The sequence below is a fragment of the Tenrec ecaudatus genome, chromosome 2 (genome assembly GCF_050624435.1).
Source record: "Tenrec ecaudatus isolate mTenEca1 chromosome 2, mTenEca1.hap1, whole genome shotgun sequence".
Taxonomy (NCBI): Eukaryota; Metazoa; Chordata; class Mammalia; order Afrosoricida; family Tenrecidae; genus Tenrec; species Tenrec ecaudatus.
Window position 1 is genome coordinate 265,323,482 of NC_134531.1, and position 72,089 is coordinate 265,395,570.

A 72,089-nucleotide genomic window follows, 5' to 3' on the forward strand; every position below is an offset into this window, starting at 1 on the left:
GGAAAGTTAAACACAATTCCTTGAGCATCCTCCTGAAATGGTTTCCATAACCTTTGCTCTTGAATGATCTGCTTTTGCTTCAACTGGACCAAGTTTACCTCTTGGTAACTGTTGTTTGCATTGTGCTTTCTCTTCAGGATACTTTTGGTAAAGTCATAACTCATCTCCTCTTACAATGTTTTGAAGAAACATATTAGGATCTTGAGACTGCTTGTTTGAAATTTCTGCTCTGGTTTGCAGTCGGTCTAAGTGCAATGGTTTTGGATAGGTGGCTAAACGTCAAGTTTCCATCAAAATTGACTGAACCAACTGAAATGTTAGTGATGCTGCCCATTGTTTCTGCTGCTAATCATCAGTTCTTTTCGATAAGGGCACAAGCAAGATGCATTGTTTCCCTACAAATTAATATAGGTCCTCTATAACTGCAGTTTCATCTCGACATTGTATAGTTCATTCTTAAAATGAGTTATAACTCTTGATTTCCTTGGTGAATCGGTGTTACCATAAATGCTCCGCCACTGGTGCTTTTTATTGGAAAGCATAAGTGATTTTCTAATTTGTCTACTTAAGATTCACCCCATACTTGAAGTTTCCTCTATCTTTAATTTTAGCAAAATTCATGATGCTATGACAGAAGTACTTTTTTAAAATGATGTTTTATCTCTCTTAGCCCCTCACACTAGAATCTGTTTTGGCACATTTTTAGAAGTTAAGGGTTTATTTTTGGCGCAAAAAATTAAAACCCATGCATAGTTTTTTCCATAATGTTCATTTCCATGAACTTTTTGAAGACTCTTTGAAATGTTTCACTTTAAAGTGAGAAAAAACAAATATATGTTTATATAAGCCAAAATGTCAGTGGTTATTTTAGCAAAGTGGCATCATCAGGAAACTTGATGCTAATTAATACAAGATATCAAATTGTATAAGTTAAGGTGTTTGGACCTTTTTTGTATTAGTTATGCTCCAATAAATGCTATACATTAAAATGATCCACTATTAAAATAACATTTAGTGTTACGTTAGTTAATATGTTTCTAGGGATTGATGGGGCATCATTTTTATAGCTAAGGCTAGATATTGAATAGAGTAGACACAAAATATACAGTCATCGTTCTGAAAATAACTGGGTGATCAACAAATGATCAAATTAGAGGAAGAAGTCCAAGGTTCCCTAAAGGTTTTAAAAACAAACAAACAAACAAAAAGCAAGTTTCCAGAAAGTGACGGATGCCAATTGAAATCAACAAACTGAGACAACTTTGAAAGTAGCACTCATCTATGCCAATACTTGACGGACAGTTACCCGTCCAATCACTCAGAAGAGCTGCCTATTTTTGCCAGCTGCAAAGAAAAGTGGTCCAAAATTATGAAATAATTTTATTTAAATCAAAAATTTTTAAGTTACCAAAGAGCATTCAGAAATCATTAAACAACATTGTTAATATCGCACACCTAAAATGCTAAAATCATTCAAAACCTGTTGCAGCAGTAGGTAGATAGGTAACTGGCAGAAATTCCAGCTAGATTCAGAAGAGGATGTAGAATGGGAACGCCATGCTTATATCAGGGCGATCGTGACGGAAAACAGATAGTACCAGAAAACAAAATGTTTTCCTGTGTTTTACTGATTATGCAAAGGCATTAAATGCATGGTTCATAACGAATTGTGCATTGAACTGGGAAGAATGTGAATTCCAGAACACTTCATCGTGTTCATGCAAAAACATTATATTGACTCAGAAGCAGTCTTAGAGAAGAACAGGGGGTATTGGAAGGTTTAAAAAGAGGAAAGGTGTGTACCAGAATTTCTTTTCTTTCCACTATATTCATTTCCTCTTTTTCTCAGCAAATATTCTAGCAAGCTCAGCTATATGAAGAGCACAAAATAAAAATTAGAGAAATATTCATTAATACTCTGTGCATACAACGCAGAGTGTTGCTGAAAGTGAAGAGAACTCCAAGAATTTATTGATGAATCTCAAAGACTACAGCCTTCATTATGGATCACACTTCAACTAGAAAAAATCAAAGCAAAACAAATAAGCAACCTATAAGAAGCAGCCACTACTGAAGATGTCAAGGATTTCAATTGATTTGTATCTGCAACCAATACCCATGAAAGTAGCTTCCGGGAAATAAAGAGCTGCATAGCACTAGTCAAATATGCTGCAAAATATCTCTTTTGAAACTTTAGACGGCAACGATGTGGCCTTGAAGACTAACTTGGGCCTGGCCCAAGCCACGGTATTTCAATCGCCTGATATACATTGAACAACTGTACAACGATTACAGAATACCAAACGGGACTAAAGAAGAATACTGCAATTGAATTACAAAAATAATGAAGAAAAATGAGTATCCCATGGACTGGTGGAAGAATCACTGTCTCTCAATTGTAAGAATTACAGGCAAAAACTTACTTAGGATAAAGGATAGTAAGACTACTTCACATCACCTATTCAGGGCATTTTATTAAGAGAGGCACACTATTTGGCAAAGAGTCACTGAAAAAGAGGGAAACCCTCCAGGAGCTGAATTGAGCCAGAGGTTGCAACAACAGGCTCAACCATGGTAATGATTTAGGGGAAGGTACCAGATCAGATAGCATTTCGTTTGGTCCAAAATGCGTCTGAACTTGATAGACAGTAACTAGCAACAATAAAGAGGTATTTTGTGGTAGATCTACCAATGCAGTCCTTTCTCTGATTTCTTGACCTCCACTTTCATAGACGTTGTTTATAGATACATATAAAATGAAATTCTTGGGAGTATTATCTTTGCCCCATCGGGCTGGGATCCACAAGGTCAGCAGATCCACTAGGCACCTGGAAGGAGAAAGATGGGGTTTTCTACTCCCATAAACCATTAAAATCTCAGAAATCCACAGGTAGGTTGCTATGAATTGGCATCAACTTGATGGCAGTGCGTTTGGTATTTTTGTGCTTTGGTATTGCTCCAGTTGGGAGATTTTTTTTTTTAATGTTGAGTTGCAATCCATGCCTCACATGTTCCTGTCTGATTTCACAAACAAAGGGGTCATCTGCATATCACAGGTTACTAATGAGTCTTCCTCCAATCCTGATACCATTTCTGCTTTATGTAGTCCAGCTTCTTGATTTGCTCAGCACGCAGATTGAAGTATGGTGAAAGAATCCAATGCTAAACACTCCTTTCTGGATCTGACTCCATAGCCTATCCTTTTATCCCATTATAATGACTTCCTTTTGGTCTGTGTATAGATTTTCCATGAACACAATGAAATATTCCAGAATTCTCATTTTTCCCCATGTTATCTATAAATTATGATCCACACAGTTGAATGACCTGGTATAGTCATGAATACACAGGAATATTTTGGTATCTACTGCTATCAGTCAAGATTCATCTGATATCAGCAATGATATCACTCTTTGTACTACTTCTTCTAAATAAGACTCTAATTTCTGACATTTCTCTATTGATACACTGCCATCTTTTCCATCTTCTTTTTATGTGTTCTGTGCCATTCAATACTATGTCCAAAGAATCATTCAATATTGTAATGTGGGCCTTAAATTTTGTCTCCAGATTTGTCTTTGAGGAACACTGAGTGTGATCTTGCCTTTTGCTTTTCTACTTCCAGCTCTTTGCATATTTTATTGTGATATTTCGGTTGGTCTTGAACTTTGAAGCCATCCGTTCAGCTCTTTTAGTTCTTCGTTTCTCCCCGTCCCTTCAGCAATTGTATACTGAAGAACAAAGTCAGAGTCTTTTATGAAATTCATTCTTTTCCCTTTCCAGTATTTTAATGACTTTTTGTGTCTTCACATATAGCTTCAATGTTTCCCCAGTTCTTATCTGGTCTTAGTTCATTGGTTTTTAATGCAGCAAATCTGTTCTTGAGATAGTATCTAAGTTTATTTTGGATATATTCAAAGCCATGCTTGGACTCTGGTTAACTTGTTTTAATTTTTTTCTTCTTCAAATTAAATACAGTTTGTCTTGCAGTTAGCCACTGACCTTATTTTGACGAAGGATACTGACTTTCATCGTGACTTTCTACTTATTTAGTATACGTGACTACGATGTGTTTTATTTGGTGCATTCTAGTATATGAAAATCAAACAAATAAACTTAAAGCAGTTCACCCGCTGCCAAGTCCATTCTGAGTCATATTGACCCTATAAGATAGTAGAACTGTCGCTGTGGGTTTTAGAGACTGTAAATCTTTATCATTCAGCAAGCCTCATCTTTTTTTCATGAGGAACAGTCGATAGATTTGGACTTCTGACCGTTGGGTTAATGCTCAACATGAAACGCACTACACTAACCAAAGCAACCCCTGCTCTGGAGTCAGTTCTTACACATAGTCACCCTACAGGCCAGCGCAGAACTCCCCTTGTGGGTTTCCAAGACTGTACCTTTTTATAGGTGTAGGAAGCCTTGTCTTTCTCCTGTGGAGTAGCCGGTGGTTTTGAACTGTATGCCTTTTGGTTATCAGTCCAACACATAACCATTATATCACCAGGGCTGCTTACTTACCATTTATTTAGTTGAACAATGTACTTACAATGAATCACTTGCTAGTCTTGCAAAACTTTAACACGTGATTTACAGCATTGTCTACTACCATCGAGGGTTTTGTTATTGTTCTACAAATACTTATCCTTATTTTTTCTGTCCAACATTTATGTCTCATATTTTAGCAAATTCAGATCACAGAAGTTGGCATTTTTAATGTATTCATCTGTGGTTTCAATGATTAACAGTTAATAGATTAATTGAATGGTAGTCATAGTAGCTGGCTTTCTTTATGGATATAATGGATATTATTTATCATTGAAAAAATTATACTTCAGACTAGATGCTGAAATTTCCTTTTTGATACGATGCCATTCCTCCCCAACTCATTATTTCCCATCATAGTAGACGTTCAAACAAACAAAACCTGACTGCCACCAACTCAATGCTGACTCATAGCAGCGCCCTGTGGGGTTCTGAAACTGTCACTCTTTACAGGAGTAGAAAGCCCAGTCTCTTGCCCGGGGAGCTGCTGGTGCTCCCTAACTGCTGACCATGCAGATGGCAGTCCAAGGCATGACCACTGCCCCCAAATGGTCCACAGCAGTCCATTTGGCCCTCTAGTGCATAGAATATGGGAGGAAGTAGAGATTGGCTACTACTTTAAACAGTTATTGCTTCAGACACCCATAGAGCCAGTTGTACCCTGTCCTATAGGATTCCTATGAGTTGCAATCAACTTGATGGTAGTGACTGAGTGGATGCATAGGATCAGTGGCCCTGGTGGGACAGTGGTTAATGTAGTTAACGGAGTGGTTGACAGTGCAACCCTTCTGTCAAGTGTTCAAAAGCAATCCCAATGCTTTTGAATCCATTCTGACTCATCGGAATCTTATAGAACCATGTCTTAGGGTTTCTGAGAATGTTAATCTTTGTGGGAGAAGACAGCTTTGTTTCTCTTTTTTTCAATGACAGGTGGGTTTCAAGTGCTGACATTATGATCAGTAGTCAAACAGTCCACTCAGCCACCAGGGCTCCTTTGGTGAAATTTATGTCCTTTAAATTCCTTTAGGGTAGATCCACTTTGTCTGGAATGTTTATGTATTAGAGTCAAGTCTCTATCAGTGGGTTTAATGACCAGCTTATTAATCTTTATGTATTCTATTTCAAACTTGACACCTTCTAATTTCCAAGATTAATATTTGTCCTTTGCATGTCCTGATTATTGATGGCCATCGTGACTGTTTCTCCTCATTTTGAGTCGTGCCATGTCAGTCAATGAAGGTCCCAAAAGCTTTGCACAATTCATTTATGAAGGTTGGTGTTACTTTGAAGGAAGTAGCTCTTCTCCGGTCCTATTTTGAGTGTCATTCAAACTGAGGAACTTGTCTTCTGGCACGATATCAATGTTTCATTGACATTCATAAGATTTCCAGGCGCTAATTTGTCAGAACTGGACCACTGCTATCTTTATCTCTGTCTATCTTAGTCTTGGGGATCCTCTGAAATTTTCTATCATGATAATCTTGCTGATATCTGAAGCAGCAATCGCACAGCTTCCAGAATCATGGCAGCTTCTAAGTCACTACCTTATAATAAACCGACAGATGAGTGTGGGCAACAACATGGGGCCCGAGAGTAGTGATTATATAATCTAAATAGAATGTAATGCTGCAATGCTTATTGTGGACATGCATTTGTTTTACTGTGATTTAAAATATATATTTTATCATTCATGCTATGTTTTTATTTTGTCTGTATTAAGAAAAAAAATATTTCAAATTTGAAAAGATAAGCAAAACCAAATAGAACTTACTACATGGAGTCCAATTAATTTAACTATATTTCAAAATTTTAAGTCAATCAGCATAGCATAAAAGTATGGTTATTGCCTTGTTAATAATTTTATACCTTAATAGGCAGCTGTATTAGATTCTATAACAAATGAACTGGGGGACAGGTAAAGGGGAGCTGATATCAAGGAGTTCAAGAAGGAAAGAATGTTTTGAAAATGTGGAATCAATTGTACAATACTGCTTGATGTGATGGAGGGTATGATATCTGTATTAACTTACAATGAAATGGTTTTAATAAAAATCTGTATGTAATTTCTAATATTGAAACTTAAAACAGGGCCAAAAAAGTTATTTTATATATTGTCAAATGCTTTTGAGAAGTACCTCAGCTACATATCAGAATAAAGGCACAAATCACGTACAAAAATAATTAGAGCTTCCTTATTTAGCAAAAGTTATTTTCAAAATTCTAAAACATCTTAAGATTAAATCCCTCACTTTTTTCAGAAACCAATTCCTTCTTTACATTCTACGCAGCACGCTCATTATGATTTTCTTGGTGGCATATTCGAGTAAAGCATTCTATCTTCATTTAATCCATACAGCTTTTAAAACTAAATCTCAATTTCCAAATTAAGAAATAGGTTCTTTAGCATTTCTCATTTGTATGCATATCAAAATACCTTGTCTTGGTTTTATGATGTTGTTTGTAAACTACAAATACTAAAGCTAATTTCAATTTTGTTACAGTCTTAGATAATCTGTTCTGAGGGTTTGAGTATTGCTGACATACAATGTTCAGCTTTTCTTCCTTTCTTTTTTTTCTTTTTCTCATCAGTGGAGCCTGTCGTTCCGTCTTGGTGTCCCTGAAGCTTGTTATTGCTTACTCTGCTCAGTCAGCCGCAAGCTTCAATCCTCACGCCTCATGTTCTCTGATGCTGAATGGCTGCCTAATTGTGCAACTTATTGTTTTTGTTTATGGCCCCGAACGCTTCTCCACCACCTAATTTGGGATTGGCTGATTTTAGGATACAAATCTTATAACACTATTTCCTCATTTTAAATTTTTTGCTAGCATGGCTCTTATGTATATAAGGGAAAATAAACAGATAGGTCTTGGAGTAATGAATATGCTGAAATGGTAGAAAAAGTAGAACAAGAAAACCTTTTGGTCATTGTGGTGAAGTGAAATCTCGTAATATGGCTCTTTTGTCCATGTCTGTTAAATCCTGTCAGATGTTGTTGGAGACCACACAGACCTGGTGTGTGAAGCACTAATAAAAGGGATTAATCTGCTTTAGTTCCCACTTCCTTGATTATAAGAATGAGTCATATCATAAGTAAGAACAGAGATCATTCCCAGGACCATTAAGTAAGAAGAGCCACTATCAGGGCACTTTCCAGGTCAAGGTGAGAGGTGCCAGAGGCTGCAGCACAAGACCATGGCACAGTAATAGAGCCACACTGAGACCACAGGCCAAGGCAAATACATCACCAGACAATGTGTTCTAACAGCAAGCAGGCTTCCTGACTGAGGTATCATGTGGGTGAGAAGCCAAGGACCCCAGAGTGAGACTTGGCTGCTGACTGAGAAGAGGTTTTGCTGTAGAACAATGCATCCTTAATGTTTTCTTTTCCTGGTTTGGGGCAATCTATTGTGTTAGGCTTGGTTCTTTTAAAAAGTAAAGCCAGTGATGCCTGTAAATATGTAGATCAAGAGATTTATATCAGAGAAATGCCTCACATGGTTGTAGATGTGGGTAAATCCAGTCTGGATTAAGTCCATGATTCAGAAGGTAAACTGGAGGCATCTCCTGACTCCTGCAGTTGCAAGGGCTGAAGAACCAGGAAGCAGGAAGACTATTAGGTTGGTGGAGGGAGAGTCTATTGAATCCAAGATTGGTAATCTATTGATGACTTTTGGGAAAAGCACTCAATATGGCAGGAGATCGATAAACCAAACACAGGATTGAGATGTAGATCCAGCAGAAGTGACAGGCATCCCGACAAGTTGGCTTAAAATGGAACAGGCCATATCCCTAAGGAAACTTTCTTCCAATGCCCTCAAGCCTGTGACCTAATCAAGGGGGCCTTTTCACTACCACATGACCGGGTGCTCACAGACTTGATTTCATTATGCCATATCCCATCATGGAGTTGATTGCATCATATTAGACCACATCATAGAGGATTGCAAACTAACTACTGTGAACTCTGGTCTAACCAAGGTCCATGAAAAGCTAATTATCACACCTCTTAATCTTGGAATAAATCCCTTCAAAAACTCCCTGCATTTTGTCTGTGAATTTTCTATGGCAATTACAATGGATTATCAATGCAGCACAAAAGCAGGATGTTGTGGGAGGTGCGGTTGGTGTCAGAACAGGGTAAAGAAGGATGGAAAGTGAACCCCTTATGCTTGACCCCTGCCTGCTGGCAACCCAGAAACCATAGGATGTCAGACATGGCCAATAAACCAGTTTCCCAGTCAGTGTATACTTTTAATGGTGTGTAAAGTGGCACCAAGGCAGTCTAAATAGAAAAGGTGTTTAAAACAAAGCAGAAGGAGTACACTGACCTTTCAAGCAGTTTAGAGGGAGAAATATTAGAGCAGATCGCTCTCAGGACAGCTAAAGCCCCTAGGGCAGAGGTCACCAAACTTTTGAAAACAGAAGACACAATCTTGTCTCTCCTATCAGTTTAAAATTTATTCAAGAGCCATAAATGAACTTTTACAAACAAATGAAATCACCATTACTGGAATGATATTCTGTAATGTTTCTGGATTTATTTCAGAGTCATATATATGGACTTGGAGAGAGGCCTGTGGCAGAAAGGCCACACTTTGCCCACCTGTGGCATTCGGGCCGGATAGTACAGGTGCACGAAGGAGAGCTGCAAACATTTGATCATACCAAACACAGACATCAACAAATTCAAATCATGTTGAGGAAGATGATTAAAATTTCAAGCAAGAAAATGTCTTTGGTTTAAAATGTATGAAAGCGGGTGTTTTATAAAAGTACATACAGATCTGTGAGGAAAAAAAAGATTGCATCTTTTTTCATGCCTTGGGGAAAATAAGAATACAATTCCTTATATGGAATACTCAGGAGGGTAATGTTGAAGTTTCAGTTTTGTTAAGTCGTTTGAATTATAAAATCAAATCCAAAATTTATCCGATGCAAAAAAAGACTTTTTCCCTCCCTCAATCTGTGGCACGTGCAACAAAACCCACATTTTACAAGTTTTAACTACTCAAGCTCACAGTTTTCACAACATACCCTCTTCTAATATCATAATTAGGAGGAAACATTTCATGTGGTGCGATTGTCACCAGCTAGCTTCCAATTGAACTATAATAGCATTAGTGAGTAACGGGGCATGGAAATGAGATCTCTACCAACTGGTAGCATCCGGGAAATATTTTATATCCGCACTCTGTTTAGAATGTGATGACTACAGCCTTAGAGCCTCTGTGAGTGCTCAATTTCCAGGTAAAAATAAACTTCACACGTTAAACAATTAACATTTAAAATGAAAAAGCCAAGTCTATATAGAGTGATGGTAGGGCTTGAAGCAAGTGTATTAACCCACGTCCCTTTTACACTTCACTTTACATACATTACATCTCAGTCTCAGTCTTCATCTCATAAAACAAGGTTCAGATAGAAATTTATATGACGCCAACACGGACAGTGATGATGACAGAACTCAGTGGAAGGACAGGTGTGCACTGATTACTAACACTCTGAACACCTGAAAGCAAAGTAACTTAAAAAAAAAAAAAGAAAAGAAACGTGGAGATTCTTTCAGATCTAGTCAATGTGGGAGATATATTTTGAAACCCATATTTACTGTTCTAATATAATTGAATAGTTCTGCAAAGTGCTTAATTACTAATCAGAAAGTTGGTGGTGTTAATTGATCCAGAGGCATCAGTGAAGACAAGCCAGTCAGCTTCTGAAAGCTCAGTGTTGAAAACCTTCCGGGGCAGTTCTGCTCCGTGCACACGGCTCACCACTTACCATAATTGGCTCAAATGCAAACACCCCCCCCCAAAGAAATGGAATATTGGTTTTATTAATACAAACAAAATATGGATGACTTATTGGTTATGATATTGCTGTTGTTTTAGATGTTTTCAATTCCTAGCAACCCCATCTTCTTGTTCTCTCCTCACAAATTTTATTATTTGAACCCATGGTTGCAGCCACTGTGTCAAGCGTTCTCTTGAAGACCTACCTGTGCTTTGCTGGCCCTCAGCTTTACCAGGAATGATGTATTTTCCAGGGACTGGTCCCTCCTGATAACATGTCCAAAACAGGTTAGAAAAAGTCTCACAATCCTCCATTCCACCCACATTTCTGGCTGTACTTCTTTCAAGGAAGATTTCTTTGTTCTTCGGGCAGTCCAGGGTACTGTCAATATTCTTTCCCCAACACCATAATCCAAATGAATTGCTTCTTTGGTGGTGTACCTTATTTAGTGTCCAACTTTCACACGCATATTAGGCAATTGAAAATATCATGGCTTGGTCAGGTGCAACTTAGTGCTTTTTTTTATGATTGTGGGGTTTATTGAAGACGTTATCAGGTTATAATTCAGTTGAGAAATGCTCAGGATGTAGTTGTTTTTCAGTGGGAACAGTTTCTTTGCACAGGCAGGCCTCTCGCTGACGCTCTGCCTCTTGGCCTGGCCTCTGACTGCTCAGGTAATGGTGGAAAGCTCTTTTGGCGCTGCCAGTAACTGCCCAAAGGGCAAGCTTCAACTGGAAGTCACTCAGCTCTAGCTCTGTGGGTCTGTAAACCCAGCTGCCCTAGTAACATGCTGAGATGTAACCCACTACACAACCCAACCTCCTGTCTGCAAACGCTCAGCATTTTTAGTGGTCTGGGAAGTCCACCCTTCTCTCTCATGCTCTGACTTCTGGTTTTGCTGGGGTTCCTCCGCCTCAATTCTGGTATTAAATCTGTCTCCACGATCAAGGAGTTTCAATGTGTCAGGATCATGGAGTCCAAAGGATCTGCTCTCCTTTGGTTCTTCTTTCTTGATGCGGTTCTCTGATTCCTCCAATCGATTCTCAAGGAACATGATTCTGCTATTGTTTTTCTTTACCTGCTCCTCAAGCTCCTGTATTTTCCTTTGGTATATGTCTTTTATCTCCTCTATCATTTCATCCTTTTTCTGTAGTGTTTCCCTCATATTCTGCGTCGCTCCAAGCACCATTCTGAGAGCTTCTTTGTATGGCATCTCAATGTCTGCTTCTTCTATGTATGTTGTTATGTTCAGGACATCTTCTTCCTTTGCCTTTTGTTTCTCCTGTTTTTTCGTTGAGGTCGCTGGGGGTGATGGCTGTTTGTGTTGAGTTGTTTTTGAGGGACCAGGTGCCATTTTCTAGTCTCTCTCTGGAAGACTTATAGGAATTCTTCTTCGATCTGCCTACAGCTGATTTTGCTATGGGATTAGCCTACCACTTTATCTTCCTGTGGCTTCCCTATCAGGGGAGTGCCCCAGATGGCAGATCGACTGCCTGCACCAGTGTTGCAGAGGCTGGGCTGAAGTTCCCGCTATTGGTTTGAATATTGATAAGTGTTGGCTGAGCTGCCTTATGTCCCCAGGTACACAGGCAGGAACTCCCTGGTGAGAAGTCTGAGGAGTATGCCCTGGAGAGCAAGCAGGCCTTACCCTAGCCTTGGGCTATCTATGCAGGGTGGAGCTCACCTAGCTGGGTGTGACCCAGGCGCAAATGCCCTAGGGCAATGGGAGTGCCCCGTAAGTCCGCAATGGAGTGTGAGAGAGCAGGGCAGGAACAAGGGGGGTGAGAAAAATCAAAAAGTGAGAGTAGACTGTGCAGGGGTACAGGGAAGCGAGGGAAGCAAAAGAAACTATGTAGCTGAGTCCCACTCCCTGCCTGTGGATCTACAAGGGCTTACTCCCTGCCCCAAGCCCCAGCGGTAGTTCGCAGCTGAGCCCCAAGAAGGGTCGCAGGAAAACTGCTGAGCCGCCCCCAGAGAAATGGGGGGACAGAGAGCAGAGATGTTAACAGACGCCGCCGTGTAGCTGAAGCTTGATCCCTGCCTATGGAGCTGTGGGGGTTTGGGTTTATTCCCTGCTCAAACCACGCGGCGCGGCTGCGGCTGCGGCTGTGCCTTGAAAAAGCCCCTGCGCAGCCCTCCAAGGCTGTGTGGGAATATAAAGCAGAGACGCAAACAGAAGCAACAATGTAGATGAACCCCGATCCCTGCCGGTGGAGCCACAAGCATCCTGTTCCTGCCCTGAGGCAGATAGGGAAAAACTGTGGCTGTGCTGAGACCAAGCCCTGCTACAGGCTCCAAATGGTCCCGGCTTGGGCAGATCCGGCAACTGGACTAGGGTCGAGCCCCAGCCGGCTTCCACTGAGGTAAGCCAAAAGCCCCCAGCCCCTCGAAACCCCGTGGATCTGTGCCTACTTATCTTTATGATGCACCTCCTGCGATCCAGTGGCGTTGAATTTCACTCTGAGCAACTCTCCTGGGCTGGATTCTGCGGAGTCCCTCGGGTGTGTGTTACTCGTCGCCATCTTCCCGGAAGTCCCCTGGTTCTTCTTTCTTGCTGATAGTGAGATCCCTCCTCCTCCTGGGATAACTCGTGTAACCGTTCGGATTGTAGTCACAATTAACGCTGTTAACATCACTCATAGCTGAAGAATGTAATCCAAACACTATCTTCCCTCTTCTTCTTATTGTACCCATCAGGGGGGTCATTTGGTGGGAATAACAAAACCTGACCATGGCTGGTGTTGGCAACTTAGTCCTTAAAGTAGCATCTTTTCTTCATAACACTTTCACGAGGTTTTGTGCAGCACGTTTGCCCAAATGAAATACTTACTTTGATTTCTTGACTGCTGCCGACTTGAGCAGGATCATGGGTCTAAATAAAACAAAACATTTGACAGCTTCATTCTTTTCTCTGGATACCAATGATGTTGTACATTCGTCCAGTTATGAGGCTTTTGGGGATTTTTGCATAAAGTTCTAATCCATATTGAAGATTATAATCTTTGACCTTTATCATTATGTGCTTCAAGTCATTTTGGCTTTCAGCAAGCAAAGTTGTGTCATCTGTACATTACCTTCCTCTTGTCCTGATTTTGGTTCTTCTCCATATAGTACATGCATCTTGGATGATTTGCTTGGCACACAAATTGAAGAAGTATGGTCAAAAGATACAACTATGATGCACCCAATTCCTGATTTTAACCCACTCAGTGTCCCTTTGATCTCTTTGAATGAATGACTGACTCTTGGTCTAGGTCAGGGGTCCTCAAACTTTTTTAACAAGGGGCCAGGTCACTGTCCCTCAGACTCGTTGGAGGGCTGAACTATAGTTTAAAAAAAAAAAAAAGATGAACAAATTCGTATGCACACTGCACCTATCTTATTTTGAAGTAAAAATACAAAATGGTGCAAAAACATCCGGCAGGCTGGGTAAATGTCCTCGGTGGGCCGCATGTGGCCTGTGGGCCATAGTTTGAAGATGCCTGGTCTAGGTGAACGTTTCCCATGAACAAAATGATTTGTTCTGGAATTCACATTCTTGTAACTAGTTACTAACTAACTTTTCTGTGTATGTGAATAGAGCAGAATGAAGTGAATCTCAAATAATTTGGTGGTAGTAGTGTGAAATATTCATAATTCATTAATTAATTTGTTAGCTTTCTTTTCTCTTCCTCTGGTTTCTTATTGTGATTTGGCTGAAAGATTACAAAACAGATCCTCAGTTATGCACTCAACAATCCATATGAATTTTGCTTTTATTCACTGCAAATTAAGGTGCCATCAGTTCTTCTACTCTCACCCCGTGTTTCCTGGTTCTATTCCAACTCCTTCCCTAATTCTCTTAACAATGCCCTCACATAAATGTTGTGCTTTTGATCTTAAGTGACTCATTAATACAGGCCTGAAAGTGACTGCAAGACAGCTTCTCAGGTTCTCACAGTCTCTGTCTGACCATTAAGTCTGGCCTCTTGTATAATTTTCAGATATGTTTCAAAGTTTTCTTCCAGGACCTTCTAAAGTGATGCTTGTCAGAGCAGATGGCAGTGGTGGTGGGGCACCATCTAATTATATTTCTCAAGGTTGTGGGGTTGATGTTTCTGTGGTCTATAGTGTATTGGACTGATGGTTTACAGATGTCTTTGAATTTTCCTTATTCTTCTTTCCTCCAAATGTGAAGAGACCATTAGTTGCTTATGAGATTGCAAGACTCCTGTTACCAATCACCACATAGGATGTAGAACTGTGGCAGCTACATAGTCTCCTGTCAACTGGAGTGAAGGGGTGAAATCTAGCCTGCCAATCAGGTCACAGTTTTACAATCTCATTTGGAGGTGACAAAGAGATAAATCACTCACTGGAAGCCAGACGCAGTCTCTCTCTGCTTTGTCTTCCTGTAGACAAGCCATACGGAGGCACGTTGATGGAGCCAGAACCCTGGAGCTGGAGGAGTCACATGGACACCCATGCAAACACTGATATGCTTCCACCACCACTGGATCTCCAAGACTTTTCAACCACTTCCCTGTAATCTGCCTGCATTCAGCATCATTGCATGGCCGTTTGAGTCTAAAGAGCAATTTATGGACTTAAGAATTTGATCTGGACTGGGTTGGGGTATGTCTTAATATACAATTGCTCTTTGATATAAAGTCCTCTCTTACACACAGATAAGTGTCTATGAATTTGTTTCTTTAGACAACCCTGACCAACTCAAAAACACTGTCTTGGTAAAGTGTTATGACAATGGTCCTTGAAGTCCACTTAAAATAGTCATGGTGTACCAAACTCAGAAACCATAACCTCAAGATGTCTGATACGTCTGAGACGTTTGCATCACTTTCCATTGCCGGGTGACTCACCACATTCGTGGATATTTTATAACAAATGAGAATATATTTACATAAGTATCCTTTCAAACCTATAGATATTTGTGGGTAAATTTCTACTTTACTTCCTATGTGTGTTCACATGGCTTATATATTCAAGCATCTGCTTTTAGATAACCACTATTTCAGGCTTGTGTTTATAGCAATACTTGCCTTGTTGCCTTATCTCTTACAAGCTTCCGAGTGTCCTCATCTACTACTCTCTTTTATTTTTTAGCTAAGCATCCTCTTCTTGTCTGTAGCCTTCTCCTTCACCCATGTTAACATGTGTCAGCTATTATGCAAATATACCAAACATTAAGCTAGTTACAAAGAAAATGAAAATATTCTACTCATTTCTCCAGTCTGAATAAGTAAGCAAGATGTACTGAAAATAACAGGTGATTGGAATGGCCTGGTTGCAAAGGGGGAATAAACAGGACTTAAAAAATATGGTCTTAGTGATTGAAATTAAGCAGGAGAATTTTGCAAGGCCAATGACCTCTGCATTGTAAATAAGTGACTCATGAGATGGAATATAAAAACTGATTTTCACAACCTCGTTAAAGTGTTGAAAAGCATATATGTCATGATGCTTTTGAGGTTAAAGTGTATTGGACTCAAGCCTTGGTTTTTCACTTGCCTCCTATGCATGTGAAAGGTGGACAATGCATAAGGAACACCAAAGAAGAATGGAAACATTTAAAATATGGTCTTGGATAAGAATAGGGAAAAGAGCATGTACTGCTAGAAAACAAACAAATCTGTCCTGAAAGAAGTAAAGCCAGAATGCCCCTTAAAAGCAAAGGGGGCAATTGGCTCAAGTCTAAAGAGCCGGAGGTTGTGAACCAGATGCAGGATTCAGTCCCGGCAAAAAAAGCAAATGAATTTCCCCACAATGTCCTTAAATAGGAAGTAGGCCACTCTTGAGGAAACTTCCTTTCAGCTGTGTCAGGGCTGTGGTCTAAGTAAGGGGAGTGTATTCCACCCTCACCTTACAGCTGCTTGGCTGCTCACAACTAATCAGCACAACAGGCATTTCTTAGTCCCTATCTCTAGTGACAATTATCAAATCTGGTATACTAGAAAACAGAAATGTTATGTAATTCAAGTCATCTTAATTAATTATGATTTTGATCAAAAGCTGGTTACCTGGGTCAAAACAAAACAAACAAACAATGATATCTATAGCAGTGAGTTCTGAGTACATTTATATCTTTATCTTTGTGTAAAAAAAGTTAAATATCTAAAATTATTTTTCTATGGGTTTATTTTCAAAATATTATGTTCTATATATCATTGAAAATATTCAATCAAATGTTAGAAGACTTTCAGGGAATGATCATATTTAACACCAATTTTCTATTAAAAAACAAATCAAAAGGAGAATGGTAAGGCTTTGTGTCATGTACTGTGAGCATGTTATCAGGATGGGGGAGTCCCTGGAAAAGGATAGCATGGTTGGTAAAGTAGAAAGTCAATGAAAGAGAAGACACTTCAGGCAATGGATTGACAGAGTGACTCAACAATGAGCTCAAACAAAGCAGTAACAGTGGGGATGGTATGAGAACCTGTCGTGTAGTGCTCTGTTGTACATAGGGTTGCTCTTGGTGCATTCTGGATCAGGGCCACCTATCAACACATCCTCTCCTCAGATTTCCTTCTGAGTCTTCAGTTCTATTCACACTGTGAACTACTGTGTCTAGTGCGGTACAAGTACCATTCTGGATTGACTGCCTTGAGTTTGGAAAGTGAGAGGTGTCTAACTTTAGTTCTTTGGTTTTTTTTGATTTGCTTTGCTTTGCTGGGTCTTTTTCCTTGCCATATAAATTTGGTGATTTAGTTTTTCCATATCTCTAAAGAAAACCAAAATCTAGATCAGGATTTCATTATATGTGTAAAATGTCTTGGGTAATATCGACCTGTTCACAATATTGACTTCCTATCCATTCACGTTGTATATTCTTCCCCATCCCCCACACCCCCCTCTCTCATAGCACTGTTTTGTAGGTTTCTTGGTAGATCCATGGTTTCTCTGATACATTTTTAAAATGAGTTTTTATAAAAATCAGTTTAATTTTATTCAAATTCTCTAAAATAAATATTTAATTTGTTTTTTCTAAAACATATGTCCCACTTTACATATTGGTTTTATTGTTACATTTTTAGTTTCCTCGTACTCTTAAAAACATCATTTCAGTAGAATTCAAGAGTCCAGAGTTGCTTAGTTAGGAGCCTTTGACCTACTATTCTGATTAAATTTCTTATCAATATTCCTGGTCAATATCTGGCTTCTGAATGAAAGGCTCGATTTTTTCAATCACTTGGTAATAAGGTGAGGCTTTGTTGTTACCCATAACCATGCCATAACCAGGTGACCTAATTTAGAATCAATTCAATCACCCAGTGTTGCATTCCTATTTAAATTCGCAATTCACCTTTCCGTTGCTTCTGGGGTCCTGTGCACATTTTCTACCAGTGTGTTCATATTGACACACTAATGGATGCGAAGAGGTTACACTTTTAGCTGTGATCCACAATGTCAGTTGTTCAAAGCCACTAGCCACTCCGTGGGAGAAAGGCAGGACTTTCTACCAACTTAAACAGTTATGTCTCAGAAACCCACAGGAGCTGCTCTACCCTGGGCTATAGGGTTGCTTTGAGTCAGCATTGACTCAATCAACGGCAGTGAATTTTAATGGAGACGGCAAAAAATTTCAGATATGAAGAGGCAGCCTTTTTCAACGTCACCCTCAAGAAAAGCCACCGGGAAGAAGTCGCTTACAAGTCTTGATCCACATCCATTCTCTCAGTCTTTTCTGTGCCTCATCAGAGTCAGCTCTGAGGAAGTTGCAGGACGGTGCAGTGTTTTGCTCTGTCATGCACAGGGTCACTGTGGGTCAGAGCCTACTGGATGGCAAGTAAACAACAGCAACATTGAAGTCATGGTTTACATACAAATGTTCAACACACTTTGTCAGTGATTTCAGCAGCTGTCAGAGCTTTGAACATCTTTGTTATGACTGCTGTAGTTACGTAGCAGAGAATATGTGGACACATTGTGTGAATTGCATAAAGATATTGTGGTTGGTAAAGGAAAAGATCAATAATGTTATCATGGGCTTAGGGATGATTAAAGAAAATAAACAGGGACCAGTGAATGCGCCATGTTCACTGCTGAAGAGACTGGAGTGGAGAACTCAAAGAATCATTGGTCCCTTTCAACTGTCCTTTGCAATGTGCAAGGTGTTTGCGGCTTCATCCTAATTCTACACTAAGATTTCAGTGACCTTTTACTTTCCTCTTGTCCCACTATTATGCTCAGGAAATAGAGGAAAGAGCCAGGAGGAGGCAAAGGACATTTATAGAGGTATAAATAAAGGCATGTACATATGTAAACATATTTATAGATGAGAATGGGGAAATAGATTTATGTGCATATATTTGTAAGTATAGTATTAAGGTAGCAGATGGAACTTGAGTCTTCACTTAAGTACTCCCTCAATGAAAGAATTTTTTGTTTTATTAAACTGGCATTTCATGATGCTCACCTTCATGACACGATCACTGAAGACAAAGCATGTGCATAAGCAAATGTGGTGAAGAAAGCTGATGGTGCCTGGCTATCAAAAGATATAGCATCTGGAGTCTTAAAGACCTGAACGTAAACAAGCAGCCATGTAGCTCAGAAGTAACAAAGCCCACATGGAAGAAGCACACCAGCTTGGGGATCACAAGATGCTGAAGGGATCCGTTATCAGGCATCAAAGAACAAAAAAAGCATATCATTGTGTGCTCACCTCCCCGATATGATCAATGAAGACCAATGGGTGCATAAACAAATGTGGTGAAGAAAGTTGATGGTGCCCGGCTATCAAAAGATATAGCATATGGGGACTTAAAGTCTTGAAGGTAAACAAGCGGCCATATAGCTCTGAAGCAACAAAGCTCACATGGAAAAAGCACACCAGCCTGTGTGATTATGAGATGTTGAAGGGATCAGTTATCAAGCATCATCAGAACAAAAGCTCTTATCATTGGGAATGAGGGGGAATGCGGAGTGGGGACCCAAAGCCCATCTGTAGGCAACTGGACATTCGCTTACAGAAGGGTCATGGGGAGGAGATGAGCCAGTCAGGGTGAAGTGTAACAATGATGAAACAAACAAGTTTCCTCTAGTTCCTAAATGCTTCCTCCCCACCCACTATCATGATCCCAATTCTACCTTACAAATCTGGCTAGACTAGATTATGTACACTGGTACAAATAGGAACTGGAAACACAGGGAATCCCTTCAGGACCAGTCATGAGAGTGGCGATACCGGGAGGGTGGGATAGAGAAGGGGAACAAATTATAAGGATCTACATATAAGCTTCTCTCTGGGGGGTGGACAACAGAAAAGTAGCTGAAGGGAGATGTCAGACAGAGTAAGATATGACAAAATAATAATTTATAAATTACCAAGGGTTCATGAGGGAGTGGGGAAGGAGGGGGGGAAATGAGGAGGTGATGCCAGGGGCTTACATGGCGAGCAAATGTTTTGAGAATGATGAGCAAAGTGAATGTGCAAATGTGCTTCATACAATTGATTTATAGATGGATTGTGATAAGAGTTGTATGAGGCCCCAATAAGATGTTAAAAAAAAAAGATATCAGTGACCAGGTTCCCCCAAAGGGAACTCAAAGCATTCTTGTCGATTGCTGAAACCAACATTTCTGAAAAAGTAAAGACACTTTGTTGCTCCCACGTGATTTCTGCATTCATATTGGAATTTTGCACATCTGTAGATGTCTAAATATTCCTGACAATAACCATGTTTATCCACCAGGTAGTCATATTTGCATGCGACAGTTCCTGCTGGACTGCATTTACCTTGTAGTTTCTGGATCTTCAAACATCTTCATAATTGCTTCTGTTTCTACTGGGAATTATTTTGGTTGTGCAATAACCTTTTCTTGCAAAGCAAGTGGAATATCATCAGAATAAAGGTCTATCAAGTTGGCAAAGTCTACCAAGTTGGCATTACTAAGAAGATCCAATTTCCCTTGTCACAATTGGACCAATAAGTAACATCAGATAAATTGACAAAAGTTAAAGTTGTCAAGGGTTTTATGTGTGTTGGATCCCCAACCAATGCTCCCAGAACAGCTGTGAAGAGATCAAGTGATGCACTGCATTGAGGAAATCTGCGCACCAAACTTCTTTAGTTTTGAAGAGCAAGGATGTAAGTTTGAGGACTAAGCTGCACCTGACCTGAATAATGGTATTTTCAGTAGTTTCATGTTCTTGTGAAAGTTGGACAGTGAATAGGGAAGAATGAAGAAGAATTGATGCATTTGAACTGTGATCCTAGCAAAGAAATGTGTACCCTGGACTGCCACGAGAGCAAACAAACCTTTCTTGAATGCAGTACCTCCAGAATGCTCCTTAGGGATAAGGATGGTAAGATTTCTCATTACTCTGAGTCTGTTTGCAGGAGAGATCAGTACCTGCAGAAGGATATCATGGTTGGTAAAGTAGAAAGACAGCTACAATGAGTAATATGGTACCATGGTTCAAATTATGCTTCCCAGAAGTATGTATCAACTTGGCTACACCATGATATTTTATAGTATATAAAAAGTATATATTATCTTCTTCCATTCATGATCTAATGCAATTACCTTATAGGTTATAAATCCTAGTCCATATGATGTCAATAATATAGGACTTGTGGCAGTTATGTGAATAAGACAGGATTGAATCCAAATAAATGACTCTGTCCTGCTTAACTCATTCTCTTCTGATAAATATGTGCTGAGAAGAGATCAAAGGATCTCCCCTATCACGAGGAAAGAAGAACCAAAATTAAGCGTTCCATTTACACTCAGAGTCCTTGTTCTGAAAAATCCCTACACACAGAGAAATATTAATGCCAAGACACATGCATATTTTAAAGGGAGTCACAGAAAACGGTATGGTGGCCACATCTGACCTCCTCTAGCAACACTAGGAGAGTAGAGAATCTAGCTCCGAGCCAGCTCCAGGATAATCACCTCAAAGCATAGATCAGACATGCCTCTACCGTCCATCCTTCTTCATCCTATTCCGACACCAGCCATCGCTCCAACTGCTCTGTACTTTTCTGTTGGAGCTGAGGATGCATTGCAATGACCACAGAGACAATACTCATGATTAGGAGGGTGCTAACAATTTATAAAATTGTAAAGATGAAGTTCTTTTGTCTGCAATACCAGTTTTCAGCCATACCGTTAGACATGACTCTCTGGTCCTTAGACTCTCAGCCACGAGATCCTTTTGGGTCTAACTCATTCTATTGGTCAGGAAGCCTTCCACTCTTCCTCACCACCTCATTGTTGCTACTCTGCTGTGCCTTGTGGTGTTAGTGCTGTGCCTCTGCTCTGTCTCATGATATTGCTGCTGTAACCTCTGTTCCTTCTGTCACTTCAGACAGGGATTGAGCACATGCTCTGTGATATAATTAGTTTATTGTGCCAACTTGGCTGACAAACACATGTGGGGTTAATTGAAGGGCAGAGGGGTAAGTGGTTCAGTGAGCCTTGCCTTTCGAGTTCTCAGGTCTGTTGCTTTCTTATGGTCGGCCCAGGGTGTAGCTGCCTTAGCCATTTCCCTACTTCAGCTGGCAAGGCTCACTTCCTGCAAGACATCCCCAAGTAGAAGACACATGGACCTACCCTGATGCAGCCCTTGGTGTTGGAGCAGCCGTGTGGAGACCCCTGCCAGTGCTGAGATGTTTACACATTCACTGACTCAGCTTTCCTTCTGCAATGGGCATCATAGTGTTTGTTTTGTGAGCTGGAGGAGGACTTTGTGGATTGATGTTGGACATATGGGTTAATGTTGGACTTGTGGGTTTGGGCAGCACTGGGTTGAGATGTTTTTCTGATGTGCACTTAACCTTTTTATAAAACTCTGTCTTATACACGAGTTTCTATGGATTTGTTTCTCTAAAGTACCCAGACTAACACATTATGGTACCTTGCGAGTGGGGTACTGGAGAAACAAATCATAAGATGGAGAGTAGATGTTCGTTTGACCTCTCCCTCATGGCAGTCTTTCTTTTTTGTCTAGCCAGAGGCCTGATAAAGCCATACTGCTTACCCAGGTTTTTTTGGGGGGGGAAATATGGGAAGTATGATAATAGAAAGTTTGTAAGCTCACTTGATTTCAGCCATGAAAATTGGATATTTAGATGGGTTTATACTATGCCTGTAAAGAAAGCTATGCAAGTTCTCAGAAACAAATGGTCTTTGTCAGAAGCTGGAAAAAATCTGGAACCATGAAGAAACTCCTCTCTGGGACTGAATGTTAAAGGGAGCCTAAGAGCAGGCTGAAATGCTTGCTAGGTGACCACCTGGATCTACTTGTTGAGTGGAAGTGGGAGAAATTCAACAATAAAGAGACTGGTTGATTTTGGCCACTGACACCTGTGGACTTGGTTTACAGGAAAACCAGAAGAGGAGAATGGGTTGACGGGTCTAAAGTTCATGACCTAGCCTCAGGGGGCTAGGCTTGTTGAGTATTTGTGAGAGCCCATGGTCTAAAGGCAATGTGACCAGTTGGCACTCTGTGGAGGCTGAGTGAGGCAGCCCACATTGAGTTGACCAGAACCCAACCAGAAGGAGATTTTTGAGTGAACTGGTGCATGTTGTTGCTGACTTCATGGATGGCCTGTTCAGATTTGACTTTGCTTATGGATGCAGACTTCCCAAGGTTCCAACTGAAATGAAGATTCTTCATGTTGGCAAATGATTTTCTCCTCAGAACACTGGCTTGATGTAAGTGTGCAGTATGTAAATTGGATACCCAAAATTGGGGCAATAAAGGCATGAAGTGGTTGTCTTACAAACTTTCATAGGTAAGGGGAATATGTTCACAGGATTATAGGATTAAGGTGTAGGTGTTACTTAGTTGCAATTATGAGGCTAAAGAATTATGTACAGGTGTCAAGTTGGCAAGGGGCGGATTTAGGCAGTTAGTTTATTGTGCCAACCTGGCCGATAAACACATGTGGGGTTAATTGAAGGGTGGAGAGATAAGTGGTTCGGTGAGTCTAGCCTTTCTAGATCTGGGATCTCTTGCCTTCTGATGGTCGGGCCAGGGTGTAGCTGCCTGAGCCAGTTCCCCACTTCAGCTGGTAAGGCCTACTTCCTGCAAGACATCCCCAAGAGGAGCCACATGGACCTACCATGATGCAACCCTGGGTTTTGGAGCAGCTGTGTGGAGACCCCTGCCAGAGCTGAGACGCTTACACATTCACTGACTCAGCTTTCTTCCTGCAGTTGGCATCATAGTTGTGTTTTGTGAGCTGGAGGAGGACTTTGTGGATTGGTGTTGGACATATGGGTTAATGTTGAACTTGTGGGCTTGGGCAGCACTGGGTTGGGATGTTTTCTTGATGTGCACTTAACCTTTATATAAAACTCTCTCTTATACATGAGCTTCTGTGGACTTTTATTTCTCCAAAGTACCCAGACTAATACACTCTGCGACTGACTTTATAAGCTTTGCTTTTAAGAATTATTAATTGGTACCAACATCCATTCTAAAGCAATTCATTTTGAGAATCTTTTCAGTATTCTACCCAAAGCTCTATGAATAATGAAAATGTTGACCTGCCTTTTGCAAATTTTTTAAATGTCTTCTCTCTTACACACCTTATTACTTATTCTTCACACTGAAATCACTTTCTAAATATGCATACACTTGATTTTGACTCTTTGAGTCTGTTTTTGATAGATATTTTCAAACGTTAATTGAGAATTGTATTAGTTTTATTTGTGAGTGATAATTTTCTTCTACTTAATAGACTTTAATGCAAATACCCTTAATTCAAGTGTATTGACTCACATCTGTTTATTATTTTGCAACAATTTTGTGTATATTTACTCAGATATTTTCCATTTCTACACATTTCTTAAACATTTTTATAAAAAATAGCTTTTAAAATTAAAAATATTTTTAGAAAAATGCTTAGACAAGCATTTCTACTTCAGATAAACTTTTCCCATGAATTTTAGATCCATTGTATTAATGTTGTTGTTAAGTGATTTCAAGCGGGTTCCGACTCGTAGCAGCCCTATGGAGGCCAGAGTGAAAAGCTGCCCGGTCTGTTCCATCCTCATTATCACTGAGCTCATTGCAGCGGCTGTGCCGATCTGTTTTCCTCATTATCAGGGACTGGTAGCTCCTTATATGGCCAATGTATGTGTGACAGTGTCTCACCACCATCCATGCCTCTAAGCAGTATTCTTTCTGCACTTCTTCCATGACAGATTTGTTTGTTTTTTGGCAGGCCATTGTATTTTCAATATTCTTCACCAGCCCCATGATTCACGCGTATGAATTCTTCTTCAGTCTTCCTTATTCAATATCCAACTTTCACATCCATATGAGGAGACTAGAAAAAACATGGCTTGGGTCAGGCACACTTTAGTCGTCCAAGTCATACCCTTGCTTTTCAACACTCTAAAAAGATCTTCTGCAGCAGATTTACCCAATGAATAGATGGCTGTTTTACTGATGGTGGTAGTGAGTTTTTTTATGAACTGAAATGTTTTGATTCTCATTTTCTGTTCTATGTCTAGGGTAAATTTTCATGAATTTTGTCATTTTTATTCGTAGGCATTTCATGGACATGTTATTAATTAAGAAATGTAATTAGTGAAGCATAGTTTCTTTACTGATTTTTTCCCTCCCTTTTGTTTCTGTAAAATACTTCTTTATTTCTACTTACTGTCTTAACTCCAGTGGCCACTTTCCTTCGATATTTAGTTCTTGCTCCCAAAAAGCAATGCTTTGCAAGGACCTCTGCTATCTCTCCTGCTTTGTTTCCATTGAAAGTGTTGCAAAATGCTCATTTCTCATTTTTTTATTGTTCTAATGCTTATGAACCCTGGTGGTAAAGCAGGTATTCTGATGGCAGAGTGGGTTAGGCGAATTAGGTTATAAACAGCAAGGAGAGTATTTTTAACCTGTCAGCCATTTTGGAGGGATAAATATGTAGCTGTCTGCTTCATTAAATATTTACAGTTTATGGGATAGAATAGACTTGTTGACTGAGCAGACAATTCACAGTGGATGGTAGTTGAATGGCTAATAAACACATGAGGAAATGCACCCATTCACTAGCCATACAGGAAATTCAAGTCAAGACAACCATGAGATACCATCTAACACCTATAACCAGAGCCCAATTTTTAAGAGACAAAAACAAACAGAGAATAACAAATGCTGGAGAGGGTGGAACTCATACTCAGTTTGTCGCTAGTAAATATGTGCAGTCACTGTGGAAAACACGTGACATTTGCTAAAGAAATGGCCATAGAAAAAATACATGACTCAGCAATACCATTACTGGGTATATACCCCAAAGAAATAAGAACCTGACCACTAACACATGTATGCTTCCCCGTGTTCATTTCAGCACAGTTCAAAATAGCAAGACGTTGGAAACTTCCTACATATCCATCAGTATAAGATTGCATATAAAGGAAAACGACGATGGTATATGCACACAATGGAATACTGCGCATCCCTAAAAAACAGTGATGAAACCATGAAACACCTCATGATATGGAGGGATCTGGAAAACATCATGCTGAGTGAGGTTAATCAATCACAAAAGGAAAAGTACCCATGCATCCATTTATGTAGGAACAAACAACAGGACAAACAACAGGCCCCCAGGGTGACCAGGAAGCTGGTAGAGAGCCGTACTGGTACCAATGAATCTTACTCCATTACTTTGGTGGGTGGATCCTCAGTTCAGCTGGGAGTGGGAGGGGATGTTGACCACTTAGTGGCTGTCATATAAAGTAATGGTGAGGTCCCACTAGAAAGGCAGAGCTCCCTATCAGAGGGAAGAGGAGGGATACTGATGGGAAAGTCCAGGAGCAGAGGAAAGGAATCAGGCATGTCTGGGAGAACACAGTGCATGCCTATTGGCACAACGAGGGGGAAGATTGACCTCCAAATGGTGGGGGGAATGGTTAAAATACTTTTAAGGATGCTAAGAGGGGAGCTATCCCTGGTAATATGGGTCTACGAAGCCTCATTGACCCATGTTTCTGGACACACGCTGGAGACGCAGGCCACGTGTTGCAGAACGCTGGGACATTGAATCGTGGACCTTTAAGGCGAATGATACCTCAAAGGCTGCAGCGGAGAAATCCGATGCAGAAATCCACTAGGTGAACTGTGCTCTATCTCAATGACAACTGTAACAGGGGATTTAAGGCCAAAAAGTCTTTGTGTTTGAAGAAGAAAAAGAGAGCTATACCAAGAGTATTAAATTGTCAGGGCAGGCAGACAAACTGACTCCCTACATATGCTGTTTTAAGATTTATATTAATCCATCTAACTTGTGATTGACACTCTCAGCGAATATTATTGTAAAATTTCCCTGACAACCAATTCTCATTGTTTGTGTAAACGGTGTCCAGTCATGAAAGGATCGATTCTGTAGAAGTGAATAATTCAGGTATTGCAATGTACAGTTAACCTGAATTGGCCCAATAGCTCTTTCTCCACAGTGTTTTTAAAATTAGCGCCAGTGGCTAATCAGTGACAGTACTAATGGAAGCAATGCATGCTCCAGGGGGATGAGTGATAAGACTGTCTATCATAAATTAACAAAGAGGTCTCTAAAGGGAGTCACAAACAGATAAGAAAACATAGTTTCAGGAATGGGTTTTGGGCTTGCACTAAATTCTAATTCCAATTTAGGAACAATTATGTAGTTCTTGTATCAGGAAACTACTCAATACTTGTCCTTCCTCAGAAAGGAAACACAGAAGATATGAGCGCTGTAGCAAAGGGTGGTGAAGAAATTAGATGGTGCCTGGCTATCAGATAAAATAGCATCTGGGGGTTTAAAAGGCTTGCTTCAAAACAAGCAGCCATTTCAGTGAGATGTCAACCAAGTCGACTTGGAAAAAGCACACCAAAATCAGTGATGAAAGATAGTACATTATTCACTCCAAAGCTGAAGGAGGGAATAGTATCAATGTAGGAAATAAGACTCTGATGATTTCCCTCTGTACATAATAGAGGAACGGGAAGAAACCGGTTACCAAACGGAGTGCACTGGAGAGATGACTAAAGGAGCTCACAGGGACTTAAATGGTTAAACCATTGTCAGTTTATCTCCCCTGATACAAGTTGTGCCTGATTTGGTTTTCAACATTTTCTGTTTTGGTTTATTTATCTCTGATGTATTTTCTCACTAGGCGTAGCCCTCTGTAATTTTGTGTATTTTTATGGAACCCAGGACTGATGAGCTTATAGAGGCAGCAACTAGAGACAGCAATTCACATAAGGGTGCCAGGGAGGTACAGGGAGGGAGCTGATATCAAGGAGTTCCAGAGGAAGAGAATGTTTCAAAACTGATTGTGGTACCCATTGTACAATGCTGCTTGGTGTGATTGAACTGTGGGATGATACAGTATCTGTATTAGCTCCCCAAAAAAGGGATTTTGAAAAAAATTTATTTGAGGTTGTGGGGCTTTAATTCTTAGCGTTGGGCTTGTTCTTTGTGGGAACATTAGTGTCTACTCTGTGGACTTTGGTTCTGCACCTCTCAACTCCTTTTCTGGTAGCTTCCCTCCTTCCGTCTTCATGTATACAAGTTTACAGCTCAAACGAGAATTCCGATTGTAAATGGGTTAGAAATTTCTCCCCACTAATTATGATAGTATGATCAACATAATCTCTGTCTCCTAATAATGCTGAAATATTAGATCATGTAAGAATTTATAATGCTCATGGTCTTTTGGAAAATGTATGAGAGTTTTGAGATCAGGTAGATACAGTAATCTAGAGTTCTTGAATTTTGTTATCTTCTTAATCATACCCTCTGCCACTGAGTTGAATAGACCTCATAGTTACCATATACAGATTTTCAAGCCTAAATCGATAATGGGAGCAAATCGCCTCATCTTTCTCCTGAAGAGCTCCAGGTAGGCTGGAGCTGCTAACCCTACAGTTAGTCGTCTGATGCTCATCGATCACCGCTTCCAGAACACATTTCTGTGGATGATAATGGGGAAGAAAACATTTCCTAAAGAAGGAAGTCAATGGCTAATGGGGAGCATCAAATTTAGAAATGATTTTAAGGGACTTTCCACATTCATATGTTTTCAAGATATTTCTAAAAAGACAGATTTCTTAACTTCTAAGAATCCGTGACTACTGTCATCTTCTCACCGTCCCCCTTTCTTAAAATAAATGTGTAGCTTATCTATCCTATACATGTTAAACATTGTATTTTGGAATGCTTTAAGTAACTAACTTTAAATTATATAGTTGTTATTCTTGTGATTGTTTTTATGTTTAAGAAACTTTTAGAGTATGTTCTTTTGGAAGTATATGAGAGATAAAGATGGAAGATTGTTGTGTTATTATTGTGTTGAATTATTTGTTTTCTATAGCAGGATGGTACATCCTTGCTTATTGTCATCAGAATTATAGAGCCATATATTTTGAGAGAGAACTATACACCCAATAAACATTAATTTTAGGTATGAGTATTTAGTGTGTTTTGGCCATTTGAATGTGAGCCAATAAGATTTATATCACACTTAAATAGTAAAAAGAATTACAAATTTCAATCAGTTATTTTGTTATTTCCCTCTGGCAATAGCAAATATGTCCCAAATCGTGAATGATCCCATCGTCACAATCTGAAACAGAAAGACGCATGGAGCCGAAACAGCTGCAGACATATCGCCTCTGACAAGTAATATTTTAAGCCACTGAAGTTTGAAGACTCTTCATTATCACAGCAAAGCTGTCTAATATAGTCTTTAAAATTTTAAAGACATAAAACAATTACAAAATTAATTTAAATAACTGTCAGATGGTTGGGAGGAGGAAAAAGAATGTGCAGATTTTCTTGTGTCTTATTGCTTTTGACATAAAGATTATTATCTGGCACACTACTAAGTTAGAAATAAAATATAAGGGACATTTTTGTTGTTGACAGCTGGCAGTTGGATTCTGACTCATAGAGACCCTGTATCTGTAGAGTGGAATTGCTTCATTGAGATTTATGGCTATAATCCAATGGAAGCAGATTTCGAGACCTATCATCTTCCAAGGCTTGCTGGTAAGTCCAAACCACTAATATTTTGGATACTAGTTGAACATTTAACTGTGCTATTTGGGGACTCATCAGGAATATAACCACTTAATATATTCAAAACCTCTTATTTTTAGTATTAAAACATTTATTATACATTTAGAAAATTTATGTTCATCGCAATGGGACTTGGTACAACTCATTTCATGATTTGGTGTCTCTTTCTAAATACTTGAATCTGGACATGCTTAGGCCAGTAGAAATCTGTAACGTGCTTTCTCATTCCTGAATTTAGTGGTATTGAAAACTTTGGCCTATTTTCTTGAATCAATTAGCTCATAATGAATACATGCCTGTCATAGGCAATTAAAGGATGGGAGCCAGTGAGATGATTTATGGTAGCCAACTATATGACTCTTCCCCCAACTTCACAATTTCGTAGCAATATCACATAGGTGTATTCAAATTATTTCAAGGATGATTATTAATTTACCTTGATAGATAAAACTCTCTGAATTGTGTTTTTAGGTACCCTTGAGTTGGTTTTGACTTATAGTGACCCTGTGTACAACATAATGAGACACTGCCTGGTCCTGTCCCGTTCTCACAATGTTCTTATGTTCTAGCTCATTATTACAGCCCATGTGTCAATCCACCTTGTCAAGGTTATTTTTCTTTTTGGCGGACCTTCTACTTTACCAAGCATGATGTCCTTCTCCAGGGAGTGGTCTGTCCTGATAACATGTCCGACGTTCTTGAGAAGTCTCACCATCCTTTCCTCTAAGGAATATTTTCTCAGCAAACAAATTGAATAAATATGGTGACAGGAGACAAGCCTGATGCACACCTTTCTAGATGTTACACCATAATGTATACCCTGTTTCTTTTCACACAACTTCCTTTTGATTCATGTATACTTTCTGCCTGAGAACAATGACGTTTTCTGGAATTCTTCTTTTTCTCAAGGCTAGCCATAGGTCATAATGATCCATGCTGTTAAAAGCATTTGCATCGTCAATAAAACACAAGTAAATATCTTTCTCTCATCTTATCTGCTTTCAACCATCAGCCATCTGATGTCAGCGATTATATTTCTTGTTCTAAATTCTGTTCTTCATATATCCTGAACCTCTTGCATTGCCTGTCAAAGTACTGCCACTACAAGTGTTCACTTATCTTCAGCATGTGATGTGTTCTTCTATTGGGATTGTAATTTAGTCAAGTTTTTCTCATTATAAAGCCTTGAATTTTTCATTTTTTCTTTTATGCCTGCTAAGCTATATACATCCTTTATTAGCGTATCCCTTTCTTTTTAATACATTCCTTAAAGAAAACAAAGTGCCGTTATTGGATGATCTTATGCCAAGTAGACACTCCTGGCTAGGGGTAGTTAGGACCTGTCAATCAAGCCACAGGTTGATGCTGTGTCCTTGGAAGCATGGCCTTCTCATAAGGAGAACACTGGAAACCGCCTCCCTTCTCACCCCTTTCACTTTCCTGCGTGCTTGGCCACATGAGAGCTGCCAGAGCCCTGACATATTTCCACCAACCTTGGATACCCAGTGCTTAGCACCCACTGGCCTGTGATCTTCTTGCATTCTGCATCATTGCATGTGGTACCATAAGTTTGAATAGGGACCTATGGACTAGTATTGAACATATAGACTTAAGTTGGGACACTGTCTTGATATGTACCTATATCTTCATATAAAGCTCCTTCTTATATATAGGTGAGTATCACTGCATTTGTTCTGCTTGTCTGCATAGCCTAATGCATAGAGCAACCAAAATATACTACAGACACTGTTTGCTGTACATCTAAACGTTTCTTCGATAGTGCAAGTTATTTCAAGCAACAGTTTTATCAAGTGTTTTATGAATGCATAATATACAACTGCCGTGTTTCAGATTTTAAAAGTTTTTTTAATGTCTTTGGACTTTTCCAGCCAAATTATCTTAATATATGGAAGAGTATAACTGTATCAGTTGATCTTAGAAGTTTATTATAATTTTATTTCAAGGTTCCCTTAATAGCCAATAAAAATTTCTACCTATTAATTTTATCCCAGAGATTTGGTTTAGTAGGAAAGGGATTATAAAGCACTACGTGAAAACCAAATCAAACAGTAAAAAGAAATTAATAAAATACCACTTTGTTTTAACTTACCCAGTGATATTTGATTGTTTGCAAAGCTTTGGGGGTTTTAACAAGCCCAACCCAAATAGTTTTACAGCTCCACGAAGTAGGGGCAGGCATTATAATCTCTATATTACAGCTGGGAACCTCAAGGCACAAAGCCATTTAAGTGATATGTCCAAGGTCACTGAGCAAGTCACTGGTGAGGCCAAAAATAGAATCCCAATTCTTTGGCTAGTTCTTTGTTCTGGAGACCATATTGGTTCTTTTATTACTCTGAGGATAAAATTTAGCTTTATACCAGAGGTCTTCTATTTTATTGTATTTTTCCCCTTGCATGCCAACCTAAAAATCACCATTTAAAAGACCATTGAATTGTTATTAAATGAAACCATATTTCATGCTTGAGATTTTCAAGTTAGTTCTAGAAAAGTGTTTTCTTATTTTTTAAGAGGAAAATATCCATAGGTAGTTTTTCATATTTATCATCTCAATTCATAAAACTTTTCTCCCTCCCCTAAATATTTAATGGCTCTATTTAACAATGAATATGTTCTGGTTTCTGCACAAGGAAATGCAAGCCATAGTAATTGGCTTTGCCTTCAAACAGCCAACTCAGCAAGAAATCCCACAGCCTATAGAAACCCTTTTATTTTCTATCATTTTTTTCCTGAGTTTCAAGCCATTGAAATATATTGAAAAACCGAGAAGGCAACTAAACCATGAAAATTGACCTTACATCTGTTTTGTATGACTCTTGAATCTCCAGGTTTGTAATTCCTTATCTGTGGCTGCTCCAACAATTTTCTGGCTTATAATGCTGTTGGTGCAATGGTAGGAAAAGAAAGTGGATTATAGTTTCTGGTACACATTTGTCTAAATGTACTTATATATATTTTTTGATTCATGGAAAGAATCTGTTCCCCGCCTGTAGGAATCCTTTAAAAAATTGAAATTCTACTTCTCAGCTTCCTGCCTGTGGATCTTGTGAAAAAGAGTGCACAGTATACTTTATAAATGACACAGTAAAATATTCCAAAGCAATAAACTCACACACACCAAATGGACAATGGATGGATTTCTCTCTTTACCTATATACCTACACATGTATAAAAAACTCATTTATGACTATGTTTACACTAGGGGATTCTAAAAGTTTGTGACAAAATAGAATTAAATGGTAATTTTTTTCATGAACTTTTTGAAGCTCCCTCAAGTATACGCTGAACTGCTTTATATTGAAATGGAATTGCAGTGTATTGATAGATAGCCATTAGTGAGTAGTTATAGTGTCAAGTTCTGGGTGAATGTCAGGACTTGCATTATTTCAGTTATCTTTGTACAACATTATGGGATGAGTACTATTTTCAGTCTATTTATTTATTAAGTAAACCTAGTCACTGAGAGTTTAAAATCCCCAGGGTTATACAGCTTCTATGCTGTAGACCAGGGATATAGATGATCCACAGGTTCAGTCCTTTATAATGTATGCAAATAGACATTATTTTCTGATGTATGTGTATACAAAACATTAAAATTTATAAATTAGAAATAAGTAAATTCAAATACTGAACTCCGGAGAAGACAAAAGTGTCATTCACAGGTCATACAGTGAATCAGCTTCTGAATCTAGAATATGACTCTGAGCTGGCAAACATCATGCATTGAATTGATCAATTGGAATGAGCAAAATTAAAGTAACACTGAAATCTTTACTCCATTACTCAGACAGTACAATCAAGAGGCAAAGAGAGGGGTACAGGCTCTCTAGTGTTCTGTACTTGCCCCCACAGCGCTATAGACCAAGGTCGGACGATGCAGCACAGATGAAGGGAATTGTCTCTCTGCTAAGAAGTCCCAAATAAAAGGCTCATTTCTTCTCTTGTAGGCACATTCGTGTGTGTGTGTGTGTGTGTGTGTGTGTGTAGCAGATATTGTGAAAAAGGGGTGGAGGGCTGGGAAAAGGTGTGATCAATGTAAGAAAGAGCCTCAGTCAAGGAAGTGACCTTGAGATCTCCTGGAAAGCACCTGGGGAAGGCCTTGGATATGAGGCCTCCTAGAGCAGGCCCTGGGGCTCAGAGTGCCAATGCGCGCAACCAGCTTGGGAGGGCCTGCACTGTTGTCTGCAGCTCCTTTCAGAAACCTGCAAAGCCCTCACTCTGCATCAAATCTAGTGCAGGGGGAGTATTTTTGCTGCTCACCTACTTTGGGGTCTAAGGATCCCTCATGGCATTGTGACCTATGCATTGGGCTGCTAATCAAAAAGTCACCAGTTCAAAAAATCAGTCCTTGGTTAGTGGTGGGGGTATGGGGGTATAGGGGATGTTGTGAGCATCTCTGCCCCTATAAGTTTATACAGGCTTGAAACCCAAAGGAGCATCTCTACTCTGTCCTATGTGGGTAATAGGAGTTTGCGTTGACTCGGGCAGTGGATTTGGGAGTATGGCGCTAGGTCTGAAGGATCACTCATTGAATTTTTGCCTGAAGCAGTGATTCTCAAAAGTGTTATAGTATAGCTTTCATGGAAAACCATTAAATACTGTTTTAAGTTGAAAACCGTGTAGGAACTTGTTTTAATGGCAATCATGCGATAGACCTACAGGGTTATTTTTGTTGTTTTAATGTTAAGATGTTTGATCATCAGAGATAATTTTATAATTCAGATTGATAAAATACTTTTCATTTATTTAATCTTTCTTTGTTTTTGGTTCCAGATTTTGTATATATTTCCATAATTATTTTTTAGACAACACACAACACCTTCCAGACTTCCATGTTGGTGGCAGACATTACCTTCCTTCCACTCCACTTCATCACCAAAACTACTTCTCACTAAACAGGTTGGACAAACATTTTGATTGACTATTATGTTCTATGGAAAATTTTAGTATTTATAATGGGCTATTTTTTTTCTTTGCCCACTTTGACTCTCTTTATGACTCTTCCCTTGTTGAAACCTTTTTGGCTTTAGAACACAAAAAATGTTCTAGCTTTCTGTTCCACTTACAAAATGTTAGACTCCTTTGCCTCTCATTGCCCTGTGCAGCTTCTCTTTGTTTTGAAAATGTTGATATTTCTTTGGGTTCCCCTTTGGAATTCTACTTTTCTTACTGTATAAATCACTCATGGGTGAATGTGTTCTTATCAACCATAGAAGACATATTTGGATAATTAGGTGCAAGAGAAAGTTAATGAGCTCAGACTAGGTACTAGTGCGAGTCAAGAAGGAGAACCACTTGGACTGTAGTTCACACACGCCCAGGTTAGCCCACAAAGGGTGTTTAAACACGTTGCTGTGATCAATGGATGGCTGCAGACAAGTTCTTTGAGTAATACACTGGTTTGAGTGCCATTGAGCACCTTCAAAATTCTTAACCACCATGGGACAGCATAGTGGGGAAACCAAGATTCAAAGAAGGATGTGGCTGCTCTTGCAACTATATTAAAGTAAGTCATAAAGTATTGCCAGAAAATAATAGAAGCCGTTACAAAACAAAATATTCAAAATCCATAGCTCATTTTTCTTGACATACCTGGGTCTATACATTTCTGAAGGTGATGGCGCCTTCTCTCTAACCCTCCCCTAAAGAATTCTGTACTCTTTGATGTACTCCAGCAGTTCTAAATCTGGGGGTTGAATGACCCTTTCATAGGGGCTGCCCAATTCATAACAGTAGCGAATTATAGTTATGAAGGAGCAATGAAAAAATTTTATGGTTCAGGGTCACTACAATATGAAAAGATTGTAGCATTAGGAAGGTTGTGAACCACTGATCTACACCACGTCAAAACAATCGTTTTGACATTCAGATCATGTGTTCTTTAAAAGATCTTTGACTATGGAGAACAAAAATAATCTAAAGGTAGGTAAAAATTCAAAATGAAATGTTCATAGTCAGACTCTTCTACACACAAAGAATGAGCAACTTTATTGTCGTGATTGGTAAAAAGCCCATGGAACAGCTTTCCTGCCAATTTCTGTACCAATGCAGTTTTTACTTTTCTTAAAATTACTTCGGAATAAGCCCCTGTGATCATTGAGAGAGAGATGCTTTTTCTTTGAAAAAAATCGACCCAGATTTTCACTTGGAATCCCCAAAAACAAACATGGTAAGTTTCTAAGCAGAGCTCTCTCCCTTGAATTTAACTGATGCTCTTAGAAATCAGAGTTTTGATTGGACCTGTATTTTGAAGGCGCTCAATAGCATTCAAAACCAGTGTATTATCTAAAGAACTTGTCTACAGCCATCCAGTGATCACAGAGACGTGCTTACACACTCTTTGTGGGTTAACCTGGGCGTGTGTGAACTCGAGTCCAAGTAGCTCTCCTTTTTGACTCGCAGTAGTGCATAGTCTGAGCTTGATAGCTTTCTCGTAATTCAATGTTTATGTAAAATCATTACAGCTTTCAAGCTTTACCTGTCCAGCCTCTAAAGTTTCTCATAAAGTCCAGGTACTTCTTCCTTTGCGTTGGACTGAAAGCTTCAAACTATGCAATTTCCAGGTCTCCTTCAGGAGTCTTCAGTGGAGGTTCCACTGTACTTCGTAAAAGTCAAGCCAGTGTTCTCTCTTTGCTCTCTCAAGCCATTTTGGACAAAGCTAGTCTTTCCATTCTTAAGGAAAGCCTTGCTTCTTTATGTAAGTAAGACAACTTTTGGAACCTTCTTGGCAAATGTGTGGCATCATCTTGGCAAATGTGGGAATAACTGAATCAAATTTTATGTGGGGAGCCAATCCCGGATCAGTAGACTGACCACAGCCACTGGTACTGTGAGAGGATGTTGAGAAAATGACCACCAGCTGGGAGTATTTATTCTCTGGTGCTGTCTTACTAACTCGTATTGCTCTCTGATGGTAAGAATGCACTTGGCTGGGTAGCTTCTTCTATATATTAAATTGTATCTGCCAAAAATATATGTTGGAATTCTAACTCGACTGAAGAGTGACCTCTCATGTGGAAACAGGATTTCCTTTGTTATTTTAACATGGATATATTAGTATAGGATATGCACTAAGCCTCCTGAGTTATAGAAAGAACAGATTAGACAGAGAAGCAAACAAATGCAAACCTAAAGTTGATGAGACCAAGAACTGAGACCAAGGGAAGTAGAGACTAGCAAGGAACTGAATAACACTGGTGCCACAGCACCTGAAAAATACAAGGTTCCTTACCTGTAACCGCCAAAGGGAGCGCTTTCCCTCTACTTCAGCCTCCTCAACTGGGAGAAAATAAATTTCTGTTCTTTAAAGTCCTCCACTTGCAGTTTTTATAGCAGCACCAAGAAATCAAGATATTATGCTTTGAGCTGTGTGGCTTCATGCTGAGTTTGCTGAGTCTTCACTAGTTTCATTATTGTTTTAACTAACCTAAGTCAGAAGTTTTGGTAACCAAATTTCAAATATGACACATGACTTTGCAGCCCTTTTTACAGCGGCTTTGAGTCGTGTATCCCAGCCTGGATACATTTCTGAGTTTCAGCTGGATGCAATGTCTTGATTCCAGCATAAACCATGCTTGATGAGAATCTTAGGGAAATGACAGTCTGCTACTGTCGATTGTGTGTCTCAGACAGACATAGGCATCTCTCTTACAGAATGCACAAGAGAAGGGTTAAAGTGGTGTGCAATATATGAAGCCAAAGGTTTATCTTGTTGAGAAATAGTTCCTATTTGGTTTGACTAGGATCACATTTCTAATATTGATGATGGTCTGCCTAGAAAATATCTTTCTCTTTCCAAAAAGTAACCTCATTCTCCATGTATAGATGAAAGCAACCATGACACTCATGCCAAAGCCACAAGATTAATTGAAACTTGACCTTAGTCCTCCATCCTTAAATCCAATAAAGCTCCCATTCCATAAAGGAGGCCACTAAACCTTATGATTCTGACTTGAGACTTTACAGGAGACAAAAAATACAATTTGATCAAGATAAAAAGGATTCTCTCAAAGAACATCTAGTCACCACTAAAAACATTCAATAAGAAAAATAAATACTTTAAACAAGATTCAGGAATAGGAAACATAAACATAAATAGAGGTTTAGAAATTTACCCTATAGGAAATCTAAAATTCATTAGAAGTATGTTTTCAATAAAAAGAAGATGGGGGAAGTGCTGGTACACATTTAAGTCTCTACAACATTGTGCCTGAATTATTATATGCTAAAGTATACCCACTTGCAAATTTCATGACTATAAGCTATACTGTAGTTTAGAATAAAGCTATACCTGAGGATCACACTATATTTATTTAAGGTACCCCAATACCATTAGACGGGTTGATAGATATAAAATTGGATAAATATATACTTTCGATCATATCTATGGGAATTATTATCTTGCATAATTGTTTATATTTGTACTATCCATGGCCCTAACATTTCCCTATGTGGATGTGAATGTTCTCAACCAATGAATAATAAAAATCGATTGATGCCTGATAACTGATCCCTTAGGCACCTCGTGATCACACAGGCTGGTGTGCTTCCTCCATGTGGGCTTTGTTGCTTCTGAGCTATATGGCCACTTATTTACCTTCAAGCCTTCAAGACCCAAGTCGCTATATCTTTTGATAGCCAGGCACCATCAGCTTAGCTTTCTTCACCACATTTGTTTATACACCTACTTTGTCTTCAGTGGTTGTATCGGGAAGCAAGGAACAAAATATTATACCATGTGTGCTCACCTCCATGATATGATCGCTGAAGACACGGATCTACATGTGACCTCCTCTCTGGGGGACGGACAACAGAAAAGTAGGTGAAGGGAGATGTCGGGCAGGACAAGATTTGACAAAATAATAATTTATAAATTATCAAGGGTTCATGAGGGAGGGAGGAGTGGGGAGGGAGGGGCAAAAAATGAGGACCTGATGCTAGGGGCTTAAATGGAGAGCAAATGTTTTGAGAATGATGAGAGCAATGAATGTACAAATGTGCTTTACACAATGATGTATGTATGAATTGTGATAAGAGTTGTATGAGCCCCTAATAAAATTATTTCTTAAAAGTATTACCCCCAAAAAAAGAATTGAATGAGCCCCCAATAAAATTATTTTTAAAAAATCGATAGAAAACATTACACTGGATTGACTAAACAAGACTCCAAAGGCCATACCATACACTCAGTTTTCAAAATTTTGAATTGGATAAATTGAAATAGCTAATTGATACCTTAAAGTACATCTTTCATCTTTCTGTTCTTTCCCTTCAACTTCACTGACATGGCAGCATGGGATGCACAGAAACAGGTCAATAAGGGAAGGGACTTGCGGGGAGGAGGAGCTGACAAAAATTCTTGTCTGGAATACGTTAATTCCTCTTAGAGGTCATCATTTCAGCTTCTTGCTTTCGCCCTTGACCTATTAGTAAAAGTTCCAGGTGTTTTAGATTTAGATAAGGCATAGATACAGGGAGAGATATTATTTAGCTAAGGATCCCTGGTGGTGTGGAAGGGTAAGTGTCGAACTGCTAACCTCAGATGAGCAGTTCAAACCCATCAGATGATCTGGGGGAGAAAGTTGAAGCTATCTGCTTCTCAGAAGATTTACAGCCTCAGAAACTCTCCATGACTCACATTCCACTCAATGGCAGGGGGTGGGTTGGGCTATTTAGATAGAGAAGCATCCATGATGGTACAGGAGTTAACACAACTCAAAACTGCTAACCAGCTCCGCCACAAGAGAACAATGTGGAAGGCTTCTTTCATAAATATTTACAGCAGTGAACACCCAATGAGGCAGTTCTACTCTGTCCTGCAAGGTCACCTTGTATCAGAATTGACTGAAGGCAGTGGGGTTTGAATGGGTGTATTTTAAATGTCATAGGGAAGTTCTGGTGGATGAGGAAGTAAAAGTGGGAGTTTCCATAAACTGGGTAAAGAATTTCCTATTTGTGTTCAGTTGTTAAAAAAACATAGTTGTTTTTTTTCTGAATGAGTACTTTATTTATTTATTTTTGAATCATAAATAATATATTTCTGAGGAGCAAATTAGTTATGTTGTCAGAATAAAGTGTCATCTGTGATGATGAAGATATCATTTTGTTGTTGTTGTCTTTTAGGTTTACAATTTAAAAAATCATTATATTGGGGGCTCATACAATTCTTATCACACTCCATACATACATCCATTGTGCCAAGAACATATGGACATTTGTTGCCATCATCATTCTCAAAACATTTGCCTTCTACTTGAGCCCTTAATATCTGCTGCTCATTTACCCCTCCCTCCCAACACCCCCTACCTCATGCACACTTCATCATTCATAAATTATTATTATTTTGTCATATATTATACTGTCCTACTTCTCCACCCCCACCCCCACTCCCGCCTTCTTCTCTGCTGTCCCTCCCCTAGGGAGGAGGCTATTAGTAGATTCTTGTAATCAGTTCTCCCTTTCTACCCCACATTCTCTCCACCCTCCAGGCATCACCACTCTCACCACTGGTACTGAAGGAGTCATCTGTCCTAGATTTCCTGTGTTTCCAGTTGCTATCTGTGCCTATGTACATCCTTGGGTCAAGTCAGATTTGTAAGGTAGAACTTGGATCACTATAGTGGGGGGGGGGGAAGGAAGCATTTAAGAACTAGAGGAAAGTTATATGTTTCATCGTTGCTACCCTGCACACTGACTGGCTCATCTCCTCCCCACAACCCTTCAGTAAGGGGTGTCTGGTTGGCTACAATTGGGCTTTGAGTCTCTACTCTGCACTAACCCACATTTTCAATGGTATGATTTTTTTTGTTCCTTGATGCTTGATACCTGATCCCTTTGACAGCTCATAGTCACACAGGCTGGTGTGTTTCTTCCATGTGGGCTTTGTGGCTTCTGAGCTAGATGGTCACATTTTTATCTTTGAGCCCCTAAGACCCCAGAAGCTATGTCTTTTAATAGCTTGGCACCATGTGATTTCTTCACCACATTTGCTTATGCACATGTTTGTCTTCATTCATCATATCAGGGAGGTGGGCACCCATTGATATGATTTTTAGTTCTTTGATGTCTGATAACTGGTCCCTTCTGCACCTTGTGGTCAGACAGGCTGATGTGCTTCTTCCATGTGGGCTTTGATGCTTCTCAGCTAGATGACTGCTTATTTATCTTCAAGACTTTAAGACCCCAGACACTATATCTTTTGATAGCTGGGCACCATTTTCTTTCTTCACCATATTTGCTTATGCACAAGTTTGTCTTCAGTGGTTGTATCAGGAAGGTGGGCACCCACTGATATGATTTTTAATTCTTTGATGTCTGACAACTGGTCCCTTCTACACCTCGTGGTCACACAGGCTAGTGTGCTTCTTCCATGAGGGCTTTGATACTTCTCAGTTAGATGGCCACTTGTTTATCTTCAAGTCTTTAAGACCCCAGACACTATATCTTTTGATAGCTGGGCACCATCAGCTTTCTTCACCACATTTGCTTGTGTACTCATTTTTCTTCAGCAATCGTGTCGGGAAGCTGTGCATCCTGGAATGCCAATTTAATAGAACAAAGTGTTCTTGCATTGAGTAAGTGCTTGAGTGGAGGCCCAATGTCCATCTGCTGCCTTAGTACTAAACCTATAAATATATGCACATAGATCTGTTTCCCCACACTCATATAAATACATTTACATATGTACATTTCAGTCTTTGGACCTCTACAAATACCCTTTGTCGCCTAGTTCTTTCCTCTATTTCTTTTTGCTTTCTTCTTGTCCCAATATCATGCTCAGCCTTCATTTAGGTTTTAGTAATTTCTCTAGGTTACCTTGCCCTTGCTGAATCCCTACCAGGTCACTTACACTCTCCTTGTTTCTGATTTTGGATCACTTTTTGCTCCCCTGTCCCTGGGTTGGTCAGCACCACCTCCTTGCCCCTTGCTCCTCCACTCCTGTGTCCCCCTGGAACCATTGGCCCCGTTGTTTTCTCCTCCAGACTATTCATCCAGTCTAACTTATTTAGATAGATCTTTAGAGATAATAATATGCACCAAAAGTCAAGTCATTGCAAGGTAGGAAATGAATGAGAACACAGCTATGACAATAAAAAGGGAAACCAATAACCCATAGAAGAATAAATTGTTTAAAAGAAAAAAGTTATAAAAGAAAGAAAAACCTGTAAATAGATCAAGGTCTGGTTTTTGATCTCTAGGAGTGTCCTTCAGTCAGATCCAATGGGGTACCATACTTTGGCCCCAGAGTCTGTCCTTTGTACTCCCTCAGGGACTCCCTGCTCTGCTCTCACAGTTGCTCTGCCGCACGCTTTTAGTGGTTTGCCTCAGTGTGACATGGTCAGTCTGGGCCAGTCCCGACACTGCGTCTCCAGTGTTGTCCCTCTTAAGGACCCAGGCCATCAAGGAACTATGTGTCTTGTAGTAGGATCAGCCATATTGTTCATTCTGTACATTGGCTGTTTAGAGCGGGGATATCATCCTCCAGTTCTTATGGGCCAGGATGTGCTCCACTCTTTCTTCCTCCCACTTCATTTGCTCCCATTTGCTCTAATTGAACATGCCTCTCTCTCCTAGCTACAGCTTCAGTGTTGTCCTCGCAAGTAAATTCTTCTGGGGTGAGGGGCAGGAGTGCCTTAGTTATTATTAGGCATTTCTAGTTACTATTAAGTTGCCTTCAACATAATAACTGTACGTATATCAGAATCAACTGTTGTCTGCCACTGTGCCATCTTCCTGATTTGAGTCTGTTGTTTCAACTGTTTTATCAATGCATATCATACAGGTTTCTTGCATTTTTTAACCTTTTACTTTACCAAATTCAATGTCCCAAATAATTGGACTTTCTTCATCATGTCCAGAAACAAGCAAGCCACAGTCTTGCCAACCTCATGTCTAATGAGATTCAGGGGATTATAATAATCTCTTCTCTGCCTACCTGCAGACTGTTGTATTTGAGAAAGGTTATGTTTTGTTTTTATTTTTTGGCTCGGCTGTTATGTGCATAATCAACTTCTCCTTATTGTAAATGAATATCACTGACTTAAAAGTATAAAAAAAGTAAAACAACTGCCAATAGAATAAATTATCTTTTATTAAAAAGGTACATTTTATGGAAGTGTTTATTGCCTATTTTGATTTGTGAACATTATGACAATAAATAGGTCCTACTTCCTGTTGTCAGGTATCAGCTAGTTGATTCCAACTAACAATGACACTATGTACAACTGAACGAATCACTGCACATGCTGTGCCATCTTCACAATTGTTCCTGTGGAGGACCCACAGTATCAATTCATCTCATCATGTCTTTCTACATGGACTGACCTCTCAAGTTAGCATGGTCAAAATATGTGAGACCGGGTATCACTGCCCTTGTTTCTAAGGAGCATTGTGGCAGACAGACTTGTTTGTTTTTCTGAAAGATCATGATATTTTCAATACTCTCCCAAGCACCATAATTCAGTGACATCAATTCTTTTCTGGTATCTCTTATTCACTGTCTAGTGTTCACATGCATATGAGGTGACTGAAAATGCCATGGCTTGGATTAGGAGCACTTTAATCATCAAAGTCACATCTTTTCTCTTTAGCGCTGCAGCAGATTTACTTAGTACAATGCATGGTTTGCTTTCTTCTATTATGTAGATATACAATCATTTTATTAAGGTTTCGTACACCTCTTATCACAATCCATATATACATCCTTTGTGCCAAGCACATTTGTACATGTGTTGCCATCATCATTCTCAAAACATTTTCTTTCTACTTGAGCTCTTGGTATCAGCTTCTCATTTTCCCCCCCTCCCTCCCTCATGAACCCTTGATAATTTATAAATTATTATTATGAATTTTTCAAGTCTTACACTGATTAGTGGCTCCTTTTACCCACTTTTCTGTTAGTCTTACACTGATTAGTGGCTCCCTTTACCCACTTTTCTGTTGTCTGACCCCAGCAAGGGGGTTATATATAGAGCATTGTGATAAGTTCCACTTTTCCCCTTCCCCTCCTGGTATAGCTACTCTAATTATTGGTCCTGAGGGGTTTCTCAGTCCTGGATTCCCTGTTTCCAGCTCTTATCTGTACCAGTGTACATGCTGTGGTCTAGCTGGATTTGTAAAGTAGAATTAGGACCATGATAGTGGTAGGGAGGAAGCATTAAAGAACTAGAGGAAAGTTGTATGTTTCATCATTGCTATACTGTACCCTAACTGACTTGTCTCCTCCCTGCAATCCTTCTGTAAAGGGATGTCCAGTTACCTACAGATGGGTTTTGGGTCCCCAATCTGCACTCCCCTCATGCACGATAATATTAATTTTAATTTTTTGATGCCTGATACCTGATACTATGGACACCTCATGAGCACACAGGCTGGTGTGCTTCTTCCATGTGGGCTTTGTTGCACCTCAGCTGGATGGTTGCTTGTTTACCTTCAAGCCTTTAAGAACCCAGACACTATATCTTTTGATAGCCAGGCACCATCAGCTTTCTTCACCACATTTGCTTATGCACCTGGTTTGCTCCCTTGTCCCTGGGTTTGTGAACACCCGATTCCTTTCCCCTGCCTCCCTGTCTCCCAAATCCCCCGGAACTGTTTTCTCTTCCAGATTTTTTATCCTGTCTATCTTATCTAGATAGACCTGCAGAGATAACAATATGCACAAAAAACAAGACAGAGCAAAACAAAGCAACACAAAAAACCCCAAACAATAACAACAACAGCATGAACAAACCAATAACTGTTGTGTGCTGTTCTGTTGCATACCCTTAGCATTTTGCCTCAGTGTGGTGGGGTCAGATTGGTGCAATTCCCACACTGTGTCTCCAGTGTTGCCCTCCGTTGCACTATGGGTCAATGAGGGATGTCGAGTCTCTTGGTGTGGCTCTCTGAATTTGGCTGCTTTGAGTGGGAATGTGGTCCTTGGGGCCTGGTGGATCAGGATGTGTTCTATTCTCCCTTCCTCTCTCTACATTTTCTCCTGTATTCTCTAATCAGACACATCCATCTCTCTGAGTTCTAGCTTCAGTGCTGTCCTTTGAAGTGAATTTTTCTGAGGGATGGGGGTGGGGGGGAGGGGCTGTCCACATAGTTGGGATTGGGGCTATCCCCTCAGACCTATTGGCTCCCTGCTTCTTTCTTGATTGCTGCTTCTGTGGACATGTATTGTGAATCCAAATAAAATTAAATTCTTCACTACTTCATTTTTTCCTGTTTATCATAAAGGTGGTTCTGTTGTGAGAATTTTTATTTACAGTGAATTTTAATCCAAACTTAGTGCTGAATTCCCAGATGTTTATCAGTAAATTCTTCAAGCCCTCTGGACTTTCAACAGGCAAGGTTTTGTCATCTGTATATCAATGTCATTAATGAAGGTTCCTCTAATCCTGAAGCCATGTGTTTATTCTTATAGTACAGTTCAGTAGTTCAAAGCCACCAGCCACTCCTTGAGAGAAAGATGGAGCATTCTACTCCTGTAAAGAGTTATAGATGTGGAAACTCACAGGGACATTTCTAAATTTGTCCTTTCTACCTTTGAATTTGCAACATCAACCCAGATGTCATTATAGAAACAGCATAAATTTCATGATGAATGTCTTTACAAGACACGTTTGCAGTCCAAAGTGTACCTTATTTTTCTTCCTATTCTCTTTCTTTTTCGATTTTCCAAAAATATTCCACCATTTAACCAGTTATTTATAAGAGAATGCTAAAAACCATCTATGTTACTTATGTTAGTCTGGATAGACTAGAGAAGCAAAATTCATAGACACTAATATTTTATGAGTTTATATATAAAGGGTAAGTGTATGTTAAGAAAGCATTCCAACCCAGTGTTGTCCAATCCCATAAGTCCAACATTAGCCCATATGTCTGACACCAATCTACAAAATCCTCCTCTATCTCACAAAACACACGCAATGATGCTGACTGCAGGAGGAAAGCTAAATCAGTGAACATGTAATCATCTCAGCGCTGGCAGGGATCTCCACACAGCTGATCCAGCACCCAGGGCTGCATCGGGGTAGGTCCATGTGGCTTATCTTCAGGGAAGTCTCGCAGGAAGTGAGCCTTGCAAGCTGAAGCAGGGAACTGGCTAAGGCCGCCACACATTGGTCCACCCATTAGAGAACAAGAGAAAAGAAAGGCGAAAGGCGAGGCTGGCTGAGCCATTTATCTCTCTGTCCTTCAAGCAATCCCACATGTGTTCATTGGCTAGATTGGCACAAAAAACCTTAATTATCACATTACTTCTCTTTATTTCATCTCTAAATGTAATTAGTGTCCAACATTTGTCGATATTCCTCTCTCATTAGCTGATGCCTACTCATTGTTATATGGGATACTAACCAATCTCTGACTAACATAAAGCACAGCCAGACTAAGAACTTAAGAATAGTTTTTCTCATCATCAATTGTGCATTCACTTAATTTGTAGGGATTGCTAACATGTAGACTTGCTTAGGTAGTTCTCAGGTGGGTCTGAATGTTTTATTTTCTAAGAACTCTGAAGGTATTGTTGGTGCTGCTATAAAGAAGTTAGACTTTAGATGTTGAATAATGTCCATACCACCACCACCCATATGTCACTACATTTTAAAACAAATAAACAAACAAGCATAAACTACCCCAAACCAAACCATGAAATAAACATTAATGTAGATAAAATTCTGTTGTGAATAATGTATTGTCTTAGAAATAGCTAAATTAAAGTCTAATATGATTGTTCAATCTCTTCAGTAATTGCAGACTTTCTTTTACCCTATGCTTCTATCTTTCTTCCAGCATCTTATTTTGTGTTTAATTTTTGCTTGTTGACAAAGTCTTCTTAAAACTACCAGAACTTGTATAAAATAAATGTGTGTGAATGAAATACTAGAGCAAACAAACCTTCAAAAATCAAATTAAAAATATAAATTTATGCTTTCTTATTTTTTCAAATAAATTAATTGGATTACAATAGAAGGGTACTCCATCAACTGACTCCATCAAACTTAACTGATATATCTTATATTAGTATCTTATGTTACTTGGCCACTTTCTTCCATCGAAGTAAGAGTATTTATTCTTAACATAAACATTGAGGATTTATTGTATATTCATTTATTTAGTCACATCTCAGAAACAGCCATTAGGGGTTTATTCTGCATTAGAGCAAAAAGCAAATGAAGAAAACCTTCATTTTTCCTGTAAGCTTTTTGAAGCCCTGTTACAGCTTAAGCATTGATGTAGGCTCTGGGTTATGGTGACGCATAAAAAAGATGCAGTTGTTGCTCTCAAACCATTCATAGTCCAATAGTGAATAAAAATATTAAAATAATTTACATTGATGAATTATATTCTACTGTCCTTATGAATTTTCTCCATCATCAATTTTCATTACCTACCTAAAAATTTACTAAATGTTTACAATGTATCAATCCAAGGTTTACATATTTCTGATATAATATCAATATAGCTTGTACTTATTGTACACTATGCCTTTCATATCTGTGGAAAATCATAAGTAGAGAAATTGAATAAATTTATCAAGAATCTATGTGACAGAGTCCAGCTGTTCATTTAGTGTCTGATCCATAACTATGAAGCAATATTGTCTCCTCTTGACAAAAATTTCTTGCATTAACCTCAGTTCTACCTCTTTAAAAATTAAGAAAATCTAAACTGTTTAGTTTTCAGATATTTACTGACATTTGTGACCCTACTTCAACCCATTATAGTCTCAGAAACTCACAAGCTAATACTGCCATGACTGATAGGCTCACTGTGAGTCAGCCATGACTCAGTGGCAGTGAGCTTGAGAGACGTCAATTCAACCCACAGCCTGGCATTGACTTCTCATGTGTACACATTATGAAAAGAATTTCAGGCATGTTGATAACATTGCCTAATACAGAACAAAGTCCAGAAAAAGAAACCAAATTAATTATTTTGGGTTCAATATCCACATGATCAGATTTCAGAGGACTCTGTGGTAGAGTCTTGCTTTGACAAATCAGAGGTTGATTATCTCTTAGAGTCACATCAAACTCGTGTGATCTCAGTGGAGGTAGCAAGGAGATTAGTGTTAATATTGCACCTTCTTATTAATGAGGCAACCCCTAAGAGCAGCTCGTCATTTAGTGGAAATTAAAAAAATTTTTTTTAACAATTTATTAGGGGCTCATACAACTCTTATCACAGTCCATACATATACATACATCAACTGTATAAAGCTCATCTGTACATTTTTTGCCCTAATCATTTTCTTTTTTTTTTCTCCTCTCTTCTTTTTTTTACATATTATTAGGGACTCATACAACTCTTATCACAATCCATACATATACATACATCAATTGTATAAAGCACATCCATACATTCCCTGCCCCAATCATTCTCAAAGCACTTGCTCTCCACTTAAGCCCTTTGCATCAGGTCCTCTTTTTTTTTTCCCTAGCTCCCCGCTCCCCCTCCCTCATGTGCCCTTGGTAATTAATATATCGTTATTTTGTCATATCTTGCCCTATTCAGAGAAATTTTAAAGAGTGCTCAATTTTCTACCAAAGAGATGTAATAAATTTAGGATTCCATTCAATTCAGAATCTAATAAGTAAGCCCTTTCCCAACATGCTCAAATAGCTAACAATAATGCTAATGAATGATATACCAGCTCAGAAACTGGAAAAATAATATTTAGATACACAACTGCTAAAAATATCACTTGTAACTCTGGCAAAATTCTCCAGGTCTTAATTTGAGTATTTGTATCAAGGGACAATCTATGTATGTGCTAAAAAAATTTTTTTTAAAAAGAGTTTTTGCACATTAAAAATCATATTTATTGGAGTAATAGAAATGATTTAACCAAGCATTAGTAATATCTGGAGACTTCTGAACTGAGATTTCTCTTCTATACTTGAAATGGCTTACAAGCCAGGGAGTTTAATTAACAGAAATATATGGCATAAATTTCCCTGTCTGCTATCATTAGTATTCACTTAACATAAAGAAGAGAAAAATCCATACTTTGTTCGAAAGAAGTGTTCTCTGAGCTAAGATGCTCGCAATTAAATTAGATGAGGAATAATTACGAAAAGATGCTTTAACATTATATATTAAAACCAGTTATTTTATTAAATACAAAAGAAATGTCCTTGAAATTGAGTTTCTCTGGTGATATCAAGTTACATAGGACTTGCTTTGTTTTATTTTATTTTACCTTGTTTTGTTTCTAGCCTCACTTTCTGTGCTTCCTTTCTCCATCTCTCCTTTTCTACCCCTTCCTATCCCCTGAACATGGACTTTTGGCAAATGCTGCCTTTTAATCAAATGGTTCATGATTCTGAGGAATATGAAGTGAAATTGCTTAATTATGTCACTTCTACTCATCTATTCAATATTGGGGGGGGGGATGATGAAAATAAGTTGTAGAAAATTCTAATACGAGCATTGATTAGTTTTTCTATTTCTCTGAGTGTAAGAAAGCCATCTCAGAAACAGGCAATTTCTGCAATACTCAAGAAAGGAGAGCCACCAGCCAAACAAATGTGAGACCCCTGCCTGAAATGGTACAGGTAGCAGAGGTCATGCCATACCCAGACCAGAGACTCCAGAGTAGCAGAGCTACATCATTGAGACCATTGGCAGTGAGGCAGAAAGATAGACAGGTTTCTTAGCTGAAGGAGGCACAAAGGGACTGTGTAACTGAGAGTTGAAGACCCAGAGAGAAACTTGGTTGCTGGATGGGGCCAGCTGTGGCCCTGATCCCAAAATGCATTCTTAATGTTTTCTGCTCCTAGCTTGCCCTAGCCTGTTAATTCCCTAATAAACTCACTTAACCATAAGTATTTTCTATGAGGGCTATGTAGCGATTGCAAGGAACTATCCAGCCAAAGAAGTAGGGTGGCAGGGGAGAGAAGATTCGCACCAAAATATGATATAAAAATGGATTGAGAGTAGACACATGTCTGACTTGTCAGCTCTGTTCCTTACTGAAGACAGAAGAAAGCACACGTGACCCCCACAGCATTCCTCAGTGCACCTGCCTAGTATATTGTTCACCACGCAGACCTCTCTGTTGCTTGCTTGAATGAAACTTGAGCCAGTTCTATAGAGTGCTCATAGGCAATAGGCTCAGGACTCTACCAGTCTCTAGCTAAACAATAAGTCTGGTCTTATTTTAAGGTTTTAAATTTTCTTCTACATTTATATCTCGATTGAGAAACATCTACTGTGATCTGTTTGGGGGGGGGGGGGCACAGCAGTGATATCCAGGCACCGTCTACTTTTTATCGTCTCAGGGTTGTGGAGATGGAGTTTCATGTGCTCTAATAATCCTTTGACTCACGCAGCCATCTCAGTGCACCAGTTATTGGCAAAAAAAAAAAAACATGCTTCTCTTGCCCCACGCATCTGACTCAACTGACCTCGCTCTGCATGACTTCTTTTTGTTTCTGTGAATGAAGATGGAGATGAAAAGACAACGATTTGATGACATACAAGAGGCGAAGAAAAAAGCAAGGGAGATGCTGTCCGTCTTCCAAATAGATTAGCTTGAAATGTTTCCAATGATGGAATTGCAGATTTGGCAAGTGTATTAAATGTAATAGAGAGTACTTTTCAGGTAATAAGGTTGTTTTGTAAAATAATTAGAAAACATAGCTTTGAAAGAAAAAAAAATTGGGGGGATTCCTTCTCATATGCCTTTGTGGTCATTTGAATGTATTCCATTTCGGATTTTAGGGTATTCACTTTATCATGTATATACTCGTGTATAGGTTGAGTTTTTACGCACACTTCTTATGTAGTTTTTGTGGTAAAATTAGGTGCCTCGGCTGATATTCGGGTTGGCTTACACTTGAGTATGTATGGTAAATATATCGTTGTTGTTAGGAGCCTTCCAATTGTGGCTCATAGTGACTCTGTGGAACACATAACCAAATGTTGGCAGGTCCTGTGCTACACTCAAAATTGTTCCTCCGCTTGAGCCCATTGGTGCAGCCACTGTGTCAGTCCATCTTGTCAAGATTCTACCTCTTTTTGGCTACCCTTCTACTTTACCAATAATGATATCATTCTCCAGGGACTGGTCATTGCTGATGACATGCCCAGAGTTGGTGGAGTTATGTCTTGCCATCCTCATTTCTAAGAAGCATTCTGGTTATACTTCCAAGACACATTTGTTTTTTCTTGTGGCAGTACATGGTACTTTCAATAATCTTTGCTAACACCATAATCCAAATGCATCTATTCTTCTTAGCTTTTCTTTATTCAATATTCAACCTTCACATGCATATAAAACATGCATAGAAAACACCATTGCTTATGTTAAACACATGTTAATCCTCAAAGTAACTCCTTGTTCTCCAACACTTCAAGGAAATCTCGTATCTCTACTCTCATTATTGATCCTGAGGGGCTTATCTGTCCAGGATTCCCTGTGTTTCCAGCTCTGATCTGTACCAGTGTACATCCTCTTGTCTAGCCAGATTTGTAAAATAGAATTAGGATCATGATAGTGGGGAGGAGGAATATTAATGAACTAGAGAAAAGTTGTATGTTTCATTGGTGCTATACCACGCCCTGAGATATCCGGAGGGGAGGGTAAGGGGGAGGAGAAAGGGCAAACCGATCACAAAGATCTACATATAGCCCCCACCCAGGGGAACTGACAACAGAAAAGTGGATAAAGTGAGACATCGGATAATATAAAACATGAAATAATAATTTATAAATTATCAAGGGTTCGTGAGGGAGGTGGGGAAGAAGGGTAAAAAATGAGGAGCTGATACCAAGAGCTCAAGGAGAAAGAAGATGTTTTGAGAATGATGATGGCAACAGATGTACAAATGTGCTTGACACAATGGATGTATATATGGATTGTGATAAGAGTTGTTGAACCCCCAATACAAGGATTTAAAAAAAAAGATGTCTTGTGCAAATTTACCCAAAGCAATGTATTGTTTCATCACTGACTTCTTTCATGAGCATAGATTGTGGGTCCAAGCATTATAAAATCCTTGACAATTTTAAAATTAAATTTAAAAATAAGAATATAAAAGACATTTTGTCGTTTATATTGTTATTACCTATTGGTGCATGAGGTAGTTAGTTTAATGTGCCAACCTGGCCCATAAACAAATGTGGGGTTAATTGAAATGGAGGAATAACTGGCTCGATAAAACTTGCCTTTCGAGTTCTCCGGTTTCTTACTTTCTGATGATCGACCAGGGTGCCGCTGTCTTAGTCACTTCCCTGCTTCAGCTGGCAAGGCTTACTTGCTGCAGGACATCCCTGAGAAGAAGCCACATGGACCTACCCCGTTGCAGCCCTGGGTGCTGGAACACCCTTGTGGAGACCCCTGCCAGGGCTGAGATGCTTATACATTTACTAATTCGACTTTCCTCCTGCCGTCGGCATCATTGCATCTGTTTTGTGAGATGGAGGAGGACTTTGTGGATTGGTGTCAGACATATGGGTTAATGTTGGACTTGTGGGCTTTGGCAGAATTGGGTTGGGATGTTTTTATGATGTGCACTTACCCTTTATATAAAACTCTCTTTTCTATATTTGTTTCTGTGAATTTGTTTCTCTAAAGTACCGAGACTAACACATTTTGGTACCTTGGGAGTGGGGTACTGGAGAAACAAATCATAAGATGGAGAGCAGATGTTTGTTTGACCTCTCCCTCATGGCAGTTTTTCTTTGTTTAGCCAGAGCTCAGATAAAGCCACACTATTTACTCAGCTGTTTTCTGGGAAAATATGGGAAGTGTGAAAATAGAAAGTTTGTAAGCCCACTTGCTTTGAACCATTAAAATTTGATCTTTAGATGGGTTTAGGCCATGTCCGCAAAAAAAGCTATGCAAAGAAATATATGCCCCTCCCCGTGCTTTGAAGTACTCAGGAACTAGTAGTCTTTGTCAGAAGCTGGAAAAAAATCTGGGACCATGAAGAAAACTCCCCTCTAGGACTGAATGTTAAAGGGAGCCCGAGAGCAGACTGAAATGCTTGCTAGGTGACCACCTGGATTCACTTGTTGAGTAGAAGTGGGAGAAATGCAGCAATAAAGAGACAGGTTGAGTTTGGCCACTGACACCTGTAGACTTGGTTTACAGGGAAAAAACTGGGAGGGTGAGAGTGGTTTGATTGGTCTAAAGTTCATGACCTAGCACGAGGGCCTAGGCTTGTTGAGTATTGGTGAGAACCCATGGTATAAAGGCAAGGCGACCAATCGGCACCCTGTGGAGGCTGAGTGAGGCAGCCCACATTGAGTTGACCAGAACCCAACCAGATGAAGATTTTTGAGCCTGTGAACTGGAGCATGTTGTTGCTGACTTCATGGGTGGCCTGTTCGGATTTGACTTTGCTTATGGATGCAGACTTCACAAGGTTCCAACTGGAATGAAGACTCTTCATGTTGAAAATATGATTGTCTTCTCAGAGCAGTGGGTTGATGTAAGTGGGCAGTATATAAATTGGATACCCAAAACTGAGTACATAAAGGCATGAAGTGGTTGGCTTACAAACTTTCATAGGTGGGGAACATATTCACAGGATTATAGGATTAAGATGTAGGTGTTACCTAATTTCAATCGCGACGCTAAAGAAATATGTACAGGTGCCAGGTTGACAAGGGGTGGATTGAATTAGTTAGTTTATTTTACCAACCTGGCCAATAAACACATGTGGGATTAATTGAAGGGTGGAGGGATAAATTGCTCAGTTAATCTTGCCTTTCTAGTTCTTGGGTCTCTTGATTTCGGATGGTCGGACCAGGCTGTAACTTCCATAGCTAATTCCCTGCTTTAGCTGGCAAGGCTCACTTCCTGCCAGTCATCCTTGAGGAGAAGTCACATGGACCTACCCTGATGTAGCCCTGGGTGCTGGAGCAGCCATGTAGAGTCCCCTGCCAGCACTGGAATGCTTACATCCTTACTGACTCAGCTTTCCTCTTAAAGGCGGCTTCATTGCATCATTTTTTGTGAGATGGAGGAGGAATTTGTGGATTGGGGTTGAACATAAGGGTTCATGGGTTAATGTTGGACTTATGGGCTTGGGCAGGACTGGGTTGGGATGGTTTCTTGATGTGCACTTACCCTTTATATAAAACTCTCTTTTATATATGAATTTCTGTGGATTTATTTCTCTAAAGTACCCAGACTAACACAGTCCATTTGTGAGGATTTGGGTCTTTACATTGAATTGTAACCCATACTAAAGACTTCAATCCTTGATCTTCATTAACAAGTGCTTTAAGTCTTCCTCACTTTTCAGCAAGCAAGGTTTGTCACTAAACCTTCTTCCAATCTTAATAGCGCATTTTTAAGAAATATAATCGAGTTTCTCTGATTATTTGCTCAGTATAAAGATTAAATAAGTATGGTGCGAATATACTACTCTGACACATGCCTTTCCTGATTTTAAACCATGCTGCATCCCTTGTTCTTTTAGCACAACTGCCTCCTGATCAACGTGGAAGCTCTGCATGGACACAATGACGTGTTCTTCTGGAATTCCCCTTCTGTTCAAGGCTATCCATAGTTTGTTACGGTGCACAGAGGCAAATGCACTTACACAGTCAATAAAATACACCTAAGCATCTTTCTGGTATGCTTTGCTTTCAGCCAAGATCAATCTGACATCAGTAATGACATCACTTGTTCCATACATTCTTCTCTATCCAGCCCGAATCGCTAGCAGCTCCCTGTCAATGTTCTTCTGCAAATGTTGCCGTGTTATTTTCAGAAAATTTTACCTGCATTTATATAGCAGTTATATCAGTGATATTGTTCTATAATTTGAGCATTCTGTTGGGTCACTTCTCTTTGCAATGGGTACAAGTATGGTTCTGTTCCAATCAATTAAATGAGTCTTCCAAATGTCTTGGCATAATTTAATGAGTGCTTTCAGTGCTTCATCAACTTGTTGAAACATGTAGGTGTATGCCAGCAATTCCTTGAGCCTTGTTTATGTCTAATGCCTTTAGCACGGCTTGGACTTCTTCCTTCAGTGCCATTGGTTCTTGACCAAGTGCTACCTCATGTTATGTTTGGACGTAAATTAGTTCTTTTTGGTACAGTGACTCTGTGTATTCTTTCCATCGTTTTCTGATACTTCATGCAGCATTCAATATTTTGCCCATAGAATATTTCAATATTTTATCTCAAAGCTTGCATTTCTCTTTCAGTATAATATATGCTGAGCATGTTCTTCCTTTTTTGTTTTTATATATATTAATAATATTTAAATATCAGTGCAAACATGGCAGAGCCATCTGGAAAAAGTGTTTGGGTTGTTTGAATTTGTTATAATAGCACAATCTGGAATCTGTGCTTTCTTTAAGGCAATAGAAATATTGTAAATTTTCATTTCTCCGTGATTAAATTTGCTTGCCTACAGTTCTCAGAATCAGGACGTGGACACACACATGTCTTCAGTTCGTTATGGTTTCTATGGACTCCTGCAAAGTGATAGAACTCTTACTGCTTCTTCTAGTGACTGAATGATAAACTGGACTCCACACAGGTACTTACCCATCATTCATTCTTTGCTGGAAATTGCATTGATATAAAACTTTTCTGACATCTAGCCTGGCTTGGTTAACTTTCTGTGTGTCTTCTTTGTGTTGTTCTCTTTCCCCTTTATCTAGAAAAACAAGGTCAAGGCATGTTTTTAGATGTCTGTTCATTAACAGCTCTGCGGGTGATGCTCCTAGAGAGGTCTGAAGTGTTGTGTGATGTTCTGAACAAACTATGTTATTTTTTGATCAGTGATTATGAGTTTTAATTGTGTTTAGGTAACAAGAGACTTGATAAATGTGCTTCACTTTGAAATGGTCCCTTGAAGCAGTTAATCTTAAAACCAAGGAAAGCCCCCCCCCCACGTTTATGGCTTCCTTTTACATATGAATTCTTGAAAATGGTATTTGTTGAATGTTTATGTAAAGCTGCAAATGAGAAAATAACTAAGACTGTAATTATTTTCCCTCAGTATTCTGCACAAACACACATATGCATATATATGTGTATATATATGCACACTTGTACATTTATTTAGTTTTTCCCATCCTAACTTAAAAAATGATCAAAGAGGGAGGGGAAAGGTGTGTGTGTCTGGTCCAAGTCTTCTTAGTGAGTACTGAGACAAATCTGGATTCAAACACCTCTACTGTAACTCCCAAGACACCAAAAATTGTGTCTTATTTTCTGAAATGCAGTTCTGTGTCATAGCATTAAAAACATTTTTTTTAACTTAAAATATAGGCTCTTTTTTTAACATCAAAATTCTTAGAGACTGCTTGCCCGTCTTTGTCTCTTCATAGTCTGTGTTTGCCTCCTTTCCTGGTAATATAATCTTCCATCTATGCAAATCAGATCATTCCAAACAAAGAATCTCCATTGCTTTATTAAACCTGTTCACTGCACAGGTCATACTGGTGCTTTCAGAAGAGTAAGGAAAATGGGTGGGGAGCAAGTCTGGCCTCTTCTGGCTACACAAAGAGGAGGAGAACCCAAGTCCACGTCTGCTCTAGGAAAAGTCCTATGAGAAAAAGGTCAGATAGGCCTCCACCCTGCCTCTTTATTTACCCCAATCTGACAGCAATCATCCCTCCCTTATAAAACTCTAACTCACTGCCTCAGGATGACGCCGACTCGCAGCGACCCTACAGGCAAAGTAGACCCACCCCGGGAGTTTCTGGTACTATGACTCTTTATGGGAGGAGAAGGCTGGATCTATCTTCCCCCAGAGCCATGGGTGATTTCGAGAAGCTGATCTTGCAATTTGTCACGCAATGTGTCCCCACTGCGCCACTAGGGCTCCTTCTTTCTCTCATGGGTTTAGATAATTTGCTGCTTCTCTGCTGGTTTCGATAATGTATTACAATAGCACTCAGAACTCACAGACTCTACTTATCTTAATACTCAGGGTTTATTAAGGAAGCAAATAGTTTACAATTAGAATAGTAAAGATACATTTGTTTTGTTCATAATGCTGCTGCTCAACCACGCTGGCCTCCATCACTAAGGCATGTCTTTTGTCCGTGGCCTGTGCCCTATTCTAAAGACTGCTACGCCTGACGCTCTGCCTTTCAGCTCAGGGCTGGCTCCACTACCCCACCTCATGGTCTTGGCACTGGCCTTCTGCTCCGTCTTCTGATCTTCAGGTGTCTGTGCTGCAGATGCCATGGCCCTGCTACCTCTCCACTTCAGAGAAAGATTTCCCTTGAGCTCTGCAGTGGCTCTTCTTTCTTGGTGATCATAAAATTCTCTCTATTCTGGTTTCTCAGATGGTTTACTTATACCCTGTGGAATGGGAACATTAACCAATCTGCTGTATTAATGCAATAGGGGAATTGTTTTACATATTCTGCTTGTACTGTTGCACTCAAAAAACATGACTAGACTGGTAAAATGAAGTAGCTCACTATATCTCAAAGAGGAAGGAAAATGCAGTGCCATGTTCCTTCTTCATTTATCCATCATTCTATTACATGACCTTGCTAGGAGATAATTGTCAACTCTGTGGATATATCATTTTTTAAATCTCCAGCATTTATTTGCTATTTGATAATGTTTGGGGAATTCTGGCTTAATACAAATACGGAAAATGATTTAATGATAGTATTCTCTATATTCCACGTTTTCTCCCTTTAAGTAGAACATTATTTCTACAATTGAACTTAATGTTGATAGTTTAAATAAGTTTTAATATTTTATTTGAGGTAAAAATAGGTTCAATGACATGACTAACAATGTACAAATGTCAGCATTTCAGAATGCTGTACAGTGAGAGGCAATCCACTTTACAACCCTTGTCACCTACCCAGTCAACAATGTAAGTCACCTTTATAGCAGCCATTCATCTTCTAGCTTCTATTGCTTCTTAAATACATTTCTTAGAATTTAGTCTGTATTGGTGTTGTCTTTAAGTAGGCATACAGTTTTATCAGAGTGCAATGCTTATCAAATCTCAGCCATGTTCCTTTAGATAATTTTCTTCAAAACCTAACACTGAAATTTCTAAACAATAATGGTCAAGTTTAATAGTGTGAACTAATATTTCTGATTCTTTACATCATTCTTTAGTTGAAAGGTATTAGGAATTATATATCATATCAGGGGGTTCCTCATATTTAACAAATAACTAAATTTGTTTAAGCAAAGGAGTCAGGAATTCAAGATCATACAACATGTTAATTTGCCAACAAATGTCACAGGCTTATTGTTATTACAGAGTGCATTTGACGACTCTAGGACATCAAGGGACCTTTGGGCTACACCGGGAATACCTGAGTTTGTGCGTAAATGTGTGAAAGTACTCAGATTCTGCTCTCATATTTCCAGGAGCTGAATAGATGTAAGACGAATCCCACTGGTGTGAAATAAAAGTAAAACTATAAGGGATCCTGGATTTGTATTTGTGAAATATTAAGTGGATTTCAAGAAAGTAAAATAGCTAGAACTTTTGTAAGAATCATCTTTCCCTTAGACGAGTCCCCTCTTTACCCTTGAAGTTAGCTTGGCATAAGGTAAGAAATGACCTGTGAAGTGACAATCCTATCTGAAAACTTGATTTTTCATGGACTTATTTTTGCATGATCTTGAGCTGTTTTTGTTTTTTTTTTGGGGGGGGGGTTGTGAGACTAAGGACAAAGGGAGGGTTCATGTGTGTGGACAAGGCATTCTCACCAGAACACTCATTAGTATCACCTGAAATTAAAAATTCAGACAGAAAATCTATTTACTGCTCCTTAAGGGGGGAAAAGAGGAGTCACGAAAATTGACATTCTTCTTGTGTAATATTTCTGTGCATAATAGTTTGTTCTACATCAAACACAGGATTGCATTTATTGAGCCTTGCCATTAACAACGCATGGAGAGAAGCCCTCCGGAGATAAAAAGAGGAACAAAAATGGTTATTGACCCTAAATTTGCCAACTTATTTAGATCCATTCTTAGGCTGATAATTCCTTGATTGGATTTTGATCCTGACTTTATTTACCTTCACAAAACAAAAGAAAGCAGGAAAGAAAGAAAATAACAGCTTTTTAATATTACTTTATTGTTGATTGGGAATGAACAAATACATCATATCACTCCAGAGTTCAATGACATACAGCAGCAGTGTATATTTGCTACCACAATCAGTTGCCAAACTTTCCTTTTCTGCGTGGATGCCTTGACGTCATCTCCCCTTTACACCGCCACTACCACTGTGTCCCCTCCTCCCAGGTCCCTTATTCTACTTGCCATCTTTATGGGTTCATCAATCCTGGGTCCAAAATACTGAATGAAAAGAAAACAAAAACACATAACCCAACTTCAAGAGGGTGACGCCCTATAACCTAAGACCTCTGGTATACACCCTGCTATGTACAAACAAAACCCAAACAAAACAAGGCAAGAAGGAAGGGTGGCGAAGGACAAGGAAACAGGAAGGAAGGAGATATATTCTCTGCAGACCTCAAAGCTAGCCATGCTGTACAAGAAAGGTTGAAATATATAACCCCAGGTAAAAATGGTTTTTTAACTTGGAGCACAAGGTAACAAATCAAAAAAATACTTTGGTTATTTAGTGATAGCTTTAATTTTTTTAAATGCATTGCTTTCTTGCACAACACAGATTTAATTACTTAAGAGTGCATATAAATAGTTGAGAAAAATTGAAAATCTCATTAAAATATGTTTTTAATAAGATTATCCTGTCATGAAGTGGTATGATCTATTATTGCCTTTAGTAGTATTATTTTAATTAAGAATTATATATGGCCAAACTATTAGTGAAGCTCATTCTCTGAGACCATAAGAGAACTACGTCAATATCCCCATAGCTACATCATATTGATCATTCATTTGATTTAGGAGAAAGAAGACAAATATATTAGTGAAAGAGAGACTAATGAGTCATGTGCCTAGCCAATTCCTGACTCATTTGCAAGGTAAGCTAATGCAACTCTGTTGTTCATTTATGGGAAATATGATAGATCTGCCTATGTAATTTATGCTTCTCCTCAGACTCTGCACCCCATTAATTGCCTCTTTTTCTTCCTCCTATACCTTTTTGCTCAGGTATTTGGCAGTTATTACACTTTATTTTAGAGATTTTTTTTTCTTTCCAGGATGTTGCTATCAATCTTTTGCCCACATCTAAATGGCATTCCTATGAAGAAGTTCCTATTTCTAGCCTTAATATTTGCAAATTACTTCAGAGGTAATATGAGGAAAGAAATTTAAATGTTCACCCACATATGTCACGATAGTTTTAACATTCTACTTAAAATTTCATAATCAAAGTCTATCACTATATTTTGCTGCATATTCAAATATAGAAAATTGGTTGCTTTAAATGGATTTTTCTTTATCCTGGAGCTTTGGTGCAATAAATTATTTTGAGTAATGTTAATTTTGACTGGAACAGTAAATTGTCATTTTCTAAGTTAAGTACATTTTCAAACTTTTGTCCAAATCCATGCAAACTTTTTGAAGTTTCTTGAATGAACAAAGAAGATATTCACACACACACACAATACTCTTGATACTTTATAGACATCAAAGTGTGCTTTAAAATTTTTAAGTGTGTATTAGCTCAAAACATATAGATGAATTTCCTTTGAAATGTAGTTGTGTTTAAAATTTCATGTGACTAACACTTAGCTTGAACGTGTCTTGGGTTTTGCTTTGAATGATTTTATTATTAAGCTGAGGTTTGTGCATTTAGGAAAGAATATGCTGTTATAAGTACTAAGTTCATTGAAACAAATACACAGTTAATTTATATTTCTAACAAACTGTAGTACATATTGCATTCTAAGGAAATGTATAATTTAAAAAAATACAATTTAAATTCTATTTTGGTAAAGTTGATAGAGACAAGTACTTCCCAAACCTTATAGTATCTTTAAATATTGCCTAGAGATTCCGATAAAAAGAAAAATCTAATTAAACATGTTGTACCTGAGGTTCTGCATATCTAACAAGTCCCCACATGAGGTTTTCACTGCTGTTTAATTAATTGCGATCACAGTCCAGATTAGAAGGGCACTGCATTAGTGATCTAGAGCTACCATTAGAAAGTAGTACCTCAAATTTGGTGACTCGTATAAACAAGAATGTATTATCATACATATCTGAAGACAGAGTCTGAGATCGGTGTTGGCTTAAAAGGAGAATCTCTCTCTCTGCTACCATCTTGTACTTCCAGGCATTACCTGAACTGCACGAGCAGATTCATGTATGCCTTTGTCTTCACACAGCCATGTTACCCTTCTGTTTCTATTGGGTTTCCTTCTCCCCTTTTAGAGAGAAGCCACGCAGAAAACAGCAGAACACACCCTCGTTATTTAAATAACAAATGTCTTTATTCTAACTGATTACATCTTTAAAGATATGTTCGAGAAGGTGAGCATCATAGAATGCCAATTTAATAGAAGAAAGTATGCTTGCATTGAGGGAGTACTTGAGTCCAGGCCCAATGTCCTTCAGCTACCTTAATACTAAACCTGTAAATATATGTACATATATCTATTTCCCTACCCTCATATATAAATATATTTGCATATGTACATGTCTTTATCTAGATCTCTATAAATGTTCTTTGCTTTGTCTCCCAGCTCCTTCCTCTATTTCCCTTGACTTTCCTCCCTGTCCCTCTATCATGCTCAGTCCCCACCAGGGTTTCAGCAATTCCTCTTGGTTATATTACCCTTGATCATGCCCTACCAGGCCTCCCACACCCTCCTCACCACCGATTTGGATCACTCCTTGTTCCCTTGTCCCTGGGTTTGTTAATACCACTACCTTTCCCCCCACTTCCCTCTCTCCCATGTGCCCCCAGAATTGTTGGTCCCATTGTTTTCTCTTCCAGATTGTTCACTAGCCTATCTTATTTAGACAGACCTGTGGAGATAATAGCATGCACAAAAACAAGACAGAGCAAAACCAAGCAACAATATACAACAACAACAACATATCAATGACAAAAAAAAAACCACAACAAGAAAGAAAAGCTTGTGGTTACTTCAAGGATTGTTTGTTGGCCTTTAGGAGTGTTTTCCAGTCCAGTCTATTGGGACACCATGCTCTGGCCCCAAAATCCACCTTCAGCATTCTCTGGGGACCTCGCCGCTCCATTCCCTTGCTATTCTGTTGCTCCCCCTTAGTGCTTTGCCTTGGTGTGGTGGGTCCAGATCGGGTGCAATTCCCACAATGTGTCTCTGGTGGTGTCCCCTGTAGGATCAGGGAGGGGTCTCATCTCTCATAGTGGGGCAGGTCATATGGTCCTCTATGTGGACTGGCTGCTCTAATTGGGAACATCATCTTCAAGTCCTGGTGGGCCAGGATGTACTCCACTCTCACCTCCTCCCCATCATCTGCTCCCATGTGTTCCAAAATGTTTCCACCTCCACCACTATCATGATCCCAATTCTACCTTGCAAGTCTGGCTAGACCAGATGATGTACACTGGTACAGATAGGAACTGGAAACACAGGGAATCCAGGATGAATGATCACTTCAGGACCAGTGGTGAGAGTGGCTATACTGGGAGGGTAGAAGGAGGGTGTGATGGAAATGGGGAACCGATTACAAGATCTACATGTGACCTCCTCCCTGGGGGATGGACAACAGAAAAGTGGGTGAAGGGAGACTCTGGACAGGGCAAGATATGACAAAATAACAATTTATAAATTATCAAGGGCTCATGAGGGAGGGGGGAGCGGGCAGGGAGGGGAAAATGAGGAGTTGATTCCAGGGGCTTAATTGGAGAGCAAATGTTTTGAGAATAATGAGGGCAATGAAAGTACAAATGCGCTTTACACAATTGATGTATGTATGGATTGTGATAAGATGTGCCCCTAATAAAATGATTAAAAAAATATGTCACTAGGTACAAGATTAGGACTTCGACATCTATTTTTGGAGAATATAATTCCATTTATGATCAATATTTTTATTCCTTGGTTTAAACCGTCTAGGAGAATGTTTCCTATTTACTGATTGTATATAACGATTTCTCCCTTTGGAACTCTCATTCTAGTTTCTCTCTTTGTGATTCCCTCTGAAGGCAATGTACACACATGGAGACCCCTACCTTACTTCTGACTCCACTTCCTTCTCACTTTTAATCTTAAAATACAAAGAGTTAAGGACATGTTGCATATCTGAAATGGGGAGGCAGTTGACTAGTGCAATTAAAATAGCTGTCAGCCAAGAATACATGCTTCAACTTCAACTAACCATATTTAAGTAAACATTGAGAGTAACAGTAGTGGTTTCAGTCTAATTAGAAATAGAGCTTAACGGATATGATCTCAAAAGGACTAAACTTAACAAGGAATATATAAAATATACATCAGCAGAACAAGCTTGGAACTTTATATTCATGGTTTATCACAATCATAATAATCCTTATATCACTCAAAGAGAATGATCTTATAAGTTGTTAATTACAAATCCATACAGTACGTAGGAACAAATCATAAGATGGAGAGTAGATGTTTGTTTGACCTCTCCCTCATGGTGGGTTTTCTTTGTCTAGCCAGAGGTCAGATAAAGCCACACTGTTTAATTGGTTGTTTTCTGGGGAAAACATGAGAAGTATGAGAAAAGAGTTTGTAAGGCCAGTGTGTTCAGACATTAAAATTTCATCTTTCGATGGGTTTATGCCATGCTTGTAACGAAAGTTTGAAAAGATATACCCCACTCCTGGTACCGTAATGTGTTAGTCTGGGTACTTTAGAGAAATAAATCTACATGAACTCATGTATAAGAAAGAGTTTTATATAGAGGGTAAGTGCACATCAAGAAAACACCCAACCCAGTGCTGTCCAAGCCCACAAGTCCAACATTAACCTATATGTCCAACACCAATCCACAAAGTCCTCCTCCATCTCACAAAACACACACTATAACACTGAGTGCAGGAGGAGAGCCAAATCAGTGAACTTGTAAGCTCTCAGTGCTGGCAGGGGTCTCCACACGGCTGCTCCAACACCCATGGCTGCATCAGGGTAGGTTCATGCAGCTTCTTCTTGGGGATGTCATGTAGGAAGTCAGCCTTGCCAGCTGAAGCAGGGAACTGCTAAGGCAGCTGCACCCTGGTGGGACCATCACAAAGTAAGGGACCTGAGCATTCAGAAAGGTGAAGCTCACGAAGCCATTTATTCCTCTGCCCTTCAAATAACCCCACATGTGTTTATTGGCCAGGTTGGCACCATAAACTAACTACCTCAGAGTGATATTGCTATTGTTAGGTGCCATTGAGTCAGTTCCAATTCATAGTGACCTGATATAGAACAAAACAAAAACATTGCCTGGTCCTGTACCACTCTCAGATTATTGTCATGTTTCAGCTAATTGCTACAGCCTCTAGGTAAATCCATCTCATCAAGGGTCCTCTTTTCTTGTTTTTTTTTTTAGATTTTTTATAGTGGATTAGAAGATGGTTTACAGAGCATATCATCAGTTTAATATTGAACAATTCCTGCACACTTAGTTTCAAATGATGCATTGCAAGTCCCTCATTACATCATCACTTATCTAGCATCCTCCCTGGGTGTGCAGATTCCATTCCTCCTTCTTTCCCAATACTCTGTCTTCCATTCTTTTTACTAACTCTATCTTTATTAATCTGCAGTGGCTGAGCTCCTTATCGTATATGAAAGAAATTATTATTGTTCTTGCTTCCAAGATGTCTTCTGGATATACTTCATCAGAGATAGATTTGTTCCCAGTGCTTTCCTTACTTTTGGACAGCACCATAATTGAACATCAATTCCTCTTTCTCTACTGTATTTGTCGTCCTGCTTTTATGTGTATATGAGGCAATTGTAAATATCAGGGCTTGGGTCAGGCACACCTTCTTCCTCAAAGTGGCATGTTTGCTCCTTAGCACTTTCAAGAGGTCTTGTGAAGAAGATTGGCAAAAGGTGATATGCCATTGGATTTCTTGACTGGAGTTTCTGTGAGCATTGATTGTGAATCCAAATGAAATGAAATCCTTGACAATTTCAATAATTTCTCCATTTATTATGATGCTGTCCATGGGTCCAGTTTCTTTACATTTAGATGTAACTAATATTGAATATTGAACTCTGTGATCTTTATCAATACCTTCTTTAAGTCATCTCTCCTTTCACCAAACACAGTTATATTATCTGCATATTACACGTTTTTAATGAGTCTTCCTCCCATCCTGATGCAATATTATTGTTCACAGCCCAGTTGATTCAATAATTTGCTCAGCATCTAGAATAAATAAATATTGTGAAAGGTACAACACTATCTACTTTGGTTGAGTCTTATTTTCTAATAGTTGAAGATTTATCACAAATATTTTTGTCTATTGGAAAGCGTTTCCATGCAATTACTTTGTTTTATCAGATATTAAAAGAAATGGATTTTATAGCAAGATTTATAAAGTAATAGGTGTTATTAAGGATAAACTCTCTGGGCCCTCATAATAGTAAGTTATATTTTATTAGTCCTCTAAAAAGTTTATTGCATGATTGTGACTAAGGCAGTTTGTAGGAAAATATTTTGTCTGATGGCAAAATAAAGCAGAGGTCATATGTTCAAGGGAGAAGTTAAACCGTGGAAAAATGTAGGCAGTCATTAAACTTTCAGGATTCAGAGAAGTTTAATCCGGACATATCTTCATCTTCCTTACTGCCACCTGCCATTTCCTTTCGTTATTTTAAAGGTTAGAATCCTTACCTTCATTTCAAAGAAATTATAGGGGGGGAAAAGTCTTAACAGAGATTCTCCTTCTTGGGAGAAAAAAAATATTATAAAAGGGTTGCAGCAAAGATAAATAAAAAAATAAGAAGAGCTCAAATTTTGTTCACTATACACCTACCAGACTGTGGTGGGAAAGAAATTGCACTTTTACGAAGATAGAAGGGGTCATTGGATTAAAAGTGGAGAACAAACAGCAAAAAATAGCCAAAAGGAGGGTTAAGAACTCATTGCACTCAAGCCACAGAACAATTGACTTTCTGATTATCTATATTTGTCAAGTGAGCTTGGTCAATATCTGCTCTTGAGAGATGCACTTATTCTGTACATGCTGACAAAATCAGGTTTATGTGTCTGCCCCACGGAGGGACAGGCCTTGGAACAAAGGACATTTGCCAATAGTGAATGCCACTCTGGAAGGTTCTGGAAGGGCATCTTGCCTTAACATAGGCAAGTTAACATCCAGGCGTTCTTACATTGGTTGAATACCTATTTGAAATTTACGTGTTCACGTTTCAGGAGGATGCCATTAATCTGGATAACCTTTGCACATTCGAATATAAGTGGAAATAATTATTCTTGATTTCCAATAACTTTATGTGCAACCAGAAAATTCAATGCAGCCAAATAAAGAATTAAAATTTTATTGATTGCTATGTAAGATAGTTTAAATACAAAAGTCAAACGGTGATTGACATTTAAAAGAATTCACTGCGTCTAAAAGCCTGTGAGTGAGGGATTAGAATTTACTTTGTATGTTTAAGATAGTTTCAGAAATAATAAACACAATTAACTAGAAATTTTACATCTGATAAATTACCTCCCCTATGTAGGAAAAAATGAAAAATATGAAAGTTGGAATAGGACAAAAGAAAATAAATTGTGATTTTAAAAAGTACATATTTTCTCTACATGTACTCACTTGGGGAGTTACAGAAGTTCATGGAAAAATTCCATTATCTTTCAAGTCCATTTTCCATGGCATTTTTGAAGCCCTTGCGTACGTGCACACGCATACACCCAAGCACACACCACGTATTTCATTATCGAGTAAATTCATATACCCAAAAAATATACATTTTAATGACTTTATGCAGCACTCATATATAAGTAGCTCCAGAATCAAGACTTCAAGGAGAAGGTTATATACATGGCTAGTAATGACCAAAAAAAAAAATGAAGAAGCTTTAGCAAAACTCGTCATATCCCTCTACTTTGGTCTTAGTGGATTCACCAGAGCTTTACTCCATGCAGGGACACTGAAAATGGATTGGGGGCATCCATGACCTTCTGCAAAGCAGGTGTTCACAATTTAAATTCTGATACCATTCACTCCTTTGAATTTAGATTTTATTATTGCATCACACGGGTTGGTGTGTTTCTTCCATGTCAACTACCTTGATGCCTCACTTAGATGGCTGTTTGTTTGAAGAGAAGCCTTTAAGACTCCAGACAATATTGTTTTTGATAGTTGATCTCCATCTGCTTTCTGCACCATATTTTATTGTATGACTCATATCTCATAAACTCTTCATAAGGACAAGCATGTAGTAGGGACATGTCATAAGGACTTATTGCTCTTAAATTAGGGCTATATTTAGGTGTGGGCTCAAAATCCCACACTTAATAGATACATATAAATCTCTGCTTTATTTTAGATGGTCCGTTATCATTTTATGACAGAATATTATCAGTCATCCCTGTGGGGCATAGGTTCATTCTATTGATCGTGTCATTAATTTATCTAATGGGATAAAATCTAACACACTGTTGAAATTATCTTTAGTCCGTGAATTGTTAATTTGTGCAGATTAAACTCTTTAATGATTGAGCACTGTTTACATTGAACATAGGTGGTGTTGATTGGCAAAATTTCCAGTAACATTCATTCACAAGTGCAGAACCATGCCTATCAGATTAATACATATCAGAGTAAAACAAAGAAGGCATGAAAATAGTAAATATAAGGTACTCCTGGGCCACCTTCTACTAAGCACCATCAGAGCAAGGGGTCCTAACCAGTCCAGTGACCACCAATTCCATAGTCTTGGAGAGACCGTCATCGGTTTTTGCTGACACCAGAGAGTTGCCGCCTTAAATCCAAGGGCTATAGGCCAGTGTGAGGTGAAGCCCATAGATTTAGTGGGATTTCCACATGGAGTCCTTCTGTGTGACCAATGAAAGATACTGTGTTCATTGAAAGGACAGGGTCTAAAGTAGGCCTAGATCACCAATCAAGTGTGTTCTTGTTATCTATAATTTTCCCAATGTACCTGCTACCTCTAGATTAAATTATCAAGCTAGAATACAATAAATGTAATATATGCATATACATACATACCTACATAGCTATATTGTGAAATATATTTCATAGATTATATAAAATATTAACACTTATAAAAAAGAAAGTTTAGCTTTTTGTGAATATTGCTGTAAGTTTTCAAAATTATTCAAAATGTACATTTTCATTTACTGAAGAAATTCATAATTATAGTATATATGCTCCTTCTTAGGTTAACTCTAATGTTCTATTCATGTTTTCTCCTTTCAGTTATTATGTTGTAGAACAAGATGGTTTTTAATCACCTGCTAGTTTTCACTCATGGCCTTATTTATGATATTTTTAATCTCTAAATTTGGCAGAAATCCTCACGGCCATCAGGACAATTCTGACTTCTATTTATCATTTTTAAAAATAATTTTATTGGGGCTCATGAAACTCTTGTCACAATCCACACATACATCAATTGTGTAAAGCACACATACATTCGTTGCCCTCATCATTCTCCAAACTCTCTTTCCACTTGAGTTCCCGGAATCAGCTCCTCATTTTCCTTTTTTCCCTTTCCCCTCCCTCCCCACTACCCCTTCCTACCTCCGTCATGAACCCTTGATAATTTATAAATTATTATTTTATCTCATTTTACACTATCCGGTGTCTCCCTTTACCCACTTTTCTGTTGTCCCTCCCCCAGGGAGGAGGTTATATGTAGATCCTTGTGATCGGTTCCCCCTTTCTACTCCCCACTTCCCTCCTGGTATCACTAGTCCTTAGGGGTCCATCTGTCCTGAATTCCCTGTGTTTCCAGTTCCCATCTTTACCACTATGCATCCTCTGGTCTAACCAGGTTTGCAAGGTAGAATTGGGCTCATGATAGTTGGGGGAGGGGAGGAACATTTTAAGAACTAGAGGAAGTTTGTGAGTTTCATTGTTGCTACACTGAACCCTGAGTAACTCATCTTCTCCCCACTACCCCTCTGCAAGGGATGACCAGTTGTCTACACAGATTGGCATTGGGTCCCCATCCCATCACACACTCCCCTGCCCCCACCTTTGGTGATTGAAACCTGGTCCCCTCAGCCCTCAGGATAGCACATGTTGTTGTACTGCTTCCATGTGGGCTTTGTTGCTTCTGGGCTACATGGTCACTTGTTTACTTTCAATACTTTAAGTCCCCAGATGCTATATCTCTCAATAGCCGGGCACCATCAGCCTTCTTCACCACACTTACTTGTGCACACATTCATCTTCAGCATTTATGTGGGGAAGGTGATCACACAATGATGGTTTTTGTTCTTTGGTGTCTGCTACCTGATCCCTTCAGCACCTCGTGATCAAACAGGCTTGTGTGCTTCTTCTCGGTGGGCTTTGTTGCTTCCGAGCTTAATGGCCACTTGTTTGCCTTCAAGCCTTTAAGACTCCAGACGTTATATGTTTTTGATAGCCGGGCACCATCAGCTTTCTTCACTACATTTGCTTATACACACGTCTGTCTTCAGTGATCATTTCGGGAAGGTGGGTATCATGGAATGACCATTTAGCTGGGCAAGGTGCTATTGTACTGAGGAAGTGTGCATGAGGAGGCCCAATGTCCACCTGCTACCCTACTACTAAACCTATGAATATGTGCACATAGGTCTAATTCCCCCATAATCATAAATATATTTACATATGTACATGTCTGTATTTAGACTTCTATGTATGCCCTTTGCTTCCTACTCCTTTTCTCTATTTCCCTACACATTCCTCCCATCTCACTACCATGTTCAACCTTCATTCTGGTTTCAGTAATTCCTCTCAGTGACCTTGCCCTTGGTCACTTCCTACCAGTCCTCCCATCCCCTACCTGCCACTGGTTTTAAACCACTTGTTGTTCCCTTGTCCCTGGGTTGGCCTACACCTCCTCCCTTCCCCTATCTTCCACACTCTCATGTTTCTCCAGGACTGTTGGTCCCATTATTTTCTTCTCACATTGTTTGTCCAGCCTATCTTATCTAGGTGGACCTGCAGAGATAATAATATGCACATAAATTTGCAGATAGTTTGGGCAGCAGCAAAGTGGCACATAAGAGCATGGCAATGACAGCAGCAACACCGACAAGTTAACCAACAAAAAAGCCACTGACATACAAAATTTAAAAGAAGAGGGGAAAAAAAAGAAAGAAAAACTTGTTAATATTTCAAGAACTGTTTTTTTGACATTTAGGAGTGTTTTCTGGGCAAGTCTAATGGGGTGCCACTTCCTGGCCCCAAAATCCACCATTTATACTCCCTCGGGACCTCCTTGCTCTGCTTTTCCCACCACTCCATCGCACGCCCCCAAGCAGCTTAGTCACACATCCCCCTCTGTGTCTCCAGAGCTGTCCCGTGTAGGGCCATGGGTCAGTGCAGGATGTGGCATCTTGCAGTGGGGTTGGCTATATGGTCCTCTCTATACCTTGTGGCCTCTGAGCTTGGCTATCATCCTCAGAGTTTGGTGGGCCCAGGTGTGCTCCACTCCATTCCTCCTCCTTCCTTTGCTTCAGCTTCCTTCTGGGTATAGTAGATCACTTCCTTTCCCACACCAGATGATTCATTTTCATTTTCTGTGATAGTCCCTTCCATGGTGGGGGTCAGGCTAATTCTGGTTAGGGCCAGCGTATGTCCCAATCTTTTTGTGGATTCCTCCGTGTGTTACGTTGCCTTCCTAGTTTGGCGTGTCATGATGGGGTCTGTATGCACATTCCAGTTCCTATAGAACAAAGCAGAACTGCCCAAGTGGGTTTCTGACACTATCTCTCTTTATTCAAGTAGAAAACCTCATCTCTTTTCTGTAGAGCAGCTGGTGGTTTTGAACTACTGACCTTGCAGTTAACAGCCCAACACATATCTTACTCTGCCACCAAGGATCCTAACAATAAACTAGTGGATTTTAAATGGGTTTAAAATGAATCAAAACACTTTTTAAATTCTCTAACACTTATAAATAGCATGCTTCGATGTTGAAATGGCAAATACTAACTTTCCAAGACAAAAAGAAAAATCTTATTGTTTTCTCAAGTGATTTAATTCACTTTATTTTTAGTTTATATTTTTCTGATTTACAAAATTCACTATATATTGTGATTTATTAGAGCATCTAATATATTGAGTATGCTTTATAGTATAGATATACTACCTTGTCTCTCATTAGTTTATTAAATCTTATAAAGGTGGACACCATTTTATTTTTTTAATAAAGTAATTAGGGATGAAACAAAATTTAAAAAGACTTTAGTCAAAAATAAAGAATTGTGTTTACATTTCAGTTTGAAATGCTTTTTCTATTTTTGATAATATAAAACTTATTCTAGATGTTACATATAATAATGACAGTTGAATTTTCCTTATTTTTCAATGAAACTATTAAGCAATAATGGTGGTGAGAATTAAGTAGAAAACCCCTTCTTTCAAAAAATAAGCTTATTTAAATGAGCTAGAATGGTATATAAGTACCACCCCCACTCCCCTCAAAGTAGAAACCCCTTCTTTAAAAAAATAAGCTAATTTAAATGAGCTGGAATGGTATTTAAGTACCACCTCCATTCCCCTCAAAAAAAGAAAGACACAACAACAAATCTATTTAAAAAGAAGTGGTTTGACTTGTCACGGTATCTATTACCTACATCAGGAAGCTCCTCATATCAATCATCAGCGCAGGGTTGAATGACACTGTTCTTTGGCTAAATATAGCTGTGTCAGTCAGGATCACCTTGCGAGAATCAACATGTTCCACATTTTATTAATATAATCCAGTAGAGTTTTATTTCTATTTCATGTAAATGTACAGAGGATTTGGGGGGTGGGGGATGCGGCGGCAGAGCAACTCACTTATGAGAAACTCTTGCTAGGCACTAACTCAATCTATTTTTAAACTCCCCATTCTTGCATTACCAGCACTGTGAATAAGGATCACAAACTAAGAATAAATATCTGTGTGCATGTATGTATATAAAGGACACAGATGGTACGATACAGCAGAAAGGGAAACAAAGGTATCAGTTGAGCAAAAATTTAGATAAATAGTAATCTATATTGTAATTTCCCCATCACTTTTGTCATCTCCTTTTGTGGGGACTCGGGTGTTGCTGTGATATTGGAAGCTGTACCAGTGGTATATCAAATACTGGGAGAATCACCCGAAGTGAGCACATTTCCTCAGAGCTTCGAGACTAAAACAGACTTGGAAGGAGGACGAGGCTGTCCACTTCTGAGGAATTAGCCACTAAAAACCAGAGGAATAGCCTCAAAACACTGTTAGCTACTGAAATGAGATGAAAAGAGAAACAGAACATTGGAAGAAAGGTTGCCAGAAAATAAGACTATCAAGTCAAAAGACACTTAAAATATGGCTGAGGAAGAGTTGCGCTCTCGAAGTAGAGTCTCAAAAATGACGTTGATGGAACAATCCATCCAGACCTTCATTTCCTGATAGGGCATGACTAAAAATGAGAAGATGGTGCTGCAAACATCAATTAATAATAAGTTAGAATGTAAAAAGTACAAATTTAAGAACACTGAATGTTGCCAAAGTAAAATGGAACAAGTAAAGACAGTATGTGTCAGTGAGCTGAAACGAACTCATTTTAAATCACAAAATCATATAGTTACTATACCGATAAGGATACATTAAAGGGGAATGATGTTGCATTCATCATCAAAAAAGAACAATTTAAGATCTTGGAGTCCAGTGCT

The 72,089-nt window shown here is 39.0% G+C and overlaps 1 pseudogene; it reads right to left on the reverse strand.

Moving 5' to 3' along the window:
- Nucleotides 1-17,899: 17,899 nt before the first annotated feature.
- Nucleotides 17,900-20,257, reverse strand: LOC142440606 (eukaryotic translation initiation factor 3 subunit E pseudogene; annotated as a pseudogene).
- Nucleotides 20,258-72,089: the final 51,832 nt, after the last annotated feature.